General features: G+C 41.7%; 1 protein-coding gene and 1 long non-coding RNA gene across 2 annotated transcripts; one reads left to right on the top strand and one right to left on the bottom strand.

The window, feature by feature from the left end:
* Positions 1–7666: 7666 nt before the first annotated feature.
* Positions 7667–16556, bottom strand: LOC138755320 (uncharacterized). The gene is made up of 2 exons (XR_011352188.1): positions 16480–16556; positions 7667–8294 (listed from the first exon to the last, which is right to left on the bottom strand). It is a non-coding gene; the product is annotated as an uncharacterized lncRNA (long non-coding RNA).
* A 22058-nt stretch (positions 16557–38614) lies between these two features.
* ebag9 (estrogen receptor binding site associated antigen 9) lies at positions 38615–70048 on the top strand. Its single transcript, XM_069921094.1, has 6 exons — positions 38615–38864; positions 46964–47042; positions 63600–63761; positions 64009–64116; positions 64572–64663; positions 68979–70048. The coding sequence occupies exons 1-6, from the start codon at positions 38782–38784 to the stop codon at positions 69097–69099; spliced, it is 645 nt and encodes a 214-aa protein (XP_069777195.1). The 5' UTR covers positions 38615–38781; the 3' UTR covers positions 69100–70048.
* The last annotated feature ends 2041 nt before the right edge of the window (positions 70049–72089 follow it).

The raw sequence follows: 72089 nt of genomic DNA, 5'->3' as shown, positions 1-72089 counted from the left end.
CAGACACGGTTGCAGCGGTTGCAGGGGAAAATTGGTTGGTTGGGGTTGGGTGTTGGGTTTTTCCTCCTTTGCCTTTTGTCAGTGAGGTGGGCTCTGCGGCCTTCTTCAAAGGAGGTTGCTGCCCGCCAAACTGTGAGGCGCCAAGATGCACGGTTTGAGGCGTTATCAGCCCACTGGCGGTGGTCAATGTGGCAGGCACCAAGAGATTTCTTTAGGCAGTCCTTGTACCTTTTCTTTGGTGCACCTCTGTCACGGTGGCCAGTGGAGAGCTCGCCATATAACACAATCTTGGGAAGGCGATGGTCCTCCATTCTGGAGACGTGACCCATCCAGCGCAGCTGGATCTTCAGCAGCGTGGACTCGATGCTGTCGACCTCTGCCATCTCGAGTACTTCGACGTTAGGGATGAAAGCGCTCCAATGAATGTTGAGGATGGAGTGGAGACAACGCTGGTGGAAGCGTTCTAGGAGCCGTAGGTGGTGCCGTTAGAGGACCCATGATTCGGAGCCGAACAGGAGTGTGGGTATGACAATGGCTCTGTATACGCTTATCTTTGTGAGGTTTTTCAGTTGGTTGTTTTTCCAGACTCTTTTGTGTAGTCTTCCAAAGGCGCTATTTGCCTTGGCGAGTCTGTTGTCTATCTCATTGTCGATCCTTGCATCTGATGAAATGGTGCAGCCGAGATAGGTAAACTGGTTGACCGTTTTGAGTTTTGTGTGCCCAATGGAGATGTGGGGGGGCTGGTAGTCATGGTGGGGAGCTGGCTGATGGAGGACCTCAGTTTTCTTCAATTGATCAAATACGCTGCTGTTAAATAACAATCTGCTAGAGGAACTCTGAGTTAGGCAGCATCAGTGGGAGAGAAAGTAGGGTCTGACCCAAAATGTTGACAAGTACAGCTCCACTTGCCGAGTGCCTCCATACATTTGCTTTATGCTCCAGGTTCCAGCATTTGCAATCTCTCATGTACCTGCTGTTAAATAATACTTTGAAAATGCAACATTTTACCTTCACAAGGTATTTATGAGCTCCTCAAAAAGCAAGAAATGACATTTCCTGGTCACACCTCCACTAGGTTGTAGGTAACTTTTGTTCTAAACTAGTGAGTTTACTCAGGTGTTACATTTGGTTTCTGCTTCCTTTGGTCAGGGTATATTAGGTTCTGCTTCCTGTGTTTTTTTTTGTAATAGCATTGTTATATTAACTATTGTTTCAACTTCATTTTGAACCTATCCAAATTTGCTTCTCATAGGCTAGCAATATCTAAAAGAGCAAATTTTCTTTGCCCTTTAAATCCAAGTTTCTACCCATTTTCTGCTGTATTCTGTTAGTGAAATTGCACCAACGTTTGAGGTTTCAGAATACATACAGCAAGAAACAGGCCATTCAGCTCCACAGGTCAATGCTGGTGTTTATGCTCCAACCTTCTCCATCTAATTTTAGCAAAGTACCCTTCCATTTGTTTCTCACTCACAGAATTAGTGAACTTCCCCTTTGATAAATCTTCATCATACACCTTCTTCATAGGAGAACAATTTGTGCATTTTAACCACTCTGGTTGAAGAGGATTTATCTGCCCTATTCTTTTGCCCTTTAATATCATTCAATGATGTAAGAACATCATTGTGTTGCAATTTGACTGGTACAATTACAATCCAGTTATGAAGTGATTTTTCTCATGAGCTCAATGTTTTCCTGTTGACAGCATTCCTGGAGAACTAGTAACCACAAATGAAGTACCTTATATATTTTCCCCATTCTACTTTAGATGAGAACAAATGTTAGTAACAAATTCTGCCCAACAAGTACTTCATGATTTTCATTTTAGCCAATAGCATATCTTGGAAGTATTTGAATGAATTAGAATTCAGAAAGTTTATTAGCAACTTTATTTGTTCTGGTTTTATTTGCTCTAGTTTATCTGTAGAGAATTTTTCATCATATTCAATCTGTACATTGGTTTGATAGAGTATCATATGAAGTTAAACAAGATAGTTTGCAGATGCTGTGATTGTAGTTTACACTAAAATGCTGGAGAAACTTAGTAAGTAATGCAGCATTTTTTATGTAATAAAGATAAAGACACATAACTAACATTTCCGGCTTGAACCCTTCTTCAATGTATCAGCAAAAAGCAGAAGTCCATGTTAATGCCATCTGGTTGGAGATGGAATATTAGGTGTTGTTCCTTCAAATCAGGAATCTATGAAGGGCTTAATGTATTCAATAAGTTTCCTGAATGCACTTCTGGTAAATGTAAATGAGCTTAACTCCACCCATAAAGTGTGGGATGAAGGGTATAGCTCTATAAAATGTGATTTGTATTCGGAGCCAGCACTAACGAACAAGAAGCTTTGGGATAACAACATGAGATCCTTCTCAGGTAAATTTATTGGACTTTTTCTCCTTCTTTACAATGATTAAGAGACATTGAAAACTATAAACTATTCAGATACATTTTCATTTGGATGCTTTAATGCCCATTACAATATTTTTTCCTTCAATATGCAGTGCAATTTTGTCTGTCAACAGATGTGAAGATGTAATCAACAGTGAAATTCTGAACTAAAATGGATTATTCTTTGGGAACATTTAGCAAAAAAAACCAAAGAAATGTAGGTTACCGTGGTGATTAATACATGAAGGGCTCTTCATTCAGAGACACTTAATTATGCAGAAGATGCCTGTCAAGTATAGAATTTTATATGCGTACAGATAAACAAAGGATGAAGGATTCTGTTGTCATTCGGTCGGTGTTTAGTGTGGATATATATTTACTTCTACAAATAATTAAACAGAGTCTAACTTTACTCATATTCTCTTTGAAAGGGAATATATCTGTATTTTCAGGTTTGCTGTGAATTCTATATGTGGGTTGCTTGCCATTGTTTTTAGTAAAGGGAAAGGAGACCCTGACATAAATGATATTTGATAAAATAGATAAAACTAAGATAACAAAGCACCTCAACATTGCTATCTTGGTTTCCTAAATTTGCCTTCTGAGTTTGAAATCCAATCTTTGCCTGACATTTATCATAAAGATTCCACATAAAATGTTTCCATGCATTCAAAATTTATGAAAAGAGAATTGTTTTAATTTGAAAGAGCTGAAATTGGACTGGCTTGGTTGTCATATCTTGGATGGCTGACCCACACTTTAGAAAAGGCTAGCATTGCACAAATATGGAAAAGCATATCATGGATATTGCCACAAATACAGAACTTTGGTGATAGCCTCATTATGCTAAATTCACTGCTTCATTTCTTGCCTTCTCAGGCACCAATGTAATACACAAGCCAGGCATTTGATGATCATAACTGCAGTGGAATTTCTTAGATCTCATCTTATAATGACATCAAAGTTACAATGGAGCATTTCTATGGTATAAGATTCCTAGCCCTTATCTTCAACATGGACAGTCAAAAATAGTAAAGATAATCAGTAATCTATTCTGCAATAAAGCAAATACCTTTAGAGAGTTAATTACTTGTCTGAAGAGCAGTTCTGAGAGAAGGCGTAGAACTCTATGGCCAATTTATGATGCACAGTAATGAGAAAGGTAAACTTGAATGCTGAAAGGTTGCCCTATTACTGGTACTACTTAACCACAAAAAAAGTCAGTTCACAATGGACTAATAATTGTTTTGTTCACTCGATTGTAATTGCAAAGTTCAGTTAACACACAAGGCCCAATGCGCCAGATACTATTGATCAAGCTTCGCATGTCAAAAGCTTTCCCTCACGTTTCACCATTGTGGCCTAGATGAAGGAGAATGGGTATGTCCAGACCAGGAGGGCTGCAGGTGGAGAGAGTTAGTGATTGGAAGTGAAGATGATAAGAAATGATCAATAGCCTAGTGCTGATGGGGATATTTTGGTATGGTGGGACTGTTATTTGGAAGGGTGAATGTGGATGAGAGAGGATTGGGTAGGTAAATTATTTACTAGAGAACCCAGATGATGTGGATTCACTGCACTAGAATGGGACATATCCAAGAAGATTTCCTTTAAGTCATGAAGAGACTCTCTGATAGGCACTTCTGCATTAAATGAAGATGTCAGAAGCAGTATCCGCACTGCAGTGCCTAATTGCAGTGCCTAATTGGGCTCCTGTTTGCATTGCTCTGTCAGATGCACAAAGGTCCTGGTTGGACCTTGGTTCTTCATGGACATTGAATTGTCTGGCACACAAAAACAATCACATTTCCAGAAAAATACCAACAACTAGTATTGTATGTTGATTTTAAGGAAGAAAAATGTCCCAAAGCCATGGAATTGCAACAGAAATTACTACTCAATTAGTGGTTAGCATTATTTGACTGTGAGTCAGAATGCCATTCATTCAAGCTTCCTCCATCTTGAAGTAAAGTAGTTATTTTAATCTCACACCGAGGGAGTGCTATTTTGTTTAGATGCATCAGACGTTTGACAAAATGCTAAACCATAACCCCACCTATGAACATTGCAAATTCCATGGCACCGAGTGAAGAGAATGAGGGAGTTTTCAGGCTAACATTTCCTCAGTAACCAAAAACAGATTTGTGTGTTCTTCATCTTCTAATTTTATATTTATAGCTTAATCTTTTACTTTGAGCAAAGCCTTTTGCATCTCTTGGGAAACAAAATGAATTAATTATCCATCAAAATAAAAAAAATCTAGTGTTAGGGGAAAACCCCATAGGAGACAGGATTATATTCCACAGAATATAATAAAAGGTTGGAGTTAGATGTGAAAAACACCATGTTTCTGTTTTTTGAATTATTTATACTGGACTCAAACGCAGATCCCCTGCCAAACATTGAACTCACTAACACTGACAGTATCTGAGTGAGAGCTCCAATTCAAACAGTGCCCATGTTGAACCTGAGCCCACCACCAGTAGTCTCCCTGAGGAGGAAACACTGGTCAGGACATGACCATGAAGTCTGGATGTGTCCATTGTACACGGTCTGGTGATATCTCCCAGCTATCAGATCATGGATTGGGAATGGTGACCAGAGGGCTACTCCATGAAATTAGTATCTGCTGAATGGTTCTGTGGAAATATAGAATTTTCTTCTTCAATCCCAATTTCAGAAACTGAGGCAGAGAGAAAACTGCACCTGTACCAAGAAGAGTGATGCCCGAAAACTAATTTCCGTGTCCTTCCAAACCAGTAGGAAGCAGCCTCTCGACCAGTGGTTCTCAACCTTTTTCAGTCTAAGGCCCACCTGGCTTCTGGCCTAACTTGCCATGGCCCACTAGTGGCAATGACTGAGCAAAATTTTCAAGTCAAGTATTTTCAAGTATTTTATTTTACATTTTGGTCAGATTTTTACTTGAATATTAAAGGTTATTCATTTGCTTACAAAAGCCAAGTAAACTTGTAACATATCCTACAGTCACGCAATCCTGTCCAGGATAAATCTTCCATGAAAATTTTTGCTAATTTATATTCCATTTTAGATGAGAAATATATCATATGTCTTGCCTTATATAAACAGAAGCCTCTTGAATCTTAACTGAAGTGGAATTCTCTGCTCAGGGAAGCGGTTGATGCCACTTCATTAAACATATTTAAAGTTCAGTTAGATTGATTTTTACATTAAAAAAAATTATAGAGATATGGGGAAATGGCAGGTAGGTGGAGTTGAATCAGTTATCAGATCAGCCATGATCTTATTGAATGGTGGAGCAGACATGATGGGCCAGATGGCCGATTTCTGCTCCCATTTCTTCTGTTTTTATGCTCGAGCAAGCAGTAAGAGAGAAAACACACTTCTGAATCAACCTGAATCTGTCTTGTGTGGAGGTCTGATAGAAACTGTGACTGAGTGGTGAGCATCAAGCCGTTTGTATTGAGAGTTGGCCAGATGACCTCACTGGCAGATTGCTCACCATCCCACTCATGGTCACCCAGGAGGATAGAGACAGGACCTCAGACCCAACCTGACCTTAGTGGGTTGGGAAGTCTCTGTTGCCCACATGAAAACATGCTGTGATCCACTGGTTGGGAACCACTGGTGTAGATACTGATGCATGAGGTGAAGGCAATGCAAGGCAGGAGTCATGAAAGTAGAGCAATGACTTCCAGGTGGCAGCACTCTGCACCATGAACTACCAGGTTCATTAAAGTAATCTGAAATTTACCTTCAGCATGACTGTTCTCTTTCTGTACCTGGGGAATGTGTGGGGAAAAATAGTAATTAGGGTCCCATTTACATCAGGATTATAATTTCCATTTCAAAAGCAGCCATCATCCTTGAAGCAGGAAATTAAGTAGAAACCCAGCACAATTAGATTCATATTTTAGAGCAGTGGTTCTCAACCTTTTTCTTTCCACTCACATACCACTTTAACTATTCCCTATGCCATAAGTAAGGGATTGCTTAAGGTGGAATGTGGGAGGTAAGAAAAAGTTTGAAAACCACTCTTTTTATCATACGCAATTGACTCGTTATGTGCAAGGTTTTGTAACTCCAAAGGAAATGGGCCAATGACAATTTTTCCAAAGCAAAATATTTCAGTAACAATTGGGTCTAGAGCAGTGGTTCTCAACCTTCCCTTCCAACTCACATATCATCTTAAGCAATCCCTTACAGAGCACCGATGGCATAGGGATTACTTAAAGTGGTATGTGAGTGGAAAAAAAATGGTTGATAACCACTGGGTTAGAGTGTTGCATATGAGTAAATTCTAGTATGTGATGCCATGACTACACAACTGCAGCAAGCCTGAGGGGCAAAGGCTAGTTTGGATCTTGGATTTCCAAAGCACTCTGCCACTGAGGTTTTCTCCTGTCTTGTCTGTGTCTGATGTATGTGAATTTAAAGCATTGCTGGCCTGAGTCACCATTCTTGTGATCGCAGGGAAAGTAGAAAGTGAACCAGATGGATCGTGGTCTTTATTCAACCAGCTAGTCCTCCATTCCAAAGTAGATCTGATCAGATTCACAGTACTATCAGGGCCCTGACACAGAACATATAGACCAGTGATTTTCAATCTTTTTCTTTCCACTCACATACCACCTTAAGTAATCCCTATGCCATAGGTGCCCTGTGATTAGTAAGGGATTGCTTAAGGTGGTATGTGGGTGGGAAGGGAAGGTTGAGAATCAATGCTCTAGACCCAATTGTTACTGAAATATTTTGCTTGAGAAAAATTGTCATTGGCCCATTTCCTTTGGAGTTACAAAACCTTGCACATAACGAGTCAATTAGATACGATTAAAACAGTGGTTTTCAAACTTTTTCTTTCCACCCACATACCACCTTAAGCAATCCCTTACTAATCACAGAGCACCTAGGGCACAGGGATTACTTAAAGTGGTGTGTGGGTGGAAAAAGGTTGAGAACCACTGACTTAGACCATCATCACAGAACTTTTCCCCATGGATTCCATCGACACTTCCCTCTGACTCGGAAAAGCAATCAACATTTTAAAGGACTAATCTCACATGCCTACCATCAGGAAGAAGATTCTCAAGTATGAAATCACCACCACAAGATTCAAGGGCAGTTCCTTTCGTGCTGTGATGAGACTCCTGAACAAACTTGCTGCACTTGCTCCATTGAAAATTTCTTCTCCATTCTGATGCTGATCTCGGTTCTGCATTTTATTTGCCATCCTTCTGGATGGCTTTCACTTATTGGATTGAACACAAAACAAACCAATACACGTGACAATAAACTTGAACGGTTCATTTTATTGTCATGTAATAATGCAAAAAATGTAATATACACGATATATTTTAACTTTTGCCCACCATAAAGGAAAACAAAGTCACCTTGAGCATTGCCCAATGCACCCAATTACAAGAGAAAGAGAAGCAAAAGAGAGTCCCCTCAGAGACACTGGAGTATCCATGGATTCAGCTCCAATGCTCCCACAGCCACTGCAGCCTCCTGCTCAATCCATTTTCAACTCAAGCTCCAGATCCAAAGCCACCGGGACAATCAGGTAGTTTTCGGTGCCCTCTTGAATCCCTGATCTAATACCTGGTTCCCATGAGCTAGTCTCCAGCAGGCTGGAGTTAGTTTTTCGACCAGAAGTCATAAACAGCCCACAGCCTGTGTGGGTCCTTCAGCCACTGAGCCCCTTGCTGGTCTGCTGCTGTGGTCACCTTCCTTAAACCAATTTTGCAGTTGTTGATGTCAGGGAAGTGCTACTCAGTTTCTTTAAATCATGCCATGCAGGAATAAATAGTCTTCAAAATTAAAATGGCAAAAATATTATTGTTCTTTTGATTAACTGCGGAGGAGCTGGCCTCTTTCGGTCAGACTCTGTTGCTCTGGATTTTAAATGAATGGAGCCCTGCGAAATATAAATAAAAAAATTAAAATAAAAAAAATTTTAAAAAAAGATTATTGTTCTTTTACATCAGTGAAAAAATCTAAAATAACAACACATTAGTACTTGGAATAGTTTGAAAGAAGTACACCAAGCGATAAATACTGACATTGGTGCAGCCACTGACAAGATTACAAAAGTCATAGTTAAAACTCACCACATGTATACCCCTCCCACATTCCTGGAATGCATACACACCCAAATAACTTTTCATTAACCTTATTACAGTATTGCTCAGACAATCAAATGTTGGTCTGTCTCGCAGACTCTTTCAACACAATTATGTTTGCAACAGTCTGCTCCATACAGTTCAAAGTAAAAATAATTACGACATGCAGTAAAGTTATCAACATTTGCTGTGAAGAAGAAAGTCAGATTAATACTTCTAGCTGAATCCACAAACAAGAACAAATTGAACCCATGTTTTTTTTTTGGTGGCCAGTGTAACTTGTGTTGGATGTTTTGAATAGTAGTAATGACTGAATGCAGGATCTCTACTTTCTACTGAATGAAAATCTAGAGACCAGTGGCACTCTCATGAACGTGAAGTTTTTTGAGAGACTGGTGTTGAAGCATATCAGCGCTTATCGGAGTGACGACATGGATCTGTCCAATATTCCTGCCACTGATGCCATCTCACTGGCTCCACACAAAACCCTGGAACAGCAAAGATGCTCTCTATTGACTATAGTTCGGGACTCAGCACCATCATCTACTCAGAACTGATCAGCAAACTCCAAGAGTTGGGCCTGTGTAACTAGATTCTGGATTTGCTCACCTCAAGACCAGAATCAGTGAGCATTGGTATGACATCGCCTCCACATCTCCATCAGTACCAAGTACCACAGGGCTGTGTTCTTAGCACCCTGCTCTACTCACTTTATACGTATGACTGTGTGGCTCAGCATGACAGCAATACCATCTACTAATTTGCTGACAATATCACAAGTAGTGGGTTTAATAAAAGGGGGTGATGAGTCAGTATACAGGAAGGAGATTGAAAACTTTGCTGAATGGTGTATCAACAATAATCTCGCACTCAATGTCACCAAAACCAAGGAGCTAGTTGTGGACTTTAGGAGGGGAAAACCAGAGGAGGTGTACGATCCAGTGATCATTGAAAGATCAAAGGTGGAGGGTGAGCAGATTTAAATTCCTGAGTGTCACTATTTCAGAGGACCTTTCCTGGACCCAACACAAGAATGTCATCATGAAAAAACCATGTCAGTGCCTCTACTTCCTCAGGAGGTTGCAGAGGTTTGGTATGACAACGAAAACCTTGGCAAACCTCTGCAGATGGGCAGTGGAAAGTGTGTTGACCAGCTGCATCACAGCCTGCTACGGCAGCACTAATACATCAGAGAGAAAAGTGTGAATATGAAAAGGATGGCGAGGAGGAATCCAAAATGTCTGGTTTCCAGAGCATCTTGAGCATTCCATCCCAGTCAGGTTACAGCTGGAATGACCTAGGACGACAGGGTCACTTTTCACACTTGTGCCCTGCCCCATTAAATTTCAGTAGGATTAAGTGGCCATGATATATGATGGATATAACAGGAGATAAGTTTTCAAAAGTATAATCCCTTTGGAAGTAGTGCAGAATTTGCTCCCTGTTTAAACTCATTAACTGTTGACTTATTTCATTGCTGTTTTTGGGAGCTTGCTGTGTGAAAATTCATGAGTAAACGTCCTACGGTCCAGCAGCAAACACAGAGCATGGTAGGTGTCTAGAGGTGATGGAAGCAGTAGAATAAAAACATTCCAGAAGCATGAAGACAGGGAGTGGAGGGGCAGGCAGATGGTGATATTTAATTTGGTATTATGGTTAGCACAGACATTGTGGCCAAAAGGCCTTTTCCTGTGTTAATTGTGATTCATTGCGTGTGAAGTGGTATGGGATGCTCAGAGGTCAGTCAGCCCTTCAGCCCACAATGTTATGCTGACCATTAGAAACCTACTCAGAAAACTAAACCTTTCCAACCTACACCAATAACCCTCTATTTTCCTTCTATTCATGTGTCTTTTAAAAATACCTATTGTACTAGCCTCCACCACCATCCCTGGTGCCCACTACTCTCTGTATAAAACAAAATGCACCCCTGATGTCTGCCCTAAACCTTCCTCCGCTGACCTTGTACAGATGACTCTCACCCGGAGAAAAACATGCTTGCCATCCACCCTATCTATAGCTCTCATAATCTTGCCTCTATTAAGACACCTCTCATCCTTCTTTGCTCTAAAGAGAAAAACCCAAACTTTGTTAACCTTGCCTCATAAGGCATGTTCTTTAATCCAGGCAACATGCTGGTAAATCTCCTATGCACTCTCTCTCCATAGCTTCCACATCCTTCCTGTAATGAGGGGACCAAAACTGAACACAATAATTCAAGTATGGTCTAACTAAAGATTTATAGAACTGCAACATTACCTCATGACTCATCAACTCAATCCCCTGATAAATGAAGACCAGCAATACCATAAGATCTTTTAACTATCCTATCAAACAGCATGGAAACCTTGGGAGTAATGGAATTGGACCACAAGTTCCCTCTGTTCTTCCACACTATTAAGAACCCCAACATTAACCATGTACGCTTCCTTCAAGTTTGCCTTCCAAAATGTATCACTTTACAATTATCCAGAATGAACTCCACCGGTCACTTTCCCGCCCAACTCTGCATCCTGCTAATATCCTGTTGCAACCAATGACAACCTTCAACACTATCCACAACACCTCCCACCTTTGTATCATCTGCAAACTTACTAATCCATTTTTCTATTTAATCCTAGTCATTTATAAAAATCACAAAGAGCACGATTCCCAGAACATCTCCGCTCGTCCCCGAACGCACCCCTGCACATCTCCGCTCGTCCCCGAACGCACCCCTGCACATCTCCGCTCGTCCCCGAACGCACCCCTGCACATCTCCGCTCGTCCCCGAACGCACCCCTGCACATCTCCGCTCGTCCCCGAACGCACCCCTGCACATCTCCGCTCGTCCCCGAACGCACCCCTGCACATCTCCGCTCGTCCCCGAACGCACCCCTGCACATCTCCGCTCGTCCCCGAACGCACCCCTGCACATCTCCGCTCGTCCCCGAACGCACCCCTGCACATCTCCGCTCGTCCCCGAACGCACCCCTGCACATCTCCGCTCGTCCCCGAACGCACCCCTGCACATCTCCGCTCGTCCCCGAACGCACCCCTGCACATCTCCGCTCGTCCCCGAACGCACCCCTGCACATCTCCGCTCGTCCCCGAACGCACCCCTGCACATCTCCGCTCGTCCCCGAACGCACCCCTGCACATCTCCGCTCGTCCCCGAACGCACCCCTGCACATCTCCGCTCGTCCCCGAACGCACCCCTGCACATCTCCGCTCGTCCCCGAACGCACCCCTGCACATCTCCGCTCGTCCCCGAACGCACCCCTGCACATCTCCGCTCGTCCCCGAACGCACCCCTGCACATCTCCGCTCGTCCCCGAACGCACCCCTGCACATCTCCGCTCGTCCCCGAACGCACCCCTGCACATCTCCGCTCGTCCCCGAACGCACCCCTGCACATCTCCGCTCGTCCCCGAACGCACCCCTGCACATCTCCGCTCGTCCCCGAACGCACCCCTGCACATCTCCGCTCGTCCCCGAACGCACCCCTGCACATCTCCGCTCGTCCCCGAACGCACCCCTGCACATCTCCGCTCGTCCCCGAACGCACCCCTGCACATCTCCGCTCGTCCCCGAACGCACCCCTGCACATCTCCGCTCGTCCCCGAACGCACCCCTGCACATCTCCGCTCGTCCCCGAACGCACCCCTGCACATCTCCGCTCGTCCCCGAACGCACCCCTGCACATCTCCGCTCGTCCCCGAACAGACCCCTGCACATCTCCGCTCGTCCCCGAACAGACCCCTGCACATCTCCGCTCGTCCCCGAACAGACCCCTGCACATCTCCGCTCGTCCCCGAACAGACCCCTGCACATCTCCGCTCGTCCCCGAACAGACCCCTGCACATCTCCGCTCGTCCCCGAACAGACCCCTGCACATCTCCGCTCGTCCCCGAACAGACCCCTGCACATCTCCGCTCGTCCCCGAACAGACCCCTGCACATCTCCGCTCGTCCCCGAACAGACCCCTGCACATCTCCGCTCGTCCCCGAACAGACCCCTGCACATCTCCGCTCGTCCCCGAACAGACCCCTGCACATCTCCGCTCGTCCCCGAACAGACCCCTGCACATCTCCGCTCGTCCCCGAACAGACCCCTGCACATCTCCGCTCGTCCCCGAACAGACCCCTGCACATCTCCGCTCGTCCCCGAACAGACCCCTGCACATCTCCGCTCGTCCCCGAACAGACCCCTGCACATCTCCGCAAGTCACGGACCTCTAGACAGTATACATTCCATCTTTGCTTACTGCAGGCAAGACAATTCTGAATCCATGCAGCCAAAAATCCACACATCCCACACCTCATGACTTTCTGAGTGAGTTTACCATGGGCACCTTGTAAAATGCCTTACTAAATTCCATACACACCACATCTACCACCCTACCTTTATCAATTTCTTTTATTATATCCTGACTATCCCTGAAAAGACTACACTTCTCTAAATGCTCATAAATCCTAACCCTAAGAATCATCTCCAATAGTTTGCCCAACATTGGTGTAAGGCTCACTCGTCTATGATTTCCAGGATTCTCCCTATTACATTTTTTTAAACAAGGGGTAAACATTTGCCATTTGCCAATCCTCTAGTACCTCCCCTGTGTCCAGGTAGGTCACAAAGGTCATTGCAAAGCCCTAGCAATCACTTCACTTGTTTCCTGGGTATATCATGTTTAGACCTGGGGTCTTTTAATCCTAATATTTTTAAGATCTAGCTCTCAACATGATCCAGCACATAAGCTTCTTCTATACTGACCTCACATTGACCAACATCCCTCTCTCTGGTAAGCACTGAAGAAAAATATTAATATAGGATCCTCCTTTCCCCCCCCCCCCCTTTACCCCTTTACCACCTCAGCCTCCAGGAACATGTTGCCTTTTTTATCCTTAAGCGGCCCTCCCTTCACACTTGTCACCCTACTCTTCATGCATGCATTGAGGGCCTTAGGTTTTTCCTTAATCCCACTTTCCAAAGCCTTCTCATGCCCCCTATGAGATCTCCTAAATTCCTTCCTGGCTACCATATACTTTTCGCGACCCCTTCCTGTCTTTTCTCTTCGGTTCCTAATTTACTCTTCCCAGTTCCTGCCTAATACTACCATAATTAACCCTTCCCCAATTAAACACAACCACTTGATCTTCCCCCATCCTTGTTTGTTGCTATGTTATAGATCAGGAAGTTGTATTCACTTACACTGAAATGCCCCCCCAACAAGCAATCTGCCATCTAACCAGGTCACTTGAATTAGGTAATCACATGCCTTTTTTGGAAAACATCCAAGACTCAGTCTCATCTTGCTGACAGACTGATAAATTATCTCCTCACATGGAGAAACTCTCCAAATTATAGAGAATACATTTAACAAACTAGGAAGTTCTGTTCCTGCCTATTGCTCTGTTCAGAAGGCTCCTGCTGGTTCAGTCAGAGTCCCTATGTCAAAAGAGATAAACAGTTTAACAACATCATTACTTACAGATTGTCTAATCTGGCTGTAAAGAAACAAGATCCAAACCTAGGTTTTAAAGCTGTACTTAATTCCAAATGCTGTGATGTGGCTTTTAGATATTGGTACGAATACATTCAGCATTCCACCATAATTGAGATTTTCTTTCTCTAGAAGGCAATTAACAGTAGTTCTAATGCCTTATTTAACTGGGACAGAACACTCATTAACTCACACCCAACGATTGTTCGAAACTGGTGTTGAAGTGGTGTTGCAGTCTGCCACATGGAATATCCTCCAGCTCAATTCAATTTATTGTGCAATTGTTGTCACTGTATAATTGTTGTCACCGGCATCACCTACGGCTCCTAGAACGCTTCCACCAGCGTTGTCTCCGCTCCATCCTCAACATCCATTGGAGCGCTTTCATCCCTAACGTCGAAGTACTCGAGATGGCAGAGGTCGACAGCATCGAGTCCACGCTGCTGAAGATCCAGCTGCGCTGGGTGGGTCACATCTCCAGAATGGAGGACCATCGCCTTCCCAAGATCGTGTTATATGGCGAGCTCTCCACTGGCCACCGTGACAGAGGTGCACCAAAGAAAAGGTACAAGGACTGCCTAAAGAAATCTCTTGGTGCCTGCCACATTGACCACCGCCAGTGGGCTGATCTCGCCTCAAACCGTGCATCTTGGTGCCTCACAGTACGGCGGGCAGCAACCTCCTTTGAAGAAGACCGCAGAGCCCACCTCACTGACAAAAGGCAAAGGAGGAAAAACCCAACACCCAACCCCAACCAACCAATTTTCCCCTGCAGCCGCTGCAACCGTGTCTGCCTGTCCCGCATCGGACTTGTCAGCCACAAACGAGCCTGCAGCTGACGTGGACTTTTACCCCCTCCATAAATCTTCGTCCGCGAAGCCAAGCCAAAGATAAGAAAGGAGCAAGCCAGAATTCAATTCTGAAACAAATAAGATTTACATTTATTTATTTATTGGCTTTTTTTTTTTAAACTTAATATTATTTCCATATCTGATTGATGTTCCAAGGCTCATCCCAAACTGCCTGTGAGAAAATGGTGGCAATCCACCAGTTTGAACCACAGCTGTCCTTCTGGTGAAGGATCTGTCACAAGGAAAAGTTGGGGAGGAAATTTCCAGTTTTAGACCTAATGATGATGAAGGACGGTGATATATTTCCAAATCAGAATGGTGTTGCACATGCAAGGCAATCTGCAGGTTGTGATGTTTCCACATGCTTGGTGCACATGGAACATTGGTCTTTTGAAAGTCCAAGGTTTGTGATATGCTCTTGAAGGAGCCTGGAAGAATAGCTACAGTGGCCTTTCCCAACTTTAATCAATCAATCTGTTAGCCTGTGCAACACCTTCTTTAAATTTAGTTGCTCACAGGAATTCACCTTCATTTTATGTTTGCTTGAACAGCAGCATTCTCTTCCAGGCAACATCTTCAGCATCGAGGCACTGGTTATATTCTATAAAGTAAGTTGAACAGTCTACATCATCCTCAAAGAGGACATTATTCAGTGATCTATCACAGAAAAATCTACAATTTGCCCATGGACTTCAGGTCAATGGCTGCTTAAGTGGAGAAGAAGCATTCTTAGTATTGAGAACCTCGAGTCACAGAAGCCCCATGTAAGCAACAAAAATTGTGGCCCATATCACAAATTACCCGATCCCCTACCCATTTCCCCTGCAGTCACGTCCTGCCCCATCTGTAGAAAGAAGCTGTTTCCCTTCTTGGCATCAGTCATCTGAGTGAACCCATAAAAACTTAAGTGGATGAATGTTATTCTCTGATTCCTTGGGGATGATGAGGAATAAAATTGTACTAGTTTTAAAATGGTATCAAATGCTTGCATGTTCATTTGTTTCATACTTACAATGGACTGAAAAGATAAGAGCATTCTCTCTGAAAAACAGAGTAAACAAAGCAAGAAGATTTGGAGGATCAAAATTTCAACTGATGTGCACCTACCATTTTGGAAGACTCCAGTTAACACCATCTCTTAGCTTTGTACAGTAGAACACCTAATTAGTTGTAGAAGAAAGCCCCACCAGCTGTATTTATTGTTAAGTGCTTTCATATTTTCAGGTTAGTTGACAGGTACGGTGAACCATAACAATGAACAATTACAGTACAGAACAGGCCATCGTGGCCCCTCTGGTCCACATTGATTTAAGTGAATTCCTCTAGTCCCACCTACCTGCTCCCTGTCCATAACCCTCCATGCACTTATCCAACCTTCTCTTAAATTACAAAATTGACCCTGCTGCAACCTTCAAGAAGGTTATTCCATCAGCCACCACTCTCTGAGTGAAGAAACTTCCTCTCATATTACTTCTAAATGTTTGCACTCTAACTTACGATCAAGGAGAAGAGCCCATTTGCATCTACCCCTCATAATTTTAAATAATCAAGTTACTAAAATCATCAGAGAGCAAGTTCTTGATGCCAAAATACTTTGTTGTTTTGACGTTTTCTGTGCAAATAGTGGGACAAATAACGGTTTCTTACAAAAGTGCAGACAATGACCATCTCCATCAATCAATCGACCAGCTATTATTGGCAACGTATTACCATTGCTGAACACGAAACATCAGCATCATGTGGGGTTCATCATTCACCAGATTAGTTGAACAACTGGATCTGATAGGCTGTGATCAACTCCCCTGATATCACCCCAAAGCTTTTCCACAATCTGCAAGATACAAATCAGAATGAAAATGGAGTACTCTTCATTTCCCCAGATAAGTATAGCTTCAATATTGTTCATAAGTCCAAAACCATCCAGGACAAAGTATCATATTTGATCGTTACCTCAGTCTCCATCCTAAACCTTCATTCCCTCTGTGACTGTTGCCCTGTGGCTATAGTGTATATCTCAGTCTTGAATATGCTTAGCAAATGAAGCATTGTGAAAAGAGGAAAAAAATATCACACCAATAGTGTGCGGGAGTCTTGTTGTGGGACTTCAATTCATAATTTGGTATACTAATAATACATCGAAGATGAAGTCACAGATTGTGTTGGCTGTCTGAGAAATCTTAATTATACTATGAATGGAAAATTTAAAGCAATGGGCATTTTCAATAAAACTGAAATCATCAAAAATTATGGTGGAAATTTTACACACCCAGGAATTGATGAGAAAATAGAAAGTAGTAGATGGACATGCATCTCACACATTCTTGTAGCTTGTCAAATTGCTTCAAATCTTGATTCAAATTCATCTGCATTCAAACAATGATGTTGTACATATTAATAACTGAATATAATTTTATTTTTGAAGTCAATTTTGTTTTTACTTTGATTCTTTCCGTCCAGGTTTTCCCAGCTTCATGCTCCTTGTGTTTCTAACGTTGCTTTATTCCGAGGGTGTTAGATCTCGCAGCATTCGGAATCTCCGACATGGTAATGGAAATGTAAATAGTGAGTATTGAAGCAGTTTGCACAGATGTATATGGTTATGGTTATAGAGGGCATTAGTCTAGTTAAAAATTGCAACCATACTTATATCCATCATGAGCTTTAAACTAAACCCAATTTCCTGATCGGGTTTCTCCTGATGACTGCTTTAAATAAGCTTTTGAGTGGGCTGCACCTCATGGTCTTTCCAAATGTCCCTGTTGTATTCATTGTCAGGCCTGGGAAGATTAGTGTGCTCATTTGGTAATGTGGTTGTCATGAACTATCCCTGTGTAAATTATCTTCTGACCTGATGTAAAATAATGAGGAATCATAATAATAAAAATTTGAAATGGAAGGTTTTAAGGCAACTAGAGGGCCCTGGAATAAATTGTAAAGTTTCTACACCTATCAGCTAAAAACAGCACATTCACAAAGAGAAAAAAGTGTTCTCTGAGGGAGATATTTTCAGGGCTCCAGATCCAGATAGGTCTACCTAAATCAGAGAAATTGTACGTTCAGAACCAGTTAAAGAGATACAATTTTGTCTTTGCCTCTTTTATTTTCCTCTGCCCATATCTCATTGCCTTATATTAGCAACACCTTACTGAGACAAAGAAGCTTATGTTTCCTCAACTAACTTGTCTTTCCTCGTTCTGATGGAAAGTACCGGATCTGACATGTTAATAGATAGGTCTACCTAAATCAGAGAAATTGTACGTTCAGAACCAGTTAAAGAGATACAATTTTGTCTTTGCCTCTTTTATTTTCCTCTGCCCATATCTCATTGCCTTATATTAGCAACACCTTACTGAGACAAAGAAGCTTATGTTTCCTCAACTAACTTGTCTTTCCTCGTTCTGATGAAAAGTACCGGATCTGACATGTTAATAGCTTCTCTCTGCACAGCTGCCTTACTTGCTTCTGGAATTTTCTGTTTTTATTCCAAAACAAAGGTATTCCACTAATCCTCCAGGTCAGCAGTTGTAATTCTGGCAACCAACTGGACTGCAGAAAATGACATATGTTGTGCAATCAGGAATGACAGAAATTTGTTTTCGACCTGCCTTTGCAAGCAGCAAATGTAAAACCCAGCTTTCTGGATATAAGGCATCAGTATATGCACAGATTCAATTACCTATTCTGGAGAAATTATTGTAGATGATTACTTCCATCCATTCCCCCCCGCACCCCCCCCAACCCCCCCCCCACGCCCCCCCCCAACCAAGAGACAGAAGTGAAATAAAATTATTAGAGTTTAAGAAAAAAAGCAAGCTGAAGAGTTAAAAAATGACTGCGACATCATCTTCATGATGTATCTTTAAAGATATTGTAAAAAAAACATGCAGTTGCCAGCATTCCACACCAAACTGACAACTGAAAGGAAACTGTATTGTACATTTAGCTGTTTTTCATGTCATCTTGCTGCATCAAAGCTAGTGCCCATGTGTGCTACAAATGAACTATTTCCTATAAATATAACAATATCAAATAATTGCATGTTTGATTTTTAAACAAATTAGTAAGGAAGCAAAAAGCAGATTTGTACATCTGTGCTGAAACGACACAGGAAACATCAAATTGGTTCACAGTTCTAATTACAAACTCCTGCCAAAAATCGGTAGCCCCCGGAACTTATTTTTCAAACTGAAATAAAAATTGATTTTTCAGTAAAGTGAGAGGTTCCAAAACACCAGGGGACCCACACTACAAGCAAGCTTTCAGCACAGTAGCATTAGCATGCATCTGCATCTAAACCCTGAGGGTCCACAGAGAAGTATTCATGTCATGACTGAAAGATCTAGTGCACACATGTCAAACTCTGGCCCGCGGGCCAAATTTGGCCCGCAAGATCATTTCAAAAATGTATTAGAGGTGGCCCGCTGGCCGCCGCGCCAGTATAGCGCATGCACAGCTAATACTATAAATCCCAGAATGCATTGGCGTCAGCCCGCTAATCGCCCCCACCTCCTCTGTTTACGTTGCAGGGTCTCACCGTGGACTCTGGTTTTGGGGCCTGGCCGGTGTCATGGGAAGCCAAGGCCGCTTCCCAGCGCCCGGAACCGGAGGTCTCGGGCCTGACCTCGCCAGGACCGTTGCCCACTCCCCCTCCCTGCCGCAGGCCGACCCGCAACTCACGGTGACGGGGCCGCTGATCCGCCGAGATGCCGCCCTGCAGTGAGAGCCGATGCCCCCGCACTGTCGTTATCCATCCCGATCGCCCGCAAACCCCGCCCTCCCGCACACAGGCCTGATTAAGGATTATGAACTTTAATCTCAGGATAAAACGATCTTCCAATAGTTTCATGTCACAGTGATAAATATATTCCTGGTTAAAAATGGTTCTGCACCTGGATACAAGCTCATTAGGCATAAAACTTGAAAAGTTGTTCATGACTACAGGAAGGACAGATAGCAGACATGCTGAACCTAACGAAGGGAAGATGTTGCACATGGAGAAAACCCAGCTGATCCCCATTTACTCCAACATGGGATCCCTCTTCAATTTCTTACTGTCTGTCTACCATAAAATAACATTTGTCTTTTATAAAACTATACTACTTGCATTTAACATCATTTAATTTGATGACAAATCAAGCAATTTCATAAAGCTAATTTTGTTAATTTGATGAGTTAACACTTCCACCTTTTTCCAACTAATCCCAAAATTTTTGCAGAAATTGCACCTACCAGTCATCATTTTGGTAATTTTTGGCTTAGAAATTCTTGTTTGGTACACACTAAGTGAGATCAATAAGACAGGCCAAAGCCCCACCACTGCTAAGTTCTAATATGGAGGCGGATCAAGGCTTTGTTCACAATCGAAATGTTCATTTTATGGACAAAAAGGACTTTTACACCGATCTTCTAATTGGGTGAATTGTGGTTGGGGCCGAGCAGAAACCAAAGGCAAGGGTGCTTCTTTCGTAAGTGGATTCTTGTACTGAATATCAAGAACTGGAATCTCATTGGACAAGTTGCCTCTAGGTTTAATGCCCATTGTGAGGTTCGTGAATACAAACATTAACTTTGTGAGTTATCCATGTACATGGCAGTTGCTGCTATGTTTGGATGACCACATGTTTGAGTATGCCACGGAAGATCCTGAAGCAATTTGGTGAGAATGCTCATTCCCTGATCAGTTTAACATCTGATTTTCTCATTAAATTCTATCAGATTACATGTATAAATGAGGTGCCACATGATACAATTTTAAATTTAACATTTTATTTTAAAATATAGACATAGAGCACAATAACAGGCCATTTCAGCCCATGAGACTGTGCCAACCCAATTAACCCAAGTTTCAAATGGTGGGAGTAAACCGGAACCCCCAGAGGAAACCCACGCAGATACGGGGAGAATGTACAAACTCCTTACAGACGGAGCAGGATTTGAATCCTGGTCCTGACCGTTGACACTATAACAGCATTGCGCTAACCGTGCCGTCCCGGTTTATAGGCCATTTTATTTCTCTTCAGTCAATTAAGATTTAGTTAAATCATGGTTTGCCAAATGATAACAGATATCCATTGCATAATATAACAACAACATTGTTAACTCACTGTGTTTTGCCATTTTATCAACAAGGAAGAAGATAATGATAATGTTCTATCAATTATATTTGTAATTGTACAGATCGTCACCTTCCCACCTTCTTTGAATCAGTATCACAATGCAGTACAATGTACAATCAGTATGTGGTAAAAGCAGAAAAGGTTGTTAGGCCTTTGAAGTATCTTCCTTGGATAATGATGGGACCTTTGAAACATTCCGGAGTGAGGTAAAATTACTTGTATAAACTGTAATTACCTTTGATAATATCAGTTGTGACAATGACTTCAGTTACATATAAATGCCAGTTGTATTTTGTCAGATACCTATATTTACTTAAATTGATTATCAATACTCTTATAATAGTTGACAAGTGAAATACCAGAGGTATGTGTTTATTAGAAAAAATCTTTATTCCTTTTAGTTTTACCAAGTTGTGTAATTTTTTTTTCTTTGCACGTGCAGTGTTCTGAAATATTGGTCATAAAGATACAAATATTTACAATTCAATAGATCACAGTGCAGAGATTTAACATAATATAGTACCAATCACTTCTGCCAGGCAATTTGTCTTGGGTATATTACTAAGAACATTTTAATGAACTAACAATGATATTACTTTTAATAACTGCAAGCACTACAGATACAATAGCAACAAGCCACTGGCCGGATGGTCTATAGCTGAAAAAGAGCTATCAGAATTTTAGATTCTACCAGCCCTTGATTTTAACAGCTCCATATGAGCACTCACTGACAAAAGACAAAGGAGGAAAAACCCAACACCCAACCCCAACCAACAAATTTTCCCCTGCAACCGCTGCAACCGTGTCTGCCTGTCCCGCATCGGACTTGTCAGCCACAAACGAGCCTGCAGCTGACGTGGACATTTACCCCTCCATAAATCTTCGTCCGCAAAGCCAAGCACAATACGTTCCATGTTCTCACTGACAATATTGTACGTCTACTGGCAAAGAAAAGTTCTTCACCACCTTATAAAGTGAGTAGAGACCAGGAAATGATTGGCACTGGCGATGATTTGCTGGGAAATTTCATGGTGTGTGCATAAGTGAGTAGGTGCACGTGTTTTAGAAGCAGTAAACAGCCACTTGTCCCCTCAAGTACGTTGCTTCATTTAATAAAATTATGGGTATCTATATGTAGTCTTAACCCTGAAATCCTGTCCACTCAAATTATCACAAATCCATTGACCTCTTCCAAAAAAAAAAGCAGGCAACAACTCAAACTGGAAATCCACAGGCATAATTCCTTCAATTTCCTAATTTGCAATTAACAGAATATTGCACCTGGTAGTCTCAAGGGTCCCTTTATTTTCACATAATAATACATTAAAAATGTAACATAGATGATGTACTTTAACTTTTGTCTGCCAGAAGGCCCACCCAATGGTATGACCAATGAATTTTCTAACATCAGGTAATCCCTTCCTCCCATGTCTCCATCTCTCTCCCCTTTCTGTCCATTTTTTTGTTCCCCTTTCCATTAATTGCCCCTCAAGCCCCAAATTACACAGTTTCACCCTCTCTCACATTTTTACTCCCATCCCCCATCTGGTTCTTCCTTAATGGCCCCCATTATCACCTTCCTTACTTACCAGCTTCCAATACTGATAGCCTTTGTGTTCCTGCTTATCACTCTCCAGCAGATATTTCCATTTTCAATGCCTGTCCCCCTCACCAGGCTTCATCAGCCCCTTTTTAACTCTCTCCATTTTTTCCCCTCTCTCTTTTTGTCTGCCATTTCACTCATCATTAGGCATTTTCAGGTGCCTAAAATCCCCCGATGTAAAGCCACATATCAGGCCCATAAGCGGCTGTCAGGAGGCCACTTGAAAGCGCAGGCGAGGCGAACTTTGTAACCCTCCCTCTGGAGCATTGAGGTCCACCCTGGCACATGAATGCAGCCGCCTGAAAGCGACTGCTAAGGAGATGACAATCAGCTGGCGAACGCCTGACAGCCCCCCTCCCAGCTGCCCCTAGCCCCCAGTGCTGGGGCAGCTGGCGCGGACTGTCCCCATATTGATCCCACTTCCTCGCTCTCTCCCCACAGCCCTGTATCAGTCCCCACACTGTGGGGCGGCTGGCGCAGGGTGTCAGAGCTGGGGCGGCCGGCGCTGGACGTCGCCACAGTGTGGGGACTGATACAGGGCTGTGGGGAGAGCGGGGCAGCGGGATCAGTGTGGGGACATGCCGCGTGGGATGTTTCTGCGCTGACAGCGTGCACGGTCTATCCTAGCTCTGACAGCCAGCCATCCCAACCCTGACAGCCCAAAGGGACAGGAGCCGGAGTGTGCTCTGAGGCACCTCCCGTGAAGCTGTCCCTTTCAGATGGCCAGCGCTGCACTTTCAGCATTGCCTCCTGAAAGACCATACCACAGGTCTGAATCTGCTTCTGCAGGCACATTCTTGGCAGAGAATGCACCTGAAGAAGCCTTTTACCTCTCTCCCAACTGTATGCTCTCCCCCTCCACGAGCTCCTTGTGTCCATAATCCTTCATACTACCTCATTTACCAATCAGCTTAAGGCCTCTAGCTCCACCTCACTCTCTCCCTTATATTGGCTTTCTTCTGTCTACATGTTCAGTTTTGATGAGGAGTCCTGACTTGAAACATTATCTCTCCATTTTCCTTCACGAATCCTGCCTAACCTGCCGAGTTCCTCTAGCAATTTGGTTTTGATCCAGATTCCAGCTTCTGCAATCTCTGGTGTGTCCTTTCTTCGCCAAGTGAAATGATGAATTTGCACTGCAGCGTTAGTCATTATTCTTTGCATTTTATTCTCACTGTTCAATACTATTATTTATTATATTTGCTCAGTATTTTCCACTGGTGCAAAAAATTGCTCCATGTACCAACAAGCCTTAGTGAGCCACTTGTAATAGGTGTTATTTATTAGACTGTTGGCTTTTCTGCCTGAACAGTATTTGTCTATAGCCAATATTTAACTATCCAAGCACCTTAATGCCTGGTTATTTAAGTGTTGTTGCATTTCCCTGTCCTACTGAAGTAGTAATTTTGGTTGCACAATTGGCTGTTGACTGGCACTTCCCTTACAGTACAAGACATAACAGTATACCACATGTCTTCTGGCATTTGGCCAGCTTGACTTCGTCATAACAATCTATGTGGAAAGTAAAGTTGTTATAAAGCCAAGGTTAAATTACTTCAGCTGTGTCTCTTAAAATTATGGATGCTCCAAGTTCAACAAAAAAATAGGGTACCATTAAGATAAAGTAGCTAGTGCTAAAAAAGGATGCAAGCATTTCTGGATGTAAAAAACACAGGTACTTGATAAATTCAAAAGGAAAGTTATAAGATTTATTACATTCAAACGCAGTAACTAATGTGCAATTTGAGAGTTCTGTTTTGACGCCTGTCCAAAAATCCTTAGTTGTGAATGAACATTGAAAAACCTTTTTTAAAAAAAATGGAATGCTGCAAACATTAAAATGAATCTGAACATTCAACACAGGATGGGGTGAGGGGTCTGTCCGAGTCAGACTGTTTAATTCATGAGCTCTATCAAACAGGAGCAGAAGGGACCCAGCAAATCAGGATTTGCTCAAAGCCAACTTGAAGGAATGCCACACTCCCAGTGGAAACTTCTGGTCCACAACTGCTCAAATGGGAGAAAGTTCATTCAGGATGGTATTGAGAATGACAAGATCAGTGCATCAGGATCACACAGAAGTCCAAAGAGAATTTTTATTCATGTTAAATTATCTTCTGCTACCAGATAAAATTAAAAACACAAGTCACATCTCCATTTATAATTATTATCCATTTTCCTGTCTAACTTTTGGACAATATACAAATACCAATTTAACTGTTTCTCTTCCGATTCTTTATTATTGGGCATGGCTTCATTGAAGACATTAAATTTGTCATAGATGACTTCTGATGTGAAATTTCACCAAGTTACCTGACCATGAGTAAAGATCACACGTATAACTGACACTTACCCAACATGATATTATCGGATAGTGAGAAGGAATGGAATGCCGTCACTTTTCTAAACCAAAATTTGTGAGTTCATCATGATAACTCCATCATTGCCATCAGCTTGTTGAAAATCCAGTTTTATCAAGGGGAGGAGCTTTTAAATGCTACTATTTTTAACACCAAGATTGATCTTAACATTTATAGATTTCTTTTCCTAGAAAACGGTGAGACATTTTTAAATGAACCTACTAAAACCAAAACTAATTATATTTTTAGGGTTACTGTAGCAGGTGGAGAAAAATGCCTTATTCATAAGGGAGTAGAAATTCTTGCCAGAATTGGTAAATCTAAAACCGTGGTTGAGGATGCCAAACACCTGGCAAATGCATGGAAGGTAATTTAACAACCTTTTTGTTGAAACTTGTCAAAGAGCACACAATGTTCCAAAGATTTGGTCATGCTGATGTTGTGTCTGGGGCATTAACTTGTCTACTAAACTCTCATTTTAGTGGGCAGTAACAGTGACTTTTGCCTGATTGCAATGGTCACAATATTTCATAAATATATCACAGAAAGGAATGAATGTTAGAATTTCTTAAAGGCCAGAATAACTCACTTTAATCAGGATCCTGCTCATCTTTGGAATGTTCCAGTGATTCAGATTCCATGGACTGAATTCCAGTTAAGTGGCAATGTATCCCAAATTTACTTGAATGTGAAGCTGGGAAGAACAGAATTGCTATTGTGAGCATATTACCCTATTACTTCCAAATCCAACTGCCCACACATTCATTAACCTGGGGCTAGTGTATGCATCAAGGACTGAACCTTTAAATACTGGCAGTTCTGCACAGCTCCCAGGCTCTAATGAAATGAGATTCCACGCCTCATGGCAGTGTCTCACTATTAAAATGCAAGGATTGTAAATTGCACATCTCTCCACCTCTCCACCCACCCAAAATCCCAAATTTGCTCTTACAATTAAATTTTTTTGGAGCTTTAGGTACATGTATGAAACTTTAGATTAATAGTTCTGAAAACTACTTTTGACTTTTGTTGCAGATAGAGGAGGAAAGACCAGCATATAAAAGAAAAATGCTTGAATTTATTCGTGCATGTGGAGAAGATTATGATATTTTAACGGACAACTGTCATGACTGTACAGAAAGAATGATGGAACTGGCTGCCAGATCCTATTTTTAATGTGTGATCTTTTTATATCTAGTTTTGGAATAACTTGGTTGTTTGGTCACATAAAACTGCTCTGAAGATTTTTGGTTATATTTTAAAATCTATTTATTTTTACATAAATATTATAGTTTATGAACTTTATTTTCTTGTCCTCTTTCCAGCTTGTTGTTTAAGAAAATATTTTTCATTGTAAACTTAATTATAGCAACATTATTTTAAATTCTGAAGTAAATATGTACAACATAATTAAATAATTTCACAAGAAGGTTTGATCTGCAGTTGAGAATGTGTAGAACTGAACGCATTAATCCTGAAATGAAATTATATAGATCTTAAACAAAGAGTGGAGACAAAAGAGGAAGCACTTCCTCGAATTATGAACACATACCTCAGGAATTAAGGCAAGACAATTTTTTTAATATATTTCAAAATACAGGGAAAGAACCAATGACTGGTATAAATGATGTGATCTTTAAATTGTAGGCATATGTATACAGCAGTAGCATAATTAAAAAAACCTGGATTTCCATGGTTAGGTTCACGTTGGCCAAAATTCCTTGAAAATGAATAATTTATAATAAAGCATGTGGTGAAACTCCACATTGAATATTTATTTAGAGGCATTACCAAATGATAATGAGTTTATCATCATACACATCCAAAATGTACACGTGTATCAATATTCTCACTTCCTGCAATCAAACAGTTACTTAGTGTGGGGGGGAAAAAACTCAAATAGCATTCATTAAATTACGGTATGGAAAGAGATAATAAATTTAAAAGATACGGAGTTTCTCCAGCACTTCTATGTACTGAACTAGATACAAGGTTCTGCAAATTACAGTGAACAACTGGCACAAGAGACATTTTACACAAGAACTCTGACCATTTGGACAGCTTTGTGCTTCTTTGAGACAATGTATTACACCTACATCTGACTCTTTTGAACATCTGGATGGCTTCTCAATCCACTGGATCCTCAGGCAAGGCAAGAGATGGAGGAGTCTGCTTACTTAAAGAACTTGAGGTGCCCGGGTCATCCCGGCAAGCCCGGCCCTAACCCTAACCCTCAGCCTGGCGAGCCCGGGCTGTCCTGGACCACTGCTATCCAACCATAATCAATGCCTACCATTCCACCCCACACCTGCATTTTGGCAAGTCATCAGGCTGTGTTGCTTCTACCTTCATTCAAACAGGATCTGAGGAAGGAGGGCCTGATGATGGTGAAAGTTATTAAACAAATGACATGCAACGTGACTGCTTCAAGTCAAAAGACTGGTCCATATTCAAGATCTTAACAAGCAACCTCGATGAATATACCACCGTTATTACCAACTTTAACATCAAGTGTGTGGAAGATATTCCTCAAATGGAAACCATGAAGTCATCTCACCACCAAAGACCAGGTTAGAGGTCGTTGAATACTGCCGTCAGAGAGCAGCAGCAATCATAAAAGATCCACACCACCCAACCCGCTCGGTTCTTACTTCTACCATCAGGAAAGAGGTATAGGTGCCACAAGACTCAAATACTAGGTTCAGGAACAGCTGCCATCTCTCCACCAGTGGTCTCCTCAAAGTTTTTTTTTTAAAGACTTTATTTAAAATTTTTATAACATGAATACAATAAAGAATTATATTTAAAGAAAAATAGAAAAAAAAATTTAAAAAGGTATGATTACAATATTACATCAGAAAACTACACAAAATAACCCCCCCGTTAATTGTAACACAATATTAATAGTCTAACTTAAAATTAGTCCAACCCTCCCCCCAAAATAAAGAGTGAAGAGTTAATAAAATTGACATTATATATGAAAAAAAATACCCACTTACAAAAAAAAAAGAGATAAAACTTAACCTAAAAAAATTCTAACAACAAAAAAAATTGTCAATACTAAAATATCACACTTAAACATATATTTAAATCAAACTTAAATGCATATAATTAGCAAACGGAGTCCACTTTAACTTATAAAAAGACATCTTATCCTGAATTGAAAAAGATATCCTTTCCATAGTCAAACAAAATTTCATTTCCAAATACCACTTATCTAAAGTTAGTATATTTCTATCTTTCCAAGTAAGTGCTATACATTTCTTAGCCACAACTAAAGCTAAATAAATAAATGAAATCTGATAATCCTCTAAACCTAAATCGATTAATGATTGCATGTTCCCTAATAAAAATATATCGGGATCTAATACAAGATGGATATTATATAAACTGTTAAAAACAGATTGAATACCTTTCCAAAACTGTTGCAATCGATCACAAAGCCAAACAGTATGCAAAAAAGTATTGGCCGTCTGATCACATCGAAAACAAGAATCCAACTTACTAAAACCAATTTTTTTTAATTTCTCCGGCGTTAAATATAGCTGATAAATAAAATTATAATTAATCTTCGCTAGTCTAGCATTAATTAATTTCCGAATACTATTCTGACAAATTTCCATCCAAGCTTCTTCAGCTATTTTATGTCCTAAATCTTTTTCATAAATTCAATAAATGTTTCAATATTGGAACATCATAAGTTCGTAATAAATTTTTATTCCATCGAAACAAAAACTCAGAGGAAATTTTTCTAAAATAACCGCCATTTCTATCTTTACCCAACTAGGTGGGTCGTCCATATTCATTAATGCACTAAGAAATTTGAATTGAGCTGCTTCATAATAATGCTGACTCCTCAAAGTTAAACAATCAGGGACTCATTTAATAGCACTTTTTACACTTTATTGATTTTTTTCCTCTCTATTGCAGTCAGTTTGTTTATATTTCTTTATTTGTTTACGTGTGTACATTAAGTACAGCTTTTTTTTTGCACTACCAATAAGTGGTAATTCTGCCTCACCCACAGGAAAAGCAATCTCAGGGTTGTATGCGATGTCGTGTCTGTACACTGACAACAAATCTGAAATGTGAATCTGAAAAAAAATCAAGTCATGATACCCAGCCCTACATAAGAGATTCAAGTACGGTTTTTGCAAGATCATCAGAGGAGCCAAGATGTAGGTTCTGCACCAGGATCAACTCCCATGAGAACATCACGGTCACCAGGGGACTATGGCTGGGCAGGCATGCCATCACAGAGTACAAGGCAAGGCCAGACAAAACTAACTTCCCGACAAGTTTAACACATTCTACACTCGCTTTGTAAGGAAGCAGTGAGGTAGCAACATCCACCTCAATTACTTGATGAACTCCTGTGGCCTGGTCACTGTGTCGAAAAACAGATCAGTTTTCTAGAAAATGAATTCATGGAAAGTGGCAGGCCCAGACTGCGAAGAGTCCTGAAATCTATGCCGAGTATATTCACAGTCATCTCTGATCTCTTCCTGCAACAGGTCAGAGCTCCCCTCTGGTTCAAGGCCACCATTATACAAGTACCTAAGAAAAGCACAATAATAGACCTAAGCAACTACCGAATTGTGGCTCTGACATGCCCCATCAAGAAGGCTTTGAGAGACTACTTCTGGTTCATATCAACTCTCGTCCACCAGCCACCCTTAATTTTTCTTTGATTTGCCTACTATTCAATAGATCCAACAGCAGACGACCTCATCTCCCTACCTCTCCACACAGTCCTGGAACACATGGACACCAAAGGCACCTTTATCAGTCTATTGTTTATCAGCTGCAGCTCCACTTCCTATACTATAGTCCCAGTTAATTCATCCCAAAGTGTCAAGACATTAGCCCCTACAATCCTCCTCCAACTGGATCCTTGACTTTCTGTCTAACAGACCGCAATCATGTAATATTAGAAACAATACCTTCTTGATCATATTCAGGAGGAGCTCATAAAGATGTGATCTTATCCTCCCTCTACACCCTCAATTGCAGAGTCAAATACCGCTCCAACTGATTCCTTGAGTTTACTGATGAAGTCATGGTCATAGGTCATCTATCAAATAATAAGAGGTAATACAGGAAGGATATTGAGTTTTAGTGTCAAGATAACAACCTTCCCTCAAGGTTAGTAAGACCAAGGAGCTGATCATAGATTTCAGGAGGGAAGGGTGGAGCCCCCTTCCTTGTTCACATCAATGGCACTGAAGTGGGGAAAGTAGATAGCCTCAAGATCTTGGTACAAAATGTTTCCAGTGACTTCACTGGAACCAATCACATCGATGCGACAGTCATAAAAGGGCTCCAACACCTCTACTTCCTCAGAAGATTAAGTTTAGCATGTCCCCCAACAACTTCTACAGATGCACTATTAAAAGCGTACCAGCTGGATGCATCATAGCATGGTATGGGATCTGCTTGACCGAAGATCAGAAGGAGGTGAATTGCAACTCAGAATATCGTATGAACCTTCCTTTCCTCCATCAACTCCATCTATATTTCCTGCACCTCAGAAAGGCAGACAACATATTGAAGGACTCATCCTATCTGGCCATATTCTCTTCTCCCTACTCCTGGCGAGAAGTAGGTTCTAGAGAATGAACGTGTACCAACAGGCTTAAAGACAGTTTATTCCCTTCAGCCATCAATCTCCTGAATGAGCCTCACGACAGTGATATCCTGCTGCATCTTTTCACTGTAACACTGCACAATTTAACATGTCTTGTTTTATTACTTTGATTTATTGTTTGCATGTAAGAATTTACTTGCTGGTCCTCTCATGAACCAGCCCTCCATATTGTACCAGGTATAAGGTGACAATAAAATTGGACTTGAAATGGAATTTGATACTGGCAAATACATTTGCTGAAAAATTAGAATTTTTTAAAAAACCACTAAAAGGAATGGAAATAGGACAAGAAATTTAAAAAGGAGCAAGAAGTAGAATCTAACCGCCAGTAAGAAAATATATACTGTCCATAGAAAATTAAAACAAAGAGATTTTTAGGACACAGAACTAATGTATAGGAATGTAAGTAATTAAGTTTTTGTTATGGTTTTACTGCATACACATCCAGATCGTAAAGTTAATCTGTGAGAAGGAAAGATTATAGAAATTTTTGTTCCATAATTTTAAGGTGATGGAGCTAATCACATATGTAAATGATTAAATGAAAAACCCAAAATATTACCTCAGAATAATATAATGCCAAATGATATAATTTTAAATTGGTAAAGAGTTAACTAAAAATAGATTTAATTGAGGATTGGGAATATTTTTACCAACAGAGGTGCTGGTGTCAAGAACACGAGTATTCAAATTACATCTTTTCAGCACCCCACCTGTGGCCTAATTTCTTATCCCTACCCCCAACCATCAGTATATTGCCCAGGCATTGCTCCTACTGGTTCCCCTGTTCCCCCTTCATACTGCTCCCATCTACCCACCATTGCTCCCTTATCTGGTTCCACTCACCCCTTTCTTATCAGATTCCAAAATCTCTAATCTTTTGTTGTTTCTCCACTTTTCACCTCTGCCCTCTTCCCTCCCCCACCTGCTCATCCTTGGGTAGGTCCATGCACCACTTGTTAGCTCCAGCCTTACTCTCCTTCTCACCTCTTTATGCTGGCTACCTGCTCTTTACACCCTCAAACTTGCTGCACTCAGCCTGCAAAGTTAACCAGTTCTTTCCCTTCACAGATGCTGCCTGATCCCACTGAGTTCATGCAGCATTTTTTTTTGCTCCTGATACCAGCACCTACAGCCTTGAAAGCCTTTACAAAGAGATGATTACTGCCGAACAACATCTCTAGTTCTGCAAAACCGATTTAGATGTGTCGATTGTAATCAAAGATGAAGATATTAAAAGTGTTTTTATTTTATTAATAAAAATTGATATGTTTTGGTTTTAGCCTTAATCCCATGTGTATCTCCCAACTTTTGGTTTATTTTTCATAAAATGCTCAAGAAGCAGGACAAAAAGTTATATTTCTTTAATCCTTAATCTGATTGGTTTGTTTATTACTGCTTATTGCATTACTGTTGCCATGACATGCACACCATGACACAATGGAAGAAATCTATGCCAGAGAAAAAATTAAATATTTGTAGCCAGTTTTCTTCAAGGTCAATCATAATATGTCCCCTTGTTGCTGAATGGATTATTTTTCCAATCCATTTCAGTACCACACATAGTAATTAGTTCATGAATCTCATTCATTGGCCAGCTACAAAATAGATTCCGTCTGAATGAAATGTTCAATTCAGCAAAAATAAGCAATAATATACAGCATTACTCTTTCTGATGGAGCACCCTATCAATTAATATTGACAATATTTTATACTAAAAAGTAAAAACACATGTTGGAGAATCTCAGCAGGTCAACAGTGTACTGCATGTAGCAAAAGATACATAGCCAACATTTCGGGCTTGAGCCCTTTATCAAGGCATGAGCAAAATGTAGGAAGGTGCACGAACAAAGTGGTGGTGGGAGAGAGGTGGGGGGGGGGAAGCACAGTCCCACAGGCAGAAGGTAATAGGTGGATAAGGGAGGGAGGGCACACCAGCAAACAAGGGGATGGGGTGGCTCTGTGAATGGAGAAGAAAGGGGATGGAGAGTTGAAGGAAAGAAAACAGAAGGATGAGGGAGAATGGGGAATAGTCCAGCAGAAGCTGGAGAAGTTAATGTTAATGCCATATGGTTGAAGAGTGCCGAGACGGAATAATAGACTTTGTTCCTCCAATTTACGAAAGGCCTTGGTTTGACAGTACATGAAGCAATGGACAGGCATGTCAGCATGTGAGTGGGGCACAGAATTGAAGTGGTTGGTCACTGGGAGATCCTTTTCATTAATGCAGACAGTGAAGGTACTCAGCGAAGCAATTCCCAGACTATGGTAGTCTCCACGATGTAGAGAAGGCCTTAACTGGAGTACCAAATATAATAGATGACTCCTGCAGATTCACATGTAAAATGTTGCTTCACTTAGGACTACTTTGGGCTCTGTATTGTGGTGAGGGAGGAGGTGTGGGCATGTGTGGCACTTCCTGCAGTTACAAGGGAAGGCGTCAAGGGGGATTAATGGGAAGGGATGAATGGACAAAGGAGTCACAGAGGGAGCATCCCTATGGATGGAGGAGAGGGGAAAATGTGTCTAGTGGTGGATCATGTTGTAGGTGACAGAAACTACGAAGGATAATGTGTTGGATGCGAAGTGTGGTGGGGTGGTAGGTGATGACAAGGGTATCCAGTTTTGTTGTGTCTGGGGGCAGAGGGGCCAGCGCTTCTTTTATTTTTTTTTAATTTGAGATTCAGTATGGTAACAGGCTCTTCTGACCCACGAGCCGGTGTTGCCCAAATGTACCCATGTGACCAATGAACCTAACCCCGTACATCTTTGGACTTAGGAAGAAACAGAGCACCTTGACAACAGCGCTGGATTTGAACCTGGGTTACTGACCTTAGAGTCGCATTGCACTAATCCACGACACTAACCATGCCAAACAAGCTTGAGATGAAGGACAAATTAGTGGGAGATGACAAATTGGAAGCCTAGTCGAACCAGTTACAGCCGAATTAGTGAGGTCTTAAACTATTCAAGTCTTCATAGTAGTAAAAAATTTACGTGGAAGCTTTAATTCTGTAAAACTTTATATATTTGCACTGTTGTTTTTGGATAAATAGCCACAACAAAGTTTTATTTTACAGCTGTCAACCTTTGTAAATTTTATTTCAAACTGAACAGGTTTAAAATTTATAGCTTTGAATTATTTGTGGTAATATTTTTATATTAAATCACAAAGTGATTTTTGTGCTGCATTAAATCTTTAATAGTTATCAAATAATACAAAAGTCATGGATTCCTGTGTCTGATGAAGGAATAGGAATTGGAAGACATAAAATTTCAGCACCACACTTCATTATCTGATCAGAGTTTCAAATGCAGTCACAACATTAAAGTTCTTGCAACAAATTAAACTGTGAAGTTTAAGTTTCATGCAAGTTGCAACTACATACATTATACAGAGCAAGTGCCTGGTAATGCCAAATAAATTGGGAAGATGCAACTAAAGCACGGTATTACCCAGGAGCAGGAATTTGTGTTGAACAGCAAGAAGAATTGCATAGTGCATAAGAAATTGTAGCAGTCGGCTATTCAGTGCCATAGGCATAGAACATAGAACATTATAGCACAGTACAAGCCAACCTATGTATATCTACCAAAAAAAATTTGTAAACCTGCCCTAACTTATAAACCTCTTTTTCTTTCATCCATGTGCCAGTCTAAGAATCTCTTAAATGCCCCTATTGCTCCGGCCACCACCACCATCACCCCCACCCCTAGCAATGTATTCCAGGCAACCATAATTCTCTGAGTTAAAAAAAACTTACCATTGATGTCTCCCTTAAACCTTTATTATGATGTCCTCTGGTGTTTGCTACTCCAGCCCAGGGAAAAGGTGTTGGCTGAATATGCCTCTTATAATCTTGTAGAGTTTTATTCAGTCACTTCTCATCTTTCTTCGCCCCAAAGAGAAAAGCCCTAGCTCTGCTAACTTTTCCCTCTTGAGGCACATTTTCCAATCCAGGCAACATCCTGGTAAGTCTTCTCTGCACCTTCTCCATAGCTTCCACACGCTTCCTGCAATGTGATGACCAGAAATGAACACAAAGTGTGGTCTCACCAGAGATTTATAGAGCTGCAACATTACTTCACGACTCACCAACTTAATCCCGCAACTAATCAAGTCCAGTATACCATAGGCTTTCTTAGCTGTACTATCAACCTGCGTGACAACCTTGACTAATCTTTGGATTTGGACTCCAAGGTCCCTCTGTTCTGCTACACTATAAAGTATCCTATCATTAACCATGTACTCTGCTTTCAAGTTTGAGCTTACAAAATGTATCACTTCACACTTATCAGAATTGAATTCCATCTGCCACTTTTCTGCCCAACTCTGCATCCTGTCTATATCTTGTTAAAATACCTCTATCAAATCACCGCTCATTCTTCTAAGATCCAGGGAATAAAGTCCTATATCTTCAACAAATTCCACAACACCTCCAACCTTTGTTTCATCTGAAAACTTACTGACACAATATTTTTAAAAAATCACAAAGAAAAATGGTCCCAGAACAGATCCCTGCGGAACTCCACTAGTCACTAATCTCCAGGCAGAATACTTTCTGTCCACTACTATTTTCGGTTTTCAAAAGGCAAGCCAATTCTGAATCCACACAGCCAAGGTTTCATAAACCCCACGCCTCATGATTTTTCTGAACAAGTCTCCCATGGGAACCTTGTCAATGCCTTACTAAAATCCACATTCACCACATCTACTGACCTGTGTTGATCAGTATCTTTTGTTACCTCCTCATAAAATTCAATTAGGCTCATGAGGCACGACTTACCTCTCACAAAGCCACACTGACAATCTCTTGGAGATTGTACTTCTTTGAATGCTCTTAAATCCTGTCCTTAAGAATCCTCTCCAATAGTTTTCCCACCACTGATGCAAGATTCACTGATCTATAATTCCTTTTTTAAACAAGGGGACCATTTTGGCATTCTCCAATCCTATGGCACCTCCATGTGGCCAAGAATGATGCAAAAAACATTGCCAGAGTCCCAGTAATCTCTTCCCTCCCTTCTGATAGTAACCGGGATATATCTTGTCTGGTTGCAGGGACTTAACAATCAACGTCTTTCTTAATCACAACATGGTCCCAGCATACAAGGTTGTTATATTCTGACCTCACCTTGACAAAAGTCCTTTTCTCTGGTGAATACTGAAGGAAAGTATTCATTTAGGAACTCCCAAACTTCCTCCACCTCCAGGCACATGTTGCCTCCTTTATCCTCAAGTGGCCCTACCTTCACCCTTATCATAGAGCCACAGAACAATTACAACACAGACACAGGCCACCTCATCCCTCTAGTCTGTGCCAAACCATTGTTTTTCCTCGTCCCACTGACATGCATCCAGCCCATAGCCCTCCATACCTCTCCCATCCATGTACCTGTCCAAATTCCTCTTAAATGTTAAAATTGAGCATACATTTACCACTTCAGCTGGAAGCTCATTGCATACTCCCATCTCTCTCTGTGTGAAGATGTTCCCCTAACTTTTCCCCTTTTATCCTTAACCCATGTCCTTTGGTTTGTATCTCAGCTACCCTCAGTGGAAAAAGCCCATTTACTCTGTCTATTCCCCTCATAATTTAAAATACCTCTATCAAATCACCGCTCATTCTTCTAAGCTCCAGGGAATAAAATCCTAACCTCTTTAACCTTTCCCTCTAACTCAATTCCTGAAGCTCAGGCAACATCAGAGTAAATCTTCTCTGCTCTCTTTTTATCTTACTGGTATGTTTCCTGTAGTTAGATGACCAAAACTGCACACGATACTCCAAATTTGGCCTCACCAATGTCTTATACAACTTTACTATAGATAACTTCCCAACCCCTATATTAAATTCTTTGATTTATGAATGCCAATATGCCAAAAGTTATTTTTACAATCCTATCCACCTATGATGCCACTTTCAGGGAATTATATACAGATATCGGAATTCTCAGATCCCTCTGTTCTACCAGACAACTCAGTTCCCCATTTACCATGTATGTCCTTTCTTGGTTTGTCCCTCCAAAATGCAACATCACAAAATTGTCTGCATTAAACTCCATCTGCTATTTGTCAGCACATTTTTCCAGCTGGTCCAGATACCTCTGCAAGCTTTGAAAATCTTCTTCACTGTCCATAACACCTCTCAATCTTAGTGTCATCTGTAAATTTGCTGATCCAATTTACCACATTATCATCCAGATCATTAATATAGATGACAAACAATGGTCCAAGTACTGATCCCTGAGGCACACCACTAGTCACAAGCCTCCAGTCTGAGAAGCAATCATCCACCACCACTGTCTGGCTTTCCCATCTAGCCATTGTCGAATCCAGTTCACAACTTCACCATGAATATCTAGCATTTGAAGTTTCCTGACTAACCTCCTATGTCTCAGTAGACAACATCCACAGTCACTGATGAAGAGGGTTGGCAGCAGTGCAGAACCTTTAGATAATTTCAGGGTCAATGGTGTCAGTAAAGTCTGTCAATGCTTCCAGTTTGCTCTTCCATTACACTCAAGAATGTACAGAGATTGTCAATAATTCTCAAAGTACGAAAGAAAAACCATCTCCTCGAGTTAATGTCAGCAGGCAGCATGGGTATGCAGATCTTCCCAGAAATCAGCTTCTCAATATTTAAGAGAATGATAGATACAATTAAAACAAAATTTAAAATATGTATCTGAACATTATTCATAATCGTCTACTGTTCAACAGTGTGATTAAGACTGCAAATAATTTTAGATTTATATACTACTGTTACTTCTCTAGAATAGAACCAGATCCAGTGATTCAGGACCAATTGTGCCTTTTAGTGCTGCACGTTTACAAAGACTAAGAAGGATGATCAATGTGAAGAGTATTACAGGTAGCATATGCTGGTGAAACAAAACCAGCAACTTTAAATCAAATATTAATAATAAAGACACTGATAAAAATAGTGACACACACTGCTCCATTGTGGGAAGGGATAGATATGCCTAAGGTGTTTTAAATAAGAAATACATGTAATGACAAAAGGCAAAGGAGGAAAAACCCAACACCCAACCCCAACCAACCAATTTTCCCTTGCAACCGCTGCAATCGTGTCTGCCTGTCCCGCATCGGACTGGTCAGCCACAAACGAGCCTGCAGCTGACGTGGACTTTTTACCCCCTCCATAAATCTTCGTCCGCGAAGCCAATCCAAAGAAGAACATGTAATGTTTAATACCTTTTTTGGCAAGACACCAAGAATACCAGGACAAATGGTGTGGAACACTCTGATCTGAAGAAGGTTCTGATAATGAAGCCAATTGTGTGAACAGATCATTCCCATCACCAGATATATCCTCCCTTCTGCTCTCTTTCAGGATCACTCCCTCCATAACTCCCTTGTCCATTCATCCATTCCCACCAACTGGCCCCTTGAGACCTACTCCTATGACCGTAAGAAGAGTTACACTTGCATTTACACCTCCTCCTTCACTACTCATTCATTGCAATGGCAAAGACCTCCCAGTGGCTAACCATTTCAATTAAACACCCCACTGCCACATGTCTTTGGCCTCACGAACTGCCAAGCTGAGGCCATCTGCAAACAGAAGGGGAAAAAAAACTGTCTCAATTTTTGTTTCTCATTCTTTATCTTTCCCCTCTCTCCCCTAACTCTCCACCCCCCTCTCCTTCGAGAGCCAACCCTACTTGCCTTCTCCCCATCACCTCAGCTTTTTTCTCTTCTCTTCTCCCCTCCCTCCTGTATCTACCTCTTGCTTGTCATTAGTCTGCTTTCCACCTCCATTATATTGAGGCGCCTGCCTCCCGCCACTTCGTACCTGAGACGTTGACCGCCTTTCTCTTCCCATGGATGCTGCGTGACCGGCGGAATTTCCCCAGCACTCTCTCCACTGCCCCACGCCGCAGCATCTGCGGATTTTATCCTCTACTTCGCGTTGCCCTCGCCACCAGGTCTAACGCCATCTCAATCTCCAACCAATACACCGAGCCCATGAGACGACGCGAGTAAATAGAATTTTATCAGAAGGATTAGTTCCGGGTTGCTTCGCTGACGTGGATTGGGCGCATGCGCGCGGGCTGGGGACAAGGTGGCCCGAGTCACCGGCCTGGGTGGGCCGCTCCGGTTCTGGGGTTGCCCTCTTGACTCACGAGGGGTTCGTTTGTGGAGACTGAGCAGGCGAGAGGGACCCTGCTGTGATATTCACCCATTCCTTCACCGTTAACATGGCGATCAGCCAGCTCCGATCGCTGAGAGTTTGCACTTGCTTTGCGTGGCTGCTCACCCTCTTCAAACGACTGATCTGCAGGCAAGTCTCGGCGTCTGTCTCACTCTGGAGAGAACTCAGGGTTGTGTGGACGGAAAGGCACCAAACTTTGTCTGGGGAAAGAGTTGGGGGAGCCTGTACTCATTCCTCAGCGAGAGTCCCTTGAGCAGATTATCTGGTTGTGAGGGTACCTGGGTTTTCTTCACTGGAACAGTCAATGCATTTCATAAATGTTCTCGATTGGCCGCAAATCATTCAGATGAACAACAATATTCATATACGTCTTGGATAAGCGAGGCGAACAATTTCCTCTGTCAACCCTTTTCTCCATTTTTCGAATGTTTACCCCAGTATCCATTTTGTTTCGCTAATATTATTGATTAGTATTTGTAATCCGTGTTTCCTGTCGAATCTGCTGTTCTCGTTGTTCACCCTGATGTTGCCTTGAGCTATCACTTCTGGGGATGAAAGTTCAGTCACTTGCTGTTTTATCTGATGCTCTGCAATGAAATTCACAGTTAGGCTCCTTAAAACATTAGGGGCCAGATTGAAGAAGAGTTGAGTTTTTGAAGGTTTCTGGGATGTATGTCAGGGAAATTCTAATCATGGCAAAAAAAAAAGTGTGCAAATTTTAAATTGGCCCTCAGGAAGCTGAGGAGAAATGAGTTGGTGTGACATTGACTTCGGGTTGCTAATGGTTTGGACTGTGGGAGCGAATCTACAGACTCTCGGTGAGTCTGGGTGGACTCTCTTTTGCTTCTCTCGAACTGTAGGTGGTGTTTGGGCCATTCTGCCAGTAACTCTGTCTGCCTTGCCGCAGACAAAACGAAATTTCATGTATTATGACTAGCTACTTTAAAATACTGTGTTCTTGGTTTGCTCTTGTCCCAATTAACCTTATACCCGGAGGTCTCCCCATAGTCCTCCTGAATAGAGCGCAGCTTGGACAACGAGTTTGCTGTGTCTGTCAGATATATTAGTACATCATCGGCAAATAAATTGATTTTACGTTCTTCCTGGCCTGCTCTAAAACCCTTGATGTCTGGATCCTGGTGAATGGATTCAGCCAATGGCTGCATGGCTAATATGAACAGGGCTCCAGATAGTGGGCACCCTTGTCTACATGATCTCGTCACAGGGGAAGCTGGAGAAATTTGTCCATTGGTCACAACTTTAGCCTTGGGTGCATGGTACAGCACCCTTACCCAATTTATGAAAGTTGGCCCTAACCCCAACTTTTCCAGCACTTTGAATAAGAAATCCCACTCCAATTTGTCAAATGCCTTTTCTGCATCCAGAGCCACAGCTAAACCTCTCTCGTTTCTGGTTTGTGCCAGATGCATTATACTCAACAGTCTGCCAATGTAATCCGCTGCCTGTCTTTTTTGCACAAAGCCCGCTTGATCTTTATTTATTAGTTTCAGAAATGTTTTGCCAATCTATTTTCCGGGGCTTTGGTAAGTATCTTATAGTCTGTGTTTAACAGTGAAATGGGTCTATAATAAGATGGCATTAGGAGATCTTTGTCTTTTTTAAGTATCATTGTAATGATTGCTGTCGAAAAAGATTACAGGAGGGTATGGATTTCCATTGCCTGGTCTACCACCTCCACATAAAGAAACATCAATAAATCTTTAAATTCCTGATAAAACTTGGGTGGAAACCCATCCTCTCCTGGAGATCTGCTTTCCCTATCTCTTCTTCCATGAAGGGAAGATCTGGACCTTCCTGTTCTTCTGGGTCTAAATTTGGTAACTCTAATTTAGACAAGAACTCACTGGCTTTATCGGACCCCCCATCAATTCTGATTTATATAAACCCCCATAGAATTCCCTGAAGGTCTCATTAATCTCGTTAATTAATGCGTGATCCTGCCATTCCCAGTTTGTATCGCATTGACCGTCCTTGAGACCTGTTCTGTCCTCAGCTGCCAAGAAAGAACTTGGTGGACTCTCTCTGCCAATTCATGCTAAATTAATTTTTGATCTGGGAGGAAAGTCCCCTAGTGGAGCATCTTCTATATTGAGAGCCATTCCTATTTTGTTTGGAAATTTGAGCAGTGTTACAAAGAACAGTTTTTTTTAAATTAATTTAATAAGTTCATGGATTCCGAGCATTTCTGTGGCCATGAGGAGTTAGTTCCACATTTATATGGCTTGTGAGAACTTGTAACTGTTCACTGAGTGTTTGAAATACAGCTGTTTTTCACATGCCTGTACTATGCAAATGAGGCATTCTTGCTGAGTCTGACCCTTTATCTCACTCCAGAGTTGTAGCAGTATGGCTGACTTTGTATGTCATTCTAAAATAATAAATCAAACATAATTGTCAGAAAAATGCTGTTCAAGGAAGCTCTTTAGTTGTATTATTAGTGGGTATTAGATGTTGATCTTGACAGTGATATCTGCATCCCGAAAATGAATTTTAAAATAACCCCCCATCTTTTATTCTCAACCTGGTACAATGTCATTTAAATTTTGATTCTCTGGATTATCTACCATGGATTACTTTTCTCACAGCACAATTACTACTTCACTGTCAATCAAGTTTTTTGCCTTCTTTTCATTAAGAAATTTTATACTGAATTGACTAAATTAGTGCAAATAGTTAAGATTTCAAGAAGCCATTTGAAATATTGATGAAAGTTTCAAGAAGGCAAATTTCCGTTTTTAAAGATTTGATTTATTTATGTTTGCACGACCTATTGGTACCTCTTGGATCTTTTTAAAATGTACAGTACAACTCCAATTATCCAAAATCAGATTCTCCAAAATCCTCAGATATCCAAAATTTTTTAAAAAGTGGATAGACAAGGAAATCTGAAATCCTCAGTTATCTGACATTTTTTCGAAGCGAAACATTGGGACGTTGGGTTCCTGGCGGCAGCAGCAACGGATCTCGGGCTCCCGGCAGTAGCAGACCTTGGGCTCCCAGCAGCAGCAGTCCTCAGGCTCCCGGTGCTGGCAGCAGTAGACCTCGGGCTCCAGGCAGGAACAGAACCCTCGGGCTCCCAACACAAGCGGGGCCTCGGTGGGGAAGTACCCGGTACTGACCATTTCGGATAATTGGAGTTGTACTGTAATTTTCTTGAGCTCTTTTTGGTAACCCTAAATTCTCCTTTGGCTTCTTTCCCTTCTAATTTATATTAACTCTCAATTGTTTCTTTTAAAATACAGATATTCTGCCACACTGTATCTTGTTAATTCAAGATTTTTTTAATTGTCATGTACATGTACACAATCCTTTATCTGAACATCTAAAATCCAAAAAGCTCCAAAATCCAGCAAGTGGGGAGAGAGACCAGCAGCGCGAGTCGGGTGGGCGAGGCGGGGTGGGGGGAGACAGCAGGGCGACTGGAAAGGGGTGGGGGTGGATACGGCAGCACAATTCGGGTGGACTTAAATCTGGCTTTCCAAAACCCGGAAAAATCCGAAATTCGGAACACACTGTCCCCCCAAGGGTTCCGGATAAAGGATTGTGTACCTGTAATAAAACAGAAAATGTGATATTGCACAAAATTTCCTTTAGTCTTCCGTAAGGCGGACAAAATTTGCTATCAGCAAAAATAGCCCAGCGCCCCTTATAGCCAGAGAAAGAAAAGCAGAGAGAGTCCCCACCAGGATCACTGAATGTCCATGGCTTTACTTCCAATGCTCCTGCAGCCTTTGCATTCACACAACCTTCAGTCCAAACCATCAACAACCCGAGCTCCAAATGCACACCTCTGACACTATCGGGAAGCCTCCAGCACCATCTTGGTTTTGATACCTGATACCCCTTTACAGCCAGTCGCGAGCCACTCTCCAGCTGTCCGCAGCCTGGAGTGATTTAGTTGGCTGTAGTCGCCAGCAGCCCACATCCTACATGGGTACCTCGCTTTGAGTCACTAACATCTGCTGCCTAGGTGTTCTTCAGCCTCTGAGCCTTGGTCGCTGTCCTGTGTGTTGTCTCCCCTGCTTCTCCTCAGATGGGGGGTTGGGGGGGTGATATCCCCATTATTGGTGCCATGCACCAGTTGTCCATTTCCCTGAAGTCTACAGTGCAACAAAATAATGTTGTCTGGTCCATGGTGCAGGACAGGGTAAAATGCACGTTCAGACATAACACATATACTGTAAACATTACATACAGTACGTGTGCATATATATGTAAACATGTGAATGTGTGTGTGTATACACACACACACATTTTTTATAAAGTAATATTCTTTATAAATATTAGTCACAGAGCATTGTTTTAATGGTCATTCAGCAAGCTTACTGCTGTGGGAAGAAGCCATTCCTCAACCTGATGATTCTGGCTCTGATTCTTCTGTACCTTTTCCTGATAGGAGTAGCTGGAGAGATAGGGGTCCTCCCTGATTTTGACAAGCCCTCTTTAAACAACAATCCAGTTTTTTTTTAATCCTTTTTGGGGAGGGGATGCTGCTTTTATGGACCTGTGGATTGACCTCCGATCTGATGCTCGACACTACAGCAACCATACCATAGAATGATGCAGCTGGCCAGGACAGTCTTGATAGAGCTCCTGTGGAAACTCGACAGAATGGTGGCCAGTAGTCTTGCCTGTCTCAGCCTTCTAAAGTAGTGCAGTTGCTGTTATGCCTTCCTGAGAAATGAGGAGATGTTATGTGTCCAGGATAGGTCACTGGTTAAGTGAACTTGGAAGAACTTGTTGCTCTCCACTCTCTCCACAATCATCTCCTTTGGCTTGTCCATGTTGAGACTCTGGTTGTTATTCTCAAACCATTTCATGAGATTTTCCACCTCTTCTCTGTATTGTGACTCTTTGCTGATGAGGCCAACTATTGTCACATCACCTGCAAACTTGAGGACTCTTGGAGCTGGATCTGGCATTGTAGTCGTGAGTCAGGAGTGGATTGACCACACAGCCCTGAGGTGCACCAGTGCTCAACTTAATGGTGCTCGACGCTCTGTTACCAATCTGCACAGACTGCAGTTTTTCTGTGAGAAAGTCCAGAATTCAGTTACAGAGAGGGGTGTTGAATCTCAGCAAGGACAACCTCTGAGGTATGATCACATTAAATGCTGAACAATCAACATCAGCCAGGCAAATGAGGTGTCATTCTTCTGGTGGGTCAGGATGCAGTGGAGGACAAGTTGGCAGCATCATCAGTGGAACATTTCCATCTGTAGACAAATTGAAATGGGTCCAATGTTTCTGGGAGATATGCTTTGATACGTTCCAACACCAAATGTTCGAAGCATTTCATAATGATGTAGGTAGTTGTTGAGGCCTGTTACTGTCACCCTCTTTGGTACCAGGATGATGGTGGCTGCTGAAAAATCCATGGGGACAATGGACTGCTGCATTGACATGTTGAAGACCTCCGTAAGGACTTCCATCAGTTGGTCAGCACAGTCCTTCAGTACCCAGCTGGGTATGTTGACTGGTTCCATTGTCTTGTGTGGTTCACCTTGGATAGGATTCTCCTCACTTAAGCCATGGCTATGCAAGGGGCCTGTTTTTCAGGGGGAGACTGCTTTGGCATCAGCCTGTTCTTCTCGTTGAATCATGCATAGAAGATGTTGAGTCTGTCCAGAAGGGAAGCATTGTTGTCATTGACTCACAAGGTTCTCTTGTGATCTTTTTGTTTTGATACCTTGACATGTGTGTCTTGTGTCACTAGTGTCACACAGCTGACTATGAATCGTCTGTGCGTACCCACGCTTTGCCTTCCGAATTGCACGGGAGGGTTCAGTCCTGGCTGATCTTAGTGCCAACTTGTCTCCTGTCCTGAGGCTGCATCTCAAGCTCTGAGAAGTGCATGGACCTCTACATGGTTAGCTATAGTTGTTTAGCATTTGATCTCTGTGACATCCTAAATGAACGATAATGTTGCCAGTCGCTAAGCTCATATACTCGTTGATGTTTATGAAGCCTAACCCTAATGTGTAGGTGGCCGTCTACCTGAACAACTCCAATCTGCAGTCTCATAGCAGTCCTGTAGCGCTGCTGTTTCCACGCCACCCACCCCCCCCCCCCCCCCACCACAACCTGGTCACATCCTGATCTCCCTGCCAACTGTCTTAGTTTTCTTTTCCAGCAGTATATAAGCCAAGGTTAGCAGGATGAATATGTTATATGAGTAACCAAGTTGGGGGCAAGGGGCAGCTTTGTATGCAACAGAAACGTTGGTGTACACTCAATCTAGGGTGTTCTTTCCTCTGATGGCAAAGCAGACATGGTGTTGTAACCATGGTAGAACAGTTTTCAGGTTGGCATGGTTGAAGTTGCCAGCTACAATTATGCAATCATGCAATATATGACAATAAACTCATTATTATTAAATACAGTAAAACCCCTGGTATCCAGCACCTATGGGGATTGGTAGATGCCAGATCAGTGAAGTTGCCTGTTGCTGGATTGGCAAACTGACCACTAGGGTTGCCAACTTTAAATATTGAATTTTTTGCCTATTTACTTTCTGTGTTATTTTAAAATTCCAGATAACAGGGATTTAACTGTATCTACCATTGATTATTGGAGTGAAACATATGGTGTCCTAAATTCCATTTGGTTATGTGGCTCATCTTTGATTTGTGATTTTTATTGTTCTTGTTGTATAACTTTTATGAAATTTTAAATTCCATTAATCACCCAAAATCCATAAATCCATGTATTGTGCTTCTTTATGAGAAGGTTGTAAATTAATATTAGAGAAAGTAGTTAATTAGTATTCTTTTGATGAACAGGTTCATTTATTAAATAATTGATGCAAGAAGAGAAATCCATATTTGGTTACAACTGTTGATTTGCTTATTTCGCGTGGAGAGGCAGTTTGACAGCACAATGCTTTACTGGTGAAGGAACTATAGTCTCTGGATTACAAGTTGGGTTGCTTATAATCAGATGAAGCTTAGAGATAAGTATTCTTGTATCCATGCTACTTTATCTTTCAAGGTGATCAGTGATGATGAAATATTCTTGGTTGGCTGCTGTAGGACAGACATCTTGTAAATATTATGAACTTATTAGAATAGTTCGAATTTTAAAAAGTATGCACTACATACTTTATGCACTACATACTTCCATTTGAATAGTTGTGGACATTTTTTTAAAGCTATTATTGGCTATCTGAGCAAATGGATTCCCTGTTCTAGATGGTGTCAAGCTCCAGTTATGTTGCAGTTTAACCTATGCAGTAAGTGAGAGGAAGTGGGGGCATTGTGGGTGCTTGATATTGACAAAGGATTCAGGAGCCTGGCCTAACACTGAAGGAAGAAGTTAATCTTACAACAGGTGGGTGGGGGAAATCTACTGTCTAAAACTATGTGGTCAGCTTAATGGAGCCCCAGCAATTGTTTTTAATCCACAGTTTGGAAAAATTAGTATACATTTCTCTTGTTGGATTTTTTTTTAATTTTGCAAAATCAACTTGTATACAGAATTTTATAACTGATTAGAATTTTTTTAATGGATGAGATATTTTTGTTTTGTCTAAAGATTATTGAGAAATGTGGCTTAACCACAAGGTAGGGTTTATTTTCAAATTGATAAGGAGTTGAGGTTAACATTAACATATATAACATTTATGTTATATAAAAACGAGCTTCCTTTTGAAACCAAAAGGAATGAACTTGATCATTTTTGGATCAAGAAGGTACTATTTTGTACTTCACAGGCACAACAACTTCAATTTTACCCAAGCTTCTCTTGAAGTAATGTTAATGATTGCTGACATTTAACAAGCTATAAGAAAGAGTCTTTCTGCTCTATCAGTAGGTCAGAGATGGCATACCAATTTTTTTTAAATTGAGGCTTGAGCTTGGAAATTGGAACACATCATGTGAATGAATAGTTGCCACACATTAGTGGCATGCTCTATTTGTAATTGTAGCCAAACTATTAAACATTAACCTGAGTTGTATTGCTCAAATGAGTTAATTTTTTTTTATTATTGAAGGTTAGCAGTTGTTCTCATTCTTCTGGTGTTTGATTAACCCAAGCCAAAATTCAGAGGACATCTCTTTCATGCAATATTATTGTGCACTTGTGGAAACCAATCTTCTAGTTCTTTGCCAAACAAAAATATGGTGTGTAAAATTATTATTGAAATAAATGTTCTTTTTAAAGAATTTGAAATGTTCCACAAATATTACATTTTTTTTTCCCTCAAGGTCTGGAAGGGGTAGAAAATTGAGTGGAGATCAAATAACCTTGCCAACAACGGTTGATTATTCATCAGTTCCTAAACAGGTATTTATTTTGGAAAAATACTCTCTTCCTCATTTAGTTAAACTTAATGTATTGCTGTTACTTGGTCTAAACTGACAAGAAATTGAAAGTTAAATTTTAAATTGAATGCTAGTAGTTTACGAGTTAAGTTGGAAACTTCTGCAAAGCTATTCCTTAGTTTGGAATCTATGTTATTCATAAGTATGAATGATTGTGAATTATTATTATTTTTTAATCTGCAGGTTAACTTGGATTTAATAAAAACATTATCCTTGCTAAAATAATGCTTCACTGTACGCACTAACGTCTCAATAGCATAAATGGTCTGAACTGAATAGCATTAAACAAAGGCTACAGATGCTATGATATTAGTATACATAAACGTTAGGGGTGTGAGCGCTCCAATGGATGTTGAGGATGGAGCGGAGACAACGCTGGTGGAAGCGTTCTAGGAGCCGTAGGTGGTGCTCGAGATGGCAGAGGTCGACAGCATCGAGTCCACGCTGCTGAAGATCCAGCTGCGCTGGATGGGTCACGTCTCCAGAATGGAGGACCATCGCCTTCCCAAGATCGTATTATATGGCGAGCTCTCCACTGGCCACCGTGACAGAGGTGCACCAAAGAAAAGGTACAAGGACTGCCTAAAGAAATCTCTTGGTGCCTGCCACATTGACCACCGCCAGTGGGCTGATAACGCCTCAAACCGTGCATCTTGGCGCCTCACAGTTTGGCGGGCAGCAGCCTCCTTTGAAGAAGACCGCAGAGCCCACCTCACTGACAAAAGGCAAAGGAGGAAAAACCCAACACCCAACCCCAACCAACCAATTTTCCCTTGCAACCGCTGCAATCGTGTCTGCCTGTCCCGCATCGGACTGGTCAGCCACAAACGAGCCTGCAGCTGACGTGGACTTTTTTACCCCCTCCATAAATCTTCGTCCGCGAAGCCAAGCCAAAGAAGAAAGAAGTATACATAAAAATGCTGGAGAAACTCAGCAAATCACGCAGCACTCTTTATGTAGAAAATATAAAGATACATAGCCAATGTTCCTATCCAGAGCCCTTAGTTAAGGTATGAGCAATAAGCAGAAAGGTGCCTGAATAAAATGTTGGGGGAAGGAGTACAGCCCCACAGACAAGAAAGAAGTCATTAGTGAATGTGGGTGGGAGAGCACAAGAGAAAAAAACTGAGAAGTGATAAGGAGAAGGGTTAGCTCTCTGAATGGAGATGACAGGGGTAAAGAGCTGGAGGAAAGGTGACAGAGGGAAGGGGAAGAGGAAGAGGACTAATGGTAATCTGAAACATCTGTGATGATGGCATCAGTTTGAAAATGCCCAGATGGAATATTAGGTGTGGCTTCTCCAGTTTGCAGGTGGCTTTGGTTTGGCAGTCCATGGACTGACTTGTCAGAGTGGGAGTGGGGCGCGGAATTGAAATGGTTGGCTACTGGGAGATCCCGTTATTCTTGCAGACAGAGTGAAGGTGCTCAACGAACCTATCTCCCAGTATGTATCCAATCTCTCAGATGTAGAGAAGGGTACAATGGGAGCACCGGATGCAATAGACAACCCTACAGATTCACCAGGGAAGTGCTGCTTCTCTTTGAAGGACTGTTTGGGGCCCTAAATGATGGTGAGAGAGGAGGTGTGGACCCAAGTGTAGCACTTCCTGCAGTCATGGGGTGAGGTCCAAGGGGTCAATTAGTGGAAAGGGATAAGTGGATGAGGGAATCCTGGAGGGTGTAGTCCCTGTGGAAGGTGGAGAGAGGAAGATGTGTCTGGTGGTGGGATCATGTTTGAGGTGATGTGAATTACAGAGGATCATATGTTGGATGTGGAGTGATAGGTGAGGACCAAGGGATTCCTGTCCTTATCGCACCTAGGATGGGAGGGGGCTGGGGCAGATTTGGCGAAAATGGAGGAGATGCAGGTAGGGGTGAGTTGATGGTGGTAGCGGGGAAGCCATGTTTTTTTTTTCAGAAGGACACCTCGGAAGATCTAGAATGGAAGTGCTCATCCTGAGAGCAGATGCGACAGAGACTGAGGAATTGAGAGAATGGAATAGAATCCTTATAGGGGACAGGGTGTCAAGAGGTGTAGTTGAGGTAATTGAGAGAGTTGGTGGGTTTGTAGAAAATGTCTGTCAAGAGTTTGTCTCCTGAGATGGAGACAGGGAGATCAAAAAAAGGAGTGTTTCAAGAGATGGACCAAGTGAATTTGATGTCAGGGTGAAAGTGAGTGAAGTGGATGAACTCATCATGGGTGCATGAGTCAGTAACAATGTCATAATCAGTGTAGCTGAGGAAGAGCTGAGGAGCTTTGCATGTGTTGTCTTGTAGCATGGATTGCTCCACATAGCCAACAAAAGGGCAGACATAGCTGGAACCCAGTGGGTACACGTGGCTACCCCTTCAACTTGAAAGAAATGGGAAGAGTCAAAGCAAAGGTTATTGAGGGCGAAAACAAGTTCTGCCAGGCAGAGGAGGATGATGAATGGGGACTGGTTAGGTCTATTGGGGAGAAAGAAATGAAGGGCGTTGAGATATTCAGTATGGGGAATGGAGATGTACAGACGTCCAAAATGAAAATTAGGCCATTGAGTTCAGGGAATTGGACGTTGTTGAAGTGATGGAGGGCATGTGAGGTATCATGGATACAGGTAGGGAGGGACTGGACCAGGGAGGGAAAAATGGAGTCAAGGTTAGATTGTATCAGTTCGCTGGGGCAGGAGCATGTGGAAATAATAGGTCTGCCAGGACAATTGGATTTGTGAATCTTGGGAAGGAGGTAGAACTAGGCCATGCAGGGTTTGGAAACAATGAGGTTGGAGGTCATGGAAGGGATATCACCAGAAGTGATGAGGTTAGGGATGATGTGTGATACAGTGCTTGGTTCTTTGATGGGGTCCTGTTGAAGCTGGAAGAGGTGTCCGAGAGCTGTCATCTGGATTGAGCCAGATAGAAGTCAGTGCTCCAGGCCACATCAATGCTGCCCTTGTCTGAGGTTAGATAGTGAAGTTGGGATTAGAGTGGAGGGCAGAGCGTTCCGAGGGAATAAATGAGGCGAGTGGTGAAGTTTCGACTATTGATGTCTCGGCAGCAGTTGGAAATATAACTCATTGAGTTCATTTAATAATAATTGTATGTTGTGCATTAAAATCTAAGCTATTGTTTGCATTGTCCTATCTGAGAGTACACTATCTTGTTGAACATAGAGGGTAGCAGAATAAATATAAGAGTAGAGAAAGACTCATTATGGTTGTACTTGTATGGTATCAAGTTCAGAGTATTGACTGAATTGGAATTTAAGTGGTCTGGTGGGATGGATAAATGTCATAGGATGATAAAAAGGGAATTATTTCAGTGGAAACAATGTGTGTTTCCTGGCACAGTCCAGTTCAGTAAAGCTGCCAGTCACTTGGTCTTCATCCTTTGCTTGTTTGAGAGTCTGGGAATAAGTTTGTTGAATTGATATAGTGATTAGATGTTGCTTCAGATCTATTTGTCACTCCATGTCTCCAGTTCTTGAATTTATGTCATTCTGTACCCTTGTGCTCATTCATTATAATCTCACAGTAGCATTTTGTTTTCTTGTTAATGCGCATTTTATTTGTCACCTTTTTGTGTTGTTTTTTCTCTTGTCTACGTTCTGCTGGTCCAGTCACCCTGCAGGAAAGTGATGCTTGTCAGGAAGTGGAGGGCTTGTATGCTCGCTTGTGACATCTTGGATTTAAACAGATGTGGTCTGGATGGGAGTAGGATTTATAAAGCAACAAAGAATTCTTAAACTCTTGCTTTGCTGCCTGTCAAAATTGAGGGTTATACGTCATTTTGGGACCATTAGAATTGATCAAAATTGAAATTGACCTTTTATTAAATTTTTTTTTTTGTTTTTAATCGTTTATTTGAAAGAAAGAATCTGGCTTCCATCTTGACTCCAATTTGTATCTCTGCATTTATGTAAATGTTGGGGAATCTCAGCACAACTGGGCTTCACAGTGGACCTGATATTGATCCAATTCCACATAATCTAATCTTGTTTAGACTGTTGTGTGGCTCTATTTGAATGGCCAAGTGAAAGTCATCATGTTGTACATCCATTGGTTCATCTTCATCATTTCCAGTCACAATGTGAACCAACTAATTCACAGAATTGTCAAACAAGATTTTCATTTTTGTAGCTCATTGACTCTGCCCAATCTTATTATTTTATTTTTAGAGACTGGCTATAATTTCCTTAGTAAAATCTTCAAGGATTCTCCTTTATATTGATGTACAGCTAATTGACTTGAATTCCCCATATTCTCTCTTTTTCTCTTAAATAGTGGGATATGTTTGCTGCCTTTCATTTGTTCTAAGCTTCATACAATAATCAGTTTTTTCACTATCTCCAAAGCCATAGCTTTCAAAATCTGGAAGTGGGTCATCAGATCATGGGGTTACAGTAGTGATTTTCACTTTTAGCTTTGCATTCTTTTGACCTGTTTTCCACTACTAGAGGAAGTTTTCTGTCATCTTCTGTGAAGGCAGGCATTTGTAGAGGGTGTGAGGTGGGGTTGACTCTGAATGCAGAGTTCGGGTAAAGGAGAAAGAGGGAAAAGGAAAGAGAGAGGGACTGAACTAAAGGAAAGGAAACATGGTGGGGGGGGGGGGGTTAATGTTAATGCCAATTCCGGTTGGAGGGTGCCAAAACGGAATACGAGGTGTTGTTCCTCCAATTTGTGGGTAGTCTCAGTCTGGCAGTCCATGATACCATGGATAGATAAATTGGCAAGGGGATGGGGCGGGTAATTGAAATGGGAGGCCACTGAGATGTCTCAGTCTGTGTCCAGTCTGTCCGATGTAGAGGAGACCACAATGGGAGCACCACATGCAGTAGCTGTCCTCTGCAGATGCACAATTTAAGTGTTGCTTCACTTGGAAGGGCTGTGTGGGGCCCTAAATGGTGGTGAGGGAGGAGGCAAGTGCACTTTTCTCACTGGGAGATCTGTGCTAAAAATAAACATATTTTGTTGTTTGGTCCAATCTTCTCTTTTCCCCATCCTTTTGACACAGTCGCCTGACATTTTGGCTCATAACTTGAGGAAAGGCTCAGGCCCAAAATGTCGATAATATAATCTTTATCTCCTTTGGATGGTGCAAGACCAGCTGAGTTCCTCCAGCATTTCTGTGTTTTATTTTAAAGTGATTTTTTTTTATCTGTAGTCTATAACAAAACTGAATTAATAAAACATTGAGGTGAAAAAATAGTGAGGCAATGTCAGTGGTTTATTTGAGAGTTTTCCCTCTGTCTACATCATTGCCAACGATCTCCCAGTGGTCAACCTTTTCATTTCTGCACCCTACTCCCTCACTGGCATGTCTGCCCATGGCCTCATATTGTCAAACTAAGACCACCTGTAAATTGAGGAGCAACATCTAATTTTCCATCTGGGCACTCTCCAACTCGACGGCATTAACTGACTTCTCCAGTTTCTGCTGGTCTACTCTCTGCTCTCCATTTCTTCTCCATCCCTCCGTCTTCTTTCCTCCAGTTCTCCACTCCCCTTTCTCTCCATCCCCCGAACCTGTTTACTGGTGTGCCCTCCATCCCTTATCCACCTATTACCTACTGCCTGTGGAGCTATGCTCCTCCTCCTGCCCCTCCCCCTCACCATTTAGTTCGGGTGCCTGTCTGAATTTTGCTCATAAGTTGATGAAGGGTTCAATCCTGAAACATTAGTTTTGCCTCTTTATCTTCGCTATGTAAAATACACTGTTTGACATGCTGAGTTTCTCCAGCTTTGTGTTTTTACTTCAATTACAGTGTCTGTAGACATTCAAGTTTTGCAAGATGTATTTGGTGGTGGGATCATGTGCGAAAGGTGCATCCAGCTTCAAGAGGCCGAGGAGGTAATAGATAGTAGCTGTAGGGATAATGTCGGGAGGAGGGTAGTCGGATTATGGTTAAAAGGAAAGGTAATAGACAGGTAGAGCAGGGTTCTCTGGTGGGACCTTGAGGGAGGTAAATGTAGAAATAGTAGGGGCTTTGATGGAGATACTTAAAATGTCATTAGTAACGGGAATGATGCCAGAGGATTGGAGAATAGCTCATGTGTTTCCATTGTTTAAAAGTAGCGGAGGCAGCCTCGATATTAGCATTTAAGGAGAAGTTGGATATGTGTATGGACGGGAAATGAATGGAAGATTATGGGTTGAGTGTAGGTCAGCGGGGTTAGGGAGGAGAAAGTGTTTGGCATGGACTAGAAGGGCCCTATTGACCTGTTTCTATCCTGTAATTATTATGTGGTTATATAGTAGGTGGTGGAAATGGCGAGAGGATGATATGTTAGATGCGGAAGCTGATAAGGTGGTTGGTGACGACGAGGGGAATCCTGTTCATGTTATGCGCGGAGGGGATCAGGACAGATGTGCGGGAGATGGTGGATATGCAGGTGAGGACAGAGTTGATAGTGTTATAGGGGAAGCCATGTTGTTTGAAGAATGAGGACATTGCTGATGATCCACAATGGAAGATCTCCTTCTGGGAGCAGATACATGAAGACAGAGGAATTGAAAGAAAGGAATGGAATCTTTACCAGGGACAGGGTGGGAAGAGGTGTAGCCGCAGGAATTCGTGGGTTTGTAGAAAATATCTCTTGAGAGTTTGTCTCCCGAGATGGAGACAGGGAGTTCGAGAAAGGGGACAGTGTGGCCAGAGGTATACAAACCAGTGATCATTGGGGGATCAGAGGTGAAAATGTTGAGCATATTTTAAGTACTTGGGAGTCCCTATCTTGGAGGATCTTTCCTGGACCCAACACACCAATGGCATCGTGAAGAACACATGTTTGTGGAGGTTTGATATGACACCAGAAACCCCAGTAAATTTCTAGAAAGGTGTGGTGGAAAGTGTGCTGACTGCCTGCATCATTGTCTGGTATGGGAACACCAATACCCCTGAGTGTAAAACCCTCCAAAAGGTAGTGGACACAGCCCAGGACATCACAGGTAAAACCCTCCCCACTATTGAGTACATTTACAGGGAATGCTGCCATTAGGGCACCAGCAATCATCAAAGACCCTCACCACCCAGCATATGCTCTGTTCTCGATGATGCCATCAGGAAAGAGATATAGGTGCCACAAGACTCGTATCACCAGGTTGAGGAACAGCTGCTACCCCTCCACCATCAGACTCCTCAATGACAAACTCAATCAGAAACTCATTTAAGGACTCTTAGTGTGCACTTGATTTTCTTTGTTCTCTCTGTATTGCACTTTCAACTTGTTTATATTTGTTATCTGTTTACATGTTTATGCTATGAAGTTTATTTTTTGCACTACCTATTAGTGGTGATTCTGCTGCACCCGCAGGGAAAAGGAATCTCAAGTTGTATGTGATGTCATGTATGTACTCTGACAATAAATCTGAAATCAGAGAAACATGGGAGATGACCCTATGGGACAGTGACCATGGCAGCAGACCAGCGAGGGGCTCAGTGGCTGAAGAACCTACACAGGTTGTGGGCAACCTACGTCAGCGGACTCACACAGACTGCAGGCTGCTGGACACTGGCTCATGGGAACCAAATATTGGAGCTGGGATTTAGTGTGCTGAGGGCAAGAGAGGCTCCCAAAGAACCTTTGGCACTGAAGGCTTCATGACCATGTCAGAATTTTGCATCTGGAGTTCGGATTGCTGATAAATCTAATAGGAGTCTGTGCAGCTACAGAGGCGGCAGGAGCACCGGAGATGAGACCACGGACACTCAGTGATTCTCTTTTGCTCTCTTTCTCTCATACTATAAGGGGCGCCTGGCAATACTAATGGTGACCTTTTGTCTGCCTTACGGCAAACAAAGGTTAAAGTGTATCATGTACGTTACATTCTTATGTATTATTATGTGACAATAAAAAGAATCTTTAACCGTTAAATTTGAACTTTAACCTGGAGTCTGGCAGTGTTTTACTTTCTCGTGTTTGCTTACCACTGCAAATGAAAATCAGAAGGTCCAAAGAAGTTCAACAGAGTTAAAATGAAATTTTCCCTTTATTTAACAGTGTTGGCACTTGGGGAAACTGTGTTTAAAATCTGCAAGGAAGCAAGGATAAGCAGTTGGAGACGATGAGAAAGAATAATCTCCTTGACCCACAGAAGGGCAAAAGAAGATTTGACATGAGTATTCTAAAATATTGAAAGTGTAAACAATGACTTTTCCTTGAGGCAAAAGGCTCTGAAATGAAAGGCATGGTTAGCAAATTTAAGAATACCCTGAAAGTGTCTAGTATTGTTGGTCGTCAAGACTGTTGCCAAAGATTTCAGCAAGGGCATGACTGGTTGGGCTAGTGGGCAGAGGAATGGCTGATAGAATTTAAAATGGAAAAATGTGAGGTGTTGCATTTTAGGAATAGGTCCTTCATAATGAATGGTGCAGATCTAGTACACGTACATAGTACCAGTTGGTCAAAAGGGCTTCAGAAACATTGGTCTTCATCAGAGTACTGAATATAGAAGTTCGAAGGTCGTGTTGCAGTTGGTCATGAAAAATTTGAGAGGTTCTATTTAGAGTATTGCGTTCAGGTTTGGTCACAATGCTGAAGGAAAGTTGGAGACGATGCAGAGAAGATTTGAGGATGTTGCTAGGATTTGGGGGGCCTGAGCTATAGGGAGAGGTTAAGTATCCTACATCTTGGAGCATGGGAGGATCTCAAGAGAGGAATGGATCAGGTGAATGCAGAGTGTCTTTTGCCCAGAATAGGGGAATCATTAACCAGAGGATATAGGTTTAAGGTGAGGTGGGAGAGGTTTAACAGGAACCTGAGAAGTAACTTTTTTTTTTAGAGGTTTGTGAGTGTATGGAATGGGCTGCCGGAGTAAGTAATGTTTTAAAAAAAATGGACAGATACATGGATAGGATGGGTTTAGAGAATATGGGCCAAACACAGGCAGAAGGGACTAGTGTGAGTGGGACATTTTGATAAGTTGGGCCAAAGGATCTGTATCCATGCTGTCTAAAAATATTTCCAATTAATTTATACTAAACTAGATCTTTTTTCTTGACATTTTTCATTAAATGTGGATTATAACTCCTTAAATGGTTGAAGTGTAGAAGGTTCCAGTTTAATGCTTAAAGGAACTTTTTTAAATGCCGCCAGCTTTCAATGGTGATTTTCCGTGGGCTGCAGAAACTCCTACTTTTCCAATGCTTGCCTTCTGACCTTCTTTCACTAATCGGAAGCATGTAGTCTACTTCTCAAGGAGGAGCTGCTAAAAAATTTCCTGGGTGATGGCTGAGTCAGGCGGCTGGAATGCAGAGCCCTTAAAGGGCCAGTTACCACCAAGGTCAAAGCCAGAGGGCTCCCCTACCATCCATACCACTGGCGAATGACCAGTCATTAGAATATAAAATTGATTACCTCAGGGCAAGGTTGCTTTATCAGATGCAGATGAGACAAATTTCTGTTGCACCGATAATCTGGCTTACAGAGAACATACTGGATGCCATGATCCTACCAGAAGATTTCACGATTCACAGAGTGGGCCAGACTTCGGATTCTGGCAAAGAGAAAGGAGGTGGTAAGTTAATATCAGCTGATGAACAGATGTTTGGATTATGTCGACCTCCTATTGCACTGCCTTAGAGCAAATCTCAATTAAATTTAGTTCCTTCAATCTACCCCGAAAGATACCTGACAGCTGTGGCAGGCCTGAAATGATAAAACCTGCTACAAAGCCAAATCAAATGCAGTAGGAGACAGCAAAGCCTTCTCTGAGATGAACTCATTGCCTTCTATGCCTGATTTGACCACCAGAACAAGGAAGAACCACTGCACATCCCCTGATGATCCTCTACTGTTGGTATCTGAAGATGATGTGCAGGCTGCCTTCAGGAGAGTGAATCCTAGGAAAGCATCCAGTCTCGATGGAGTACCTGGCCAAGTATTGAAAACCTGGCTGACCAACTGGCCAATGTATTCATGGATATCTTCAACTTTTCACTCTGGCAGGGTGTGGTACCTGCCCACTTCAAACTGGCCTCAATCTTACTGGTAACTTGCTTAAATGACCACTGACTAGTGGCACTCACATCCACAGTGAAATGTTTTGAGTGGCTGGTATTGAAGCATATCAACTCCTGTATAAGTGGCATCATGGATCCATTCCAATTTGCCTGCTGGATCAACAGGTTTATGTGGATGCAGCAAGCAAATTTTAGATTTGTGCATTGGCTCTACACAAAACCCCGGAACACCTGGACAGCAAAGTTGTATACATCAGGATGCTCTTTATTGACTACAATTCAGCATTCAACACCATCATCTCCTCAAAACTGATAAGCAAACTCCAGGACCTGGGCCTCAATAACTCTTTGTGTAAATGGATCCTGGATTTCCTCACCTACAAACCACAATCAATGAAGATTGACAAGAACATCTCCTCCACAATCTCCATCAGTACCAGAGCACAACAGGGTTGTGTACTTAGACCCACAATCTAGTTGCTCTACCCCTATGACTGTGTGGCTCGGTATGACAACAACATCATCTTCAAATTTGCAGATGATACCACGGTAGTGGGTTGTCTTAAAAGGGGAAATGAGTCAGCCTACAGGAGGGAGATTGAAAACTTGGCTGAATGGTGCACCAAAAACAACCTCACACTCAATGTTACCAAAACCAAGGAGCTAATTATGAACTTTAGAAGGGAAAACCAGAGGTGTACGAACCAGTGATCATTGGGGGATCAGAGGAGGAGGAGAAGGTGAACAAATTTAAATTCCTGTGAGTCACTATCTCCGAGGACCTTTCCTGGACCCAAAACACTAATGTCATCTTGAGGGAAGCACGTCACTGCTTCTACTTCCTTAGGATTTTGCAGAAGTTTGGTATGACATCAAAATCCTTAACAAACTTCCACAAATGTGCAATGGAAGGTGTGCTGACTGGCTCTCAGATAAAAGGTAGTGGACAGTCCAGTACATTACAGGCAAACTCTCCCCACCATCGATTAAAATCTACATGGAGCACTGCCGTCGGAGAACAGCAGCAATCATTAATGGCTCACACCACGCAGGACATGCATGCTCTGTTTTCACTGCTGCCATCAGGAAAGTATAGGTGGCACAGGACAGCATTCAACATCAGGTTCAGGATTAGTTGCTACCCCTCAACCACCAGACTCCTAAACAACAGTCAGAGACTCATTTAAGGACTCTTACTTTGCACATTATTTATTATTGAATTTTAATTTTGTTTCTGTATTGCACAATAATTTGCATTTTTTGCTTACATTTCTCTCTTATGTCTATGTATCTTTTCTTGAGTACAGTTTTTCCCCCCACTATCGTTAAGTAGAAATTCTGCATGGCCAACAGGAAGAAAGAATCTCAGAGTTGTATGTGATATAATTTATGTGCTGTGACAATAAATTTAAACTTGTGAATAATCCCCAATTTCAGATTTTTAAAACAGTGTGCATGATTCCGATCAAATGCATGTTCTCGTGTCATTTGTCTTTGAAATGGCTCTGTACCAGTCACTAACAGACTGGTGAAAAGCCAACAACCTGTATCTGAACATTAATATAACAAAAGAGATGGTCCTTTAACACCATTTCCATAGCCAAGCAGAGCCTCTACTTCCAGTGAAGGTTGAGGAAACTTCATTTCCCCACCTTCCATCCTCACTACATTCTATAGAAGATGTATTGAGAGTATTCTGACCAATTGCATCACTGCCTGGTTTGGAAGCAACTATATACCACCTCAGATCGTAAGACCCTGCAGAGGATAGAGGTCAACGGAAAAGATCACTGGGGCTCTCTTCCTACCATGATGGACATCTACAACACACAATGAATGCTGAAAGCAATAAACATTGTGAAGGACTTCACACATCCCTCATAAGTTTTCTCCCTTCTACCATCTGATAGGAGGTACAGTGGCACTCAAACCTTTACATCCAGATTGGGCAACAGTTTTATCTCCCAAGCCATCAGGCTCCTGAATTCCCAGAACATGTGTGGATTGTATACCATGGACTTTTATTGTATATGTCTTAATATTTTAATTTATGTAAATCTGGAGCAGTGCCATCTCGACTTTACTGTGCAATGCATGGTATGAACGACAAATAAAGGTGATGACTTGAAATTGTCTTGTTTTCATTCTGTAAACATTGTTTTTGTAAAGAAATTCATTGTGAGAAATAAAAATAGAAAATACACAGCAAATCCATCATCTTTTTAATGTTAGTTAATATTTTTGAATGTATTCAGAGTTGTTGATTGTGACTCTTGTTCTAGAAGTAACCAGGATCTCTTATTGACAATGCAAAATGTCTCTATTGTGCCAAACAAAAATTTGTTTTGTATATATTTCTTTATTTATTGCTCTTTGCCTGGAATACCCTTGAATATTTTTAAAGATTTATGCACAGCTACTCTAATTGGATTTAAAAATTGCTGATCAGAGCTCCAACCTTATGAGATCAAACTATAGTAGTTATCTACAACACACAATGAATGCTGAAAGCAATAAACATTGTGAAGGACTTCATACACCCCTCATAAGTTTTCTCCCTTCTACCATCTTAGGAGGTACAGTGGCACTCAATCCTTTATGTCCAGTTAAGACATACATTTGGAAAATTGGCCCATTTTCCTCCAAAGAAACTTAGTTTATTTAATAGTAAATTATTTCATTGGAAAATTATAGATTTCAAGTTTTTGCATTGAATTGTTCTCTGTTTCACTTTTAACATTTTGTTCAGTTTTGCGATTCAGAAAAATCATGTCATTAGTTGTAAAGAAAATAGAAATATAAAAACCTCAGATGCTGGAATTTCGAGCAAACAATGAACTCCTGGAGGAACTCAGTGGGACAAGCAGCATCCATGGGTAGAAATGGTCAGTCATTTCTGGTCAGTGGGCTCTCTCTGTCTCTCTACTCCACACATGTCAAACTCTGGCCCATAATTATATTTGGCCCGCAAGATCATATAAAAAATGTATTAGAGGTGGTCCGCTGGCCGCTGCGCCAGTATAGCGCATGCACAGTAACCGCTGTGTCCCAGGGTGAGAGAGAGAGAGAAAAATCCTGGTCCTTGAAAAGTAGTGGTGGGTGGTTTTATAAACACGCTGTCAGGTCGCCCCGCCCACCCCCCCACCGCAGCGGTGTCAGGGGAAGCCAAGGCCGCTTCCCAGCGCCCGGAACCCCAGTGGCAAAGCGTTTCTTGGAGCTGCAGATGGAGTCGGGACGCCGGAGGGAAGATTGGGGCTCCCCGCCTGGCAATGGGGGCGCCGGCCGCCCTGCGCCTTCCCACCGGACCAGCGGTGGGTGCCCGGAGTACACGTGGAGAGCGAGGCTCGTCGGGCAGGTAGGGTGGAACCCCCCGCCAATCTCGGGAGAGGCGTGGGCTGGATCGGGATTAGCCGCGCTCACCTGCTCCTCCACCGCTGACCGGGATCCCAGCGCGGTCCTGAGCGCGGAGACTGCCCTGGAAAGGTCCTGGGACACCGGCACGGAAAGAAAAGGGGGTCCGGGATAAACTCAGCAGGTCAAAGGGGGGTACGAGAGAAACTCAGCAGGTCAAGGGGGAGGGGTCCGGGAGAAACTCAGAAGGTCAAGGGGAGGGGGTCTGGGAGAAACTCAGCAGGTCAAGGGGGGTCCGGGAGAAACTCAGCAGGTCAAGGGAGGTCCGGGAGAAACTCAGCAGGTCAAGGGGGGTCCGGGAGAAACGCAGCAGGTCAAGGGGGGTCCGGGAGAAACGCAGCAGGTCAAAGGGGGATCCGGGAGAAACTCAGCAGGTCAAGGGAGGTCTGGGAGAAACTCAGCAGGTCAAGGGGGGTCCGGGAGAAACTCAGCAGGTCAAGGGGGAGGGGTCCGGGAGAAACTCAGAAGGTCAAGGGGAGGGGGTCTGGGAGAAACTCAGCAGGTCAAGGGGGGTCCGGGAGAAACTCAGCAGGTCAAGGGAGGTCCGGGAGAAACTCAGCAGGTCAAGGGGGGTCCGGGAGAAACGCAGCAGGTCAAGGGGGGTCCGGGAGAAACGCAGCAGGTCAAAGGGGGATCTGGGAGAAACTCAGCAGGTCAAGGGAGGTCTGGGAGAAACTCAGCAGGTCAAGGGGGGTCCGGGAGAAACTCAGAAGGTCAAGGGGGGTCCGGGAGAAACTCAGCAGGTCAAAGGGGGATCCGGGAGAAACTCAGCAGGTCAAGGGAGGTCCGGGAGAAACTCAGCAGGTCAAGGAGGGTCCGGGAGAAACTCAGCAGGTCAAGGGGAGTCCGGCAGAAACTCAGCAGGTCAAGGGAGGTCCGGGAGAAACTCAGCAGGTCAAGGGGGGTCCGGGAGAAACGCAGCAGGTCAAGGGGGGTCCGGGAGAAACGCAGCAGGTCAAAGGGGGATCCGGGAGAAACTCAGCAGGTCAAGGGAGGTCTGGGAGAAACTCAGCAGGTCAAGGGGGGTCCGGGAGAAACTCAGCAGGTCAAGGGGGAGGGGTCCGGGAGAAACTCAGAAGGTCAAGGGGAGGGGGTCTGGGAGAAACTCAGCAGGTCAAGGGGGGTCCGGGAGAAACTCAGCAGGTCAAGGGAGGTCCGGGAGAAACTCAGCAGGTCAAGGGGGGTCCGGGAGAAACGCAGCAGGTCAAGGGGGGTCCGGGAGAAACGCAGCAGGTCAAAGGGGGATCCGGGAGAAACTCAGCAGGTCAAGGGAGGTCTGGGAGAAACTCAGCAGGTCAAGGGGGGTCCGGGAGAAACTCAGAAGGTCAAGGGGGGTCCGGGAGAAACTCAGCAGGTCAAAGGGGGATCCGGGAGAAACTCAGCAGGTCAAGGGAGGTCCGGGAGAAACTCAGCAGGTCAAGGAGGGTCCGGGAGAAACTCAGCAGGTCAAGGGGAGTCCGGCAGAAACTCAGCAGGTCAAGGGGGGTCCGGGAGAAACTCAGCAGGTCAAGGGGGGTTCGGCTGAAACTCAGGGGGGGCCTGACCTCACAAGGACCGTTGCCAACAACCCCCTCCCTGCCGCAGGCCGACTCACGGTGACGGGGCCGCTGATCCGCCGAGATGCCGCCCTGCAGCGAGAGCCGATGCCCCCGCACTGTCGTTGTCCAACCCGATCGCCTGCAAACCCCGCCCTCCCGCACACAGGCCTGAGTAAGGATTATGAACTTTAATCTCAGGATAAAACGATCTTCCAATAGTTTCATGTCAGAGTGATAAATATAGTCCTGGTTAAAAATGGTCCTGCACTTGGATACAAGCATATTAGGCATAAAACTTGAAAAGTGTGTAAATCAAAGGATATCTGTACCAATGGAAAAAAGGAATGGCAAATAACTCTGCTAGAGTTCATGCCCACAATCAGTCACCCATTTGATTGTTTCAGGAATCATGTTATTCTCCCACTTTCTCAATAGCCCTCAGATTTTACTATTCGACAGCACACTAGCAACATTTGACAAATCCTCTATAGAGAAATATTATTTATTGAATATTTTATTTCTCATTTGTTAATGCTTCTGGAAAGAGTTTATCCAAAACTATTATTAAACATTTATTTTAATAAGAAAAAGTTTAACATTACATATGTTGAAAGAAGAGAAAACATGCAGATGTTGTTGAAAATTTTCAATAAATATTTAGTTCGGCTCTCGACTTAGTCCAAGTTTTTAATTTTGGCCCTCCGTGAATTTGAGTTTGACACCCCTGCTCTACTCCATCTGTCTCTCACTACCCTTTCAACTCTTGACCCTTCCCTAACTTCTTCTTCCCCTTAATATCACCCCTTCCTGCTTTAGTCTTGATAAAAGGTCCCGACTCAAAACATTGACCTTTTCTGATCATGAATGCTGTTTGATCTGCCATGTTCCTTCAGAATATCATTGCTGGTGTGACTTTGATCAACCTTATTGTTTGTCCTTTTGTACTACAGCACATTTAATTATGTCATTGAAATTACCTTTATTGGTTCACCTGTAAATTGAATGCCAAGGCAAATGCTTCCAAAGCATTAATTGGCTATTTCTTAAAGCAAAGATCTTTGTGCAAATATTTGTTTAACAGCCATTGCTAAATGTTCATATGCCAGTGCATAGATAGACTGCCTCAAAACCCTCCACAATCACCTCTGCCACCCCGGTGTCATGAGATTTTTCCACTTCATCAAATCTCGTAATCTACCATACTCCATCGGGGATGTCAGAGACATGACTAGGGACTGCTGGGTCTGCATGGTGAGGGGTGCAGGATGGCCACAGGGATTATAATCTGGGAAATGTCCATAGTTTAATACAGTGCATTTATTAAAGTATTGGATTAGATCTGCTTCCTAGTCCTGGCCTTAATTATGTCACCCATTGCTGCAATTGGTTATATGATCCCAATTGGGCAAAGATCAGGAAGCTTTTAGGTCAGTTTGAAAGAATGGGAAGATGAACTTGATGGTTTAAAGATTGAAAATTTCAGCAAACCAATTTGCCCTTGACCTTTCAAGGTGGGATTTCATCTCATGAGGTTTTTGTGGAGGAATGATGCTCTCAATCACATGATAAGATAAGTGCCTTCTTTAAGTTTTGTTTTCTTTTTAATATATATCTTTTTCTGTTTTCCAAGCCTGAAGTAGAAGAATGGAGTTCCTGGGATGAAGACGGTCCAACCAGTATTAAGATTGAAGGGGGTAATGGGAACCTGGCAACACAACAAAATGGCACTGGTGAGCCAGAAGAACCGGATTACTTTAAAGATATGACACCTAACATAAGAAAACCTCAAAAAGTGAGTGTTAGTAATAAATCTGAATTATTGAAAAGATCAGCTGGATGAAATGTGCAAGAAAATTACCCAATATTAAAAATGTAATTCAATGCCTATATATTTTAAATGGTTGAAATAGAGTTGAAGTTTGAAAATGACCCCCTGACTAGAGCTTAAGCATTTTATTGTTGCATCATTGTGGAGGGTACTTAAATATTCTACTTTGTATTCTGTATTGCTGTGTTTAATTTAAAACATTTTTATTCAGATTATTATTAAGAAGAAAGAACCCTTGCACTTTGGCATCCCAGATGGCACCATAGGGTTTTCTAGTAGATTGGCAGCTACTCAGGATATCCCATTTATTCAGCCATCAGTAAGTATTTTCAGGTGTTCTCATTTACACTTTTGACCAATGTGTTATTACAAACAATTGAGCAGTATTAGCATTTGCTTCAATATTTAGAAGAATGAAATTTTTATTGCAGAACTAAAACCAGTAGTTATTCTCAACAGGATAATTCTAATTTCAGATTTTAAAAATAGGTGTTTTCAAATATTCCCCTCATGACAGTGAAGCAAAATCAATAGAATTTGAAAGAGAAAATTATTGGTTATCAGGTGATCCAGATTTTGAATAGCACAAGTCAGGAATCTATATTTTGAATTTTGAAAAAGATCCCATCAAGTTTTAAAATCTAATTTATTATTTTTTAATCCAATCAAAAGTCATCTGCTTAAGAAAAGAGAGATTTATAGTTTAATAAGACATGAAGAATTTTAGCTTTTAATTGCATAATAAAATTGTGTAAGTAACTTTTTATGTTGCAGCCCGAACTGGGTGATTTTGACACTTGGCAAGAAAATACTAATGCTTGGGAAGAGGAAGGAGATGCCAGCTGGGAGGCAGAAGAAGTTCTGAGGTAACAAATTTTGGTCTTTTAATTGCCCCTGAAAGAAGTTGGATTAATAATATATTTTCTAACCCTAGCATGTAAAGATAGTAAACAACAACATGCATCGGTAGACAAAGACAACAGATGCTGGAAACTAGAAAGCAAACAATTCTGGAAAAATGTAACAGGCCATGCTGTGCCTCTGTGGGCAAAGATTATAAGTGGATGTTTTGGGTGAAGACCTTGCATTAAGATTGAGGGAACTGGAAATATTGCCAGCATACAGCAGTGCATTGGGGAAGGAAATGTAGACTAGAAAGTGATGGGTGGAAACCAGATGTGGAGGGGATGATGGGCAGATGGACCAGGTGGCAGAAGGGGGATAGGAGGGATGAACAAAAGGAGAAAGGTAGTTAGGCTGCTGAACTTTGTGGGAAAAGAGCACAATGGAGTGGGATACCTGAAATTTGAAAATTCAATATTTCTGAACTTTGGGTTGTAGGTTATCCAAGCAGAATATGAGATGTTTTTCTTTCAGTTTGGGTTCTCTCGGGCACACTGGTTGGTGAGGAAGTGGGAAGGAGAGTTAAAATGACAAAAGAACAAAAGAAGGGGAGAGGGAAGATCTGATTGGTGGGATTACATAGTAAAGATCGATATTGCAAGCGCCGCACCCTCCAACATTTCCAACTCTTTCCCTGTTACACTGTGGACTATATTGGTGCTTTCCCCTGCAATAGTACAGAGCCTTCTATTAAATCACCACCTTCAGCCTGTCCTCTACTTCACCCTGACCATATCTGACACTTTTCTCTTTTAAATCTGTCTCCAACTCGGAAGACAGACACCACTGATAACTTCTATAAATGCATGGAATCCCACAACTACCTAGACCCTATACATCCTCCCACTCTGACTTCTGTAAGGATGGCATCTGTTTTCCTTCACTTCCTCCTCCTTTGCAAGTGTTCTCAAGAACATGCATTTTACTCCCTTCCAGTAAAGTGTCTTCCCCTCTGCCTCAGTTTATGGTGCCCTTGCATATTTTTGCTCTCCCTCCCCTCCTCCCCACACCCCTCAGCAGTACAGCCATAAGAGTTCCTTGATTCTTCTCTTTTATTCCCACAAGCCTCCACCACCCTATGTCATTTCAACTAATTTTAATCCTACCACCAGTCACATCTTCCCCTCTTTTCTCCTTTCCTTGTCCCTCCCCCTCTTCACCTATCTGCTTTCTGTAAGAACCACCCATTTCAGGAAGCCCTAGTTCAGCTACCCCCATCACCAGGCTTTTTCCCCTGCAACCCAAAGATATAATACACCTATTCCTTCACCATCTCCCTCACTACCACTCAGGAACCCAAACAGCTTTTCCAAGTGAGGCAAAGGTTAATTTGCACCTCTTCCAACATGTTTACACATTTAATCTTGCAATGTGGCCTCCTCTGCATTGGTGGAATGTGGACAGGGCTACCATTTTGCGGAGCACCTGTGCTGTCCACAATGGCCATCTCAAGATTGAAGATTGCATGCTATTTTCATTCTCCTTTCCATTCCCACATTGACTTGCCTGTCCTTGGCCTTTGCCATTGTTCCGATGAGTGCAAAAGCCAATTACAAGAATAATGTCTCATATTCAGCATGGGTAGCTTACAATCTATTTATTTTTCTAATTTCAATAAACCCACACATCCTGTGCTCTCCACCCAGTTTTATTTTCTCTGTTCATCAGTCTCCATCTGGCTTTACCTATTACCCACCACCTTCTCTCCTGGTCCTTTTTTTTTTTAAATCTCCTTCCCCGAGTATTTGTGAGAGGATGATACAATGTTGGAACAAATGATATACAGTGCCCTCCATAATGTTTGGGATAAAAACACTTTTTTTAAAAAAAAAACTTTATTTGCCTCTATGCTCCACAGTTTTAAATTTTGACCAGTGACATTCTCATCAACAGTAATGAAGTGTTTTGAAAGGCTGGTTTTGAATCATATCAGCTCCTGTCTGAGTGGCAACATGGATAAGTTCCAATTTGCCTATTGTAGCAACAGGTCTATAGTGGATGCCATCTCACTGGCTCTACACAAAACCCTGGAACACCTGGACAGCAAGGATGCATATATCAGGATGCTCTTTATCAACTACAGTTTGGCATTTAACTCCAGCCTTCCCTCAAAACTGATCAGCAACTCCAACACCTGGGATTCAACACCCCACTGTGTAATTGGATCCTGGATTTTTTCACCTATAGACTACAATCAGTGGGGATTGGTAAGAATATCTCCTCCACAATCTCCATAATTACCAGAGCACCACATGGCTGGATTCTTAGCCCCTGCTCTACTTGCTTTACACCTATGACTGTGTGGCTCCGTACGACAACACCACCACCTACAAATTTGCTGACGATACCACAGTAGTGGGTTGTATAAAAAGAGGCCATGAGTCAGCAAACAGGAGGGAGATTGAAAACGTGGCCGAATGGTGCACCCCCAATAACATCACACTCAATGTCACCAAAACCAAGGAGCTGATTGTTGACTTCATGAAGGGAAAACCAGATGTGTACGATCCAGTGATCATTGGGTATCAGAAGTGGAAAGGGTGAGCGAATTTAAGTTCTTGGAAGTCACTATCTTGTAGGATCTTTCCTGGGACCAACACACTAATGGCATCGTGAAGAAAATATGTCGGCGCTTCTTTTTCCTCAGGAGTTTGTGAAGATTTGATATGATATCAGAAACCCTGCCAAATTTCTACAGACGTGTGAATTGTTTGATTACAAATTTAAAAATGTGGGACACAGGAAAATAAAGGGGAAAAATTATTTGTCCCCAACATAATGGATGGTACTGTCAGATCAAAATAAGCGAAAACCTGTTTTCATTTTTTTTTCATATTTCTGCAATATTTTCATCTAGTTATGAGTTCCCTGCTGTGTGGATCAGTGAATACTGGCTCTTAAAATTTTCACGCATGTCGACCTTTGTTTTGACCAACATTTGTATTACTTTTTCCCCCTCTTTCCTGTAGCTTTAGCTCCATTACTCTTGTGAACCTGTGTGTAGCACCTGACTATTTAGCTGCATTTTTGTTTCTTTCTTGTATGAAATGATTCCTCTGCTCCCTTCCAAACATTGTGCAACTTTACGATTATTTAATTCTCCATATATATTGCATCTTATTTAGAATTCTGCTTTTTTCACTCTTACCTGGTTGGAAAAACCATTTCTTTTATCTTCAGATCTGATCTATCACTTTTAAAATTCTTGTTCTTAATTTCAAATGCAAGTTTAACTCAGACTTGCACCTACTTCTGTGAAATTTTTTAAACATGTTCTATTTTAGACCAAAAACTGAATTATTTATATTCCACAGAACTTTCACTAAGAAATAGTAAGGTGGAAACTTTGTGCACTAGGAATCATTCTTAAATTATTAAGAAGTTTACCATTGAAAAGCTGGCTTCCTAATAATTTTACATTTCCTGTAGCAATGACCTTGTACCATTCAGCTTATCTCCTGCATAACCAGTCAGTGATTTAATATTTTTTGTCATTAATGCATTAGAAGGATTAGTAAAGCTAGTACAAAGTTGAAACCCTGGTCCAGAAACTTCTGGACTGTACTGTCTGTACTAATTAATTCATCTAAGATCTAAAATTAAGATCTGTACAAATATGTTCCATTTAATCTACTAGGGTACTTTTTGCAATCTCAGTTGACAGTGTTTCTGACTTGTTAAAACTTTGATTCTTGGGAGTGGAACCCTTGTGTAACCCAAAAGTCTGCTCAGAGAACATGATCAGGGGGAAGTTTCTGTGGTCCATCACCACTCAGGTTGCGAGTGCTGAACTGGAGTTTCAACCAGTATATTGATTAATTGAAAGTAATTTTCTCAAAAAAAATTGATTAGCAATTATTTGAGAGCATATGTGTATCTTGAAAGCTAATTTGTGCTTGGAATTTTGTGATTTGAGCTGTTTAGCTATGCATTAATATTAAGTTGGCCAACCAATGCAATGTATATTCTAATACAGTAAAATCCCTGTTATCAGGAACTCAAGCAACTGGCAGCCTTCAGCAACTTTCCAAAAAATAATCACAGAAAGTAAATAGGTAAAAAAATCACACAAAATGCAATCTCAAGCAACCAGAAAATTCACTTATCCAGCATCTACCAATCCCATAGGTGCCGGATACTGTATCTGTATAATATTCACTGAATCCTTTAGATTCCTTGGCTGTAGAATAATTAGTAAACTTTGATTTTTCTGCTTAATTAAAATGCTCATACTGTATAATTTCTTACTTTGTTTTCTTACTATTCCACACCTTTTAGGCAGCAGAAACTTGCTGAGAGAGAGAAGAGATCAGCTGAACAGCAAAGGAAAAAGATAGAAAAAGATGCTCAAAGATTACTGAGAAAGGAACAGAACAAAATTGCTGTGAAACTTTCATAACTGCAAGTGATATGTGGACACTTAACAGGACAAATGCAGTACATGTTACCTCTGGCGGTAACTATGACAGGTGTACATTGGCAAAGAATATTTTTTAAGTATGGTAATTGCTACTGCTGTGCATTTGAGCAATGCATTGTAGTTTTGCTTGTCACCACCTGATGCTTGGAAATCTTCCTGGATGACTGGAAATCACTGCAATACATAAAGGATTTTACAGTGTATATACATTTTTTTGTCAGCTGTCCAATCAATGCATTGTTGGATGCAGTACTTTATTGCATCAAATGTGGGTAGATTATTTGCAGTAGTCTTTCAGGTTGAACATAGGAATATTTGTAGTTGTATGGCATAATTTATCTGTGTGTAAAATATCTTTCATTTGAAATTATATTTAAGCATAAAAATATCTTTGGTCTATTCCTTTGCCTGTTTGGATTTACTTATCTTCGATCTAGCTAGACACTTGCATTACCAATGAAATCAAGGAATTATTAAAACATCAGTTTGTGTTGTATATATTTTTAAAAAGGTCCCTAAAGAATGATAGGTTCAAAAAGAAAACCAATAACATTTGTATATAGGAACTAAATTGCCATAACTGCAGATCCCATTTAAAAAAACACATTACTTTTGGCTTTCTGGAAATTAGAATATTGCTTTATTATTTGTGCAGATTACAATAGCATTTCTGCAGGAGCAATGAAGAATGTAATTTTACAACCATTAAGCTTAATGTGTCATGTTTGCATCTAATTGCTGCAAAATTTGAATTTTTATGTAATTTATTGTTCAGCAGGCATATGCCATAATTTTTGGAACCCAGCAGAATCAGCTTGTTTATTTTTGTTAAACTGTTCTACTTATTTCTTGTACCTGCTTTAAAATGATATATTGCCTTAGATGCAATTTGTGTACCTTAAATTAAAATTATTCTTGTTCTGCTGTAGGTTGACACCTATTTATTGCCCTTATGAATTTTGTAAAGTTTTTAAAAAAAATTTTCCAATATCATCCAAAATATGGGGAAACTATTGTCTTCTCTCTGATTGGAATAGAAATTTTATTCTGTATTGCTATTCCTGCCTACATCTTGAAATGCGTTAATTAAAAGGTGCTTATTCCACAATTATCACTTAATGAACTGGCATCAAGCATAGCCTTTTCATAAATTAGATGCATAGATATGTATTACTATTCCATGCATGGAAGTCTTTTAGATGGAATTTTAAAGGAAAAAAAATGTGCTTCACACTAGAAGACTTTTAGTAAATTAAATATAATTTGATGTACGTCATTGGCCAGACTTGAGTCAAGTTAAACCAAGTCTGTTCTCATTGATTTTGCAGAGCCTATTCCCTTGCTTGTGGTTTTTCTAGATGATGTTAAGGATATTGGGAACCTTGCACACCTATTCCTCTCTGGTAATAAGTAGATGGTGAGATATTTGATGTTTATATAATGTTGCAATTTTTTTTAGGTTTTTGTACTGTTTTGTCTGCACCCACATGTAGCAGAGCTAAAGGCTGCCAGAAACAAAGGCAGAATCCACCAATGAGGAACAGCAACCACCAGGAAACTGTGGGCAATGTCATTTCCTTAATTGTATCAACTGATGAGACATCAGATATCAACCAGAAAAAAATTGCTGATTTTTGTGAAAATTGAAGGTTACCAAAAAAAATTCACTAATCGCTTGACAGAGTGAAATTTATATTGTGTGAAGAACTATGAAATCGATTATCCATAAAACATCAATGTTCTTTGGATAGATGCATCTCATATTGAAAAAGCAAGACTTTTAAATAGTTTATCCCCAGATAAGTGGGTCATTTTCTGAAAACGACTTTTCCTTCTCATTATTCTTTTTGCAGCAATCCATCAAAATTAGTTTCCTATTGGCATATTTGTGAGGTTTTCCCCAACAGCTCAAGAAGGCTGTTACTTTAGTGACATTCAGGCCTTCCCATTGACAATGATCCTTGGCTCCTTAAAGATTGCCCGGCCACACTTCAATATCTTTTTTCCTCCCTTTTGATTTTCAGCACATGACAATAATGAGAAATGGCCCAACAATTCAAATACCATCTTAAGCAGCCTCTGTTCTCTTGTGTGGGCCTGCCAGTTGCCAGACTACAAATGACCAAGTATGTACAAGTATTTATTTTTAAATAAAACTGAATAAAGAAAATAAAACTCTTAATTTTTCATGCCTTCTAATCCACTTGTTAGAACATGCATGTTTAAAATGAAGTAATTATACTTTAGTGAAAGAGCCTTTTAACACCTCTCAAATACCTTGATATTTCAGTTTAATGTAATCTTCAGGCTTTCATCCACACTATGTCCTCACTGAAATCCTCAATTTGGGTTAATTTGGTTAATTGTCAACCCTCCAGATCTATGCATACATAAAAGAAAGGTGGCAGGTCATCAGGTGCCCATGTCAAATTTGTGCAGGCTTTCAACAACAGTCCATTTTGTTGTTATCAATCTGATACAAGGGTTAAGTCATGATTTCTAAAGGTCTAGGTTTATCATAGAAAATAAGTTGATTCATCCCTGGTCAGAATGGCTGAACTAAATAGAACTTAATTCAGCCATTCTGACACAAGGGCCAAATTAACCTTGCTGAACTGTCCAACAGTTGCCTCACTCACAGCTTCTAGTTTTCCCAGTGCAATGTTTGAGTCATTAATGACTTAACTTCACAGTTGATGTGTCACTTCTGGGCATCTGATTCACTTCTGTTACCAAAAAAAATAGAATTGCTTTCCATATGCAAGTCTTTTCCTTGATTTTTGTCTACTTTTCTTGGTACTTTGTTCAAAAATAGCCTAGAAATAGAAGAATGCAAGTCTAGGTATTGTCTGTCTTCCAACCAGAATCAAGGCTTTATTCTGCAGCTGAATCAAAGCCTATCAATGTCCACAAACTGACTATTGCCATGGTTGACTTTATTTCTCCCAAGCTAGATGTTTCAATAATAC

Source organism: Narcine bancroftii, chromosome 2 (genome assembly GCF_036971445.1).
Source record: "Narcine bancroftii isolate sNarBan1 chromosome 2, sNarBan1.hap1, whole genome shotgun sequence".
NCBI lineage: Eukaryota > Metazoa > Chordata > Chondrichthyes > Torpediniformes > Narcinidae > Narcine > Narcine bancroftii.
The sequence above is the reverse complement of the archived record's forward strand: the minus strand, read 5'-3'. Positions and strand labels throughout refer to the sequence as shown.

Bases quoted from the DNA above. Each gene is read 5' to 3' on its own strand.
- ebag9 (XM_069921094.1), top strand. From the start codon at position 38,782: ATGGCGATCAGCCAGCTCCGATCGCTGAGAGTTTGCACTTGCTTTGCG. The intron at 47,043-63,599 runs GTATTTATTTTG...CTGTTTTCCAAG, and splicing joins ATTCATCAGTTCCTAAACAG to CCTGAAGTAGAAGAATGGAG. The intron at 63,762-64,008 runs GTGAGTGTTAGT...ATTTTTATTCAG, and splicing joins ACATAAGAAAACCTCAAAAA to ATTATTATTAAGAAGAAAGA.